This window comes from Physcomitrium patens, chromosome 22, assembly GCF_059467195.1.
Source record: "Physcomitrium patens ecotype Gransden chromosome 22, ASM5946719v1, whole genome shotgun sequence".
Taxonomy (NCBI): Eukaryota; Viridiplantae; Streptophyta; class Bryopsida; order Funariales; family Funariaceae; genus Physcomitrium; species Physcomitrium patens.
The window spans coordinates 11224910-11296998 of record NC_143431.1 but is presented as its reverse complement, the minus strand read 5'-3'; the positions used below and the strand labels follow the sequence as shown (position 1 = coordinate 11296998).

Sequence of the window (72089 nt, the reverse complement as noted above, 5' to 3'; positions counted from 1 at the left end):
ATCAACCAAAACCAATCTTAAAAGCCACTATCAAAAAGAAATTAAAGTTATACAAATTCTATAGTAATCTTTTTAAACAACCTCTTTTCAAAGTAATAATCAAATTATATTCTACAACCAACTAAAATCTACTAATATGGCTCTCACCATATTACTTAATAAATTATATATTAAATACATAATTACATTATTTTCATATAGTAGCCGAACCACAACACGACAACGGAGTTCCAATTGATGCTATTGCTGACTCATCCATTCTGGAACATCTTCAATTGGCACTTGTGACCGGCTCCTCACTGTTAACTCTTAACTGGAACTACTACTCTCAAAAACATAAGAAATATAAGAAAATGGCACTCAAGCCAACCCAAAATAATACCACAAATTGACTTTAACTGGTGACCCACTCCTATTCTTTTACTACTTGATGATAATGACAACATGTTATCCATATTATCTGTAAAAGGTAATGGGAAGTAATCTTTCTAAGTGGCCGCATTAAATTTTTAGAAATCCTGACAAATGCGGATTTTTCTATTCTTTTTCAGTACCATGACGATTGGAGAAACCCACTCGCTATTTGATACCGGATAAATAAAACCAACCGCAAGAAGCTTGTCCAATTCCTCCTTCACCATGAAGAAATATTTAAGATTAAGGCGAAGTTGTCTTTGCCATTGTCGTGTTGTAACACGAGTATACCGTGAAAATATAAAGAAAGAGGACTTTTATTAATATTCAGTTACCTCGAATATTGGAAGCAACGACCAACTCCAGTGCAAATATTGAGTGGCCAGGTTCAGTCACCCCGTTACAGTCAGCCGGGGCATATTGAAATGCTCCGTTCGATTCCAATAACGGGAGTGAGCAGGAAGGGAAAGGACCAATTCACGTGACGGGTGAGCCTGGTTCGAAGAGCCAATTGGATCCAATTTCGAGAATCCAATCCGGATCTTACTACTGGACTCTTATCCAATATGAGACCTGAATTGGCCGGGCAACCCAATGCAGTCTAATTACGGGAACATCTAGGTCTTACTACAGGCCTCAGGCAATCTGATGCGAAGGACCAGTTTGATCCAATTACGGGGACATTCGGGTCTTACTACTGGACTCTTAGCCAATATGAGACCTGAATTGGTCGGGCAACTCAATGTGGTCCCGATTACGGGGTTTTGATTCTGTTTCAGGCTGTCCTGTTCTCTGTGCCGTTTTGAGGAACGTTATTTTCGGTAAATGGATTTCTTAAAGGTAAAAACGGAAGAGAAAGCTCTGACGGCGAGAGCCAATTTCAGATCTAAGCCTTGACGACGAGAGCCAATTTCGAATCCAAGCTTGACGGTGGGAGCCAATTCCGGATCTAAGATGGAAGATTGAAGAAATTCAGAGGATAAGGTTAGGGGAGAGAATAGTTGAGGGGGAGAGTTTTTTTTGAGGGGGATTAGAGAGAGCTAGCTTCATGCTTCGGGTCGGGGAAGGAAAGACAAAGAATTGGGTTTTTCTTCTTCATAGGGTTTTGGGAAGACTAAGGCAATCGTTGCTGAAGTCAATGTTGTAATCGTGAATCGGGATTTTTAATGAAGTGGGTTTGATTACTCTTGATTGTTTTGTGAAATCGAGTTACGTCTATGATGAAGAGTTAAAAGGGTGTCTATAGAATTGAGTATGCGAAGTGAATGAAATTTATTGGGTTAATCTAACAAGACAGTCAGTGGATACAAGATCGTAAGTACAAAGCGGTATTGAAGATTAACAGTTTGGGTTGTTCGGGGTTCTCTGTAACGTCTAGAGACCTACCGGCTGGGGCAAAAAGGACTTCGACAAGCAGTCGAAGGGCATCCGTATAGATTTACGGTGTATTCTTGCAGTCATTTATATTCCAACAGTCAAAAACTCATAGACTGCTCGACTATTGACGAATCTCCATACTACCTTCTACAGCCAGACGCCCAACGCATTCTCGAGCAGAAAAGCACGTAATACGACACCGTATCGGTTTAGGGTTCTCCTCCAAAATGATACAATGCTTACAAACTTTAGCGGGAATATCCTTTAAATCAGCATAAGTCCAAACAAAAGCGGACTTATGATGCAAGAAAATTTTTGTCTAGTAGGTCAACTCTTGGTCCTTAATACCTTTGTAGACCTTAATTGTCCGAGGCTCTACTGTGGTCACCAAGTTAATAGTTTGACATAAAGGTATAATGGTGATGTTTTATTTCAACCCCCGTGCTAGTTGAAAATCAGTCAATAAATTTGACATGTATAAAGTATTGAATCCTTTGTCCAGGGCACTAACATGGTGCACATCATACTTGGTCATCCAATCAATACTAATATAATCAGAGCTTTTCGAATCCGTCAGGTATATCAAGTACTTCCCCGGACCTCCACATTGGTACACCACTCTAGGGTGTTGCGCTGCCTCCATGGGCGCCTCTGTAATTGGTGCGACTACATCATCATTGGAGCTAAGCTCATCATCTGACGTCAATTCAAATGCTGGCAATTGAGATTCCCCGTGATAATGTACTCGGTACATTTGTAATACCATTTTATCTCCACTCTTGTCAATTGTCAAAGTACTCCTACCCCAATCATTCTTGGCCTTCACTTGATAAAGCTAAGGTCGTCCCAATAAAATTAGATATGATAAAGTCAAACATTATAGCCGAAAGATAATATAGTCGATTTCATATGCTATATCAACAATTTTAGTTTGAACACTCCATAAAATATCCATTGGTTTAACTCGGCTATGATCTGCCATCTGTAATATCAATGTTGTGGGTACTAAGTATTTCAAATCTAAAGCATCCATTGTATCAACGTTCATTAAATTGACGTTGCAACCACCATCTACCTGAATGCACGAGATCATAATATCATCAATCGAAACATCAATGGTTGGTGCACCTAGGTCAGGGTTCAAACTGACTTCACAAACTTCCTTATTACATTGCCTATGTTGTGTTAACGATGAATTCAATATAGAATGGCACTCTAGTGTGACCCTAGAAGTTACTTTATAAAAATAGAAGGCCAAATAGTATCCAGATCCTTCAAAATGTCATAGGATTCTATATTTAGGGTAATATCTAATGTCCTCTTTCTTTTCATTGGTTTGAGTTTAACTCCATGAGGTAAGATATTCTTCCGCCCTGGACTTAGAATTGAAGTAAAAGACGGAGCTTTCTTGAAATTCACGCCTCTGAGAGGATCTTTCAATGGAAAGGATGTTTTCTAGAACGACATAGAGAATGGAATAGCTTGAAACAGAATCAAAGCCTCCGTAATCTAGACTGCATTGGGTTGCCCAATCGAGTCAGGTCTCATATTGGGTAAGAGACCTATTTCACGACCTCGATTAGATAGCCTCGTGATTAGGTTTAATTGACCCTTCGCTTTAAGATCACCCAAAAGTTGAATTGGTCCTTTCTTTTTTTGCTGACTCTTGGTAAGAACGGCTTGGACACTTTCCTTCTAATTTACTGGAGAATCTTTAGGACCTTGATTTATCTCTTTCATTTTTCCTTGTTTTTGAATCTGCTCATCTCAATTCTTGAAATTGAACGGAGTATTACATTACTAATAAGTATGCCTTGACTGCTTGCAATTTCCACAAACTGGCGCATAATTGTCACTGGCTCTAGGATTGGGACATTCACTCACTTAATGATCAATCTATCTGCAATGGAAACAACAAAGTAGCCTTCTTGTACCTCCATCAGGCATATTGAGTGTCTCCACCGATATATACCTACTAAGCTTGTTCCATGTAGAATTAGAAAATGATCCTAGTTGTTCCATTGGAATAAAGGGAACTTGGTTCCATGACGCCGGAGGAGCATATTACTGATATCTCTACTACTCCTTTCCGTAATACTAGGAATTTGATGCAGACCCCTGATTAAAATTAGAACTTTGAAAGTTATTGAATGTTTGATTTTTTCGATTAGATCACTTTCCATTCCATCCGAATTTATTTCTCGATTGAACTTGATTGACTTCCCAGTGAGTTGGTGGGATCATGGTTTAATTACTAAATTGTTGTTGCTTTTGCAAATTCCAACAATTAGCTGTTAAGTGCTTTCCTCTGCAAAATATACATTGATCCATCATTTGTAAGGATAAAGGGCATTCTATTATCAAATGACCGTGGCCCTTACAATTATTGTACCAAAAATTGGTCCTAGTATTGGTAGGCTTTTGCCTCTTCTTCTTATCCTTGACCATATTGACGGCCATTTCTTCCATTTTCTTTGTCAGGTTCAACAAGGCTTCATTGGAATCTTTTGGGGCTGGTATTATTGGTAACTCTGCCGCTTGTTGTTGATATGGAAAATATGGAGCATACATTGTTGTCATGTTCGCTGGCATAGCTTGTAATAGAATGACATTAACTAGCCGCTGAATATTGGCATTGGAATTGGCCCCTTTTTCTAACATCCGTGGATAACTACCTATTGATCTGTTTTAAGTCGGATTTTGATAACTGCCTTGAAGTAAATAATAATCAAGATTTGGTCATATCTAAAAATTTTATATTTATTCTTTAAATATTTAAAAAATATTTAGAAAGGCTCAAATAATAGTGGCTCTCTTATTACAAAAAAAGTTTCTTTTATTGCTTAAGCCATTTGTAATAAAATAGGTGGAGTATTGTCCAATGTCATTCCTATTATTTCAAAGATGTTCCAAATTTTGCTTTAAGTAGGTCTTTTTTTTTTATCATAGGCATTAGGCTATAAATAATACATTCTTTAAGAGCTAAAATAAGCTCTATTTTATCTCTAAATAATATTTTACTTCTTGTGATAGATTTTGTATATAATATAAAATATGCTATTTTAGTAAAACAATCTACTACCATGAATATAGAATCATAAAAACTTGAGACTAAAAGATGCATGATAAAATCCATAGAAATAGAAGATCATGACTGTTCTACAATAGGTAATGGCTGAAGAAGTTTATAAAGTTGATGGTAAGGAGTTTTGAATCTTGAACAAATATCATATGATTATATAAAATCTTTGACTGCTTTTTACATTTGATGCCAATAAAAATCTCTTGATATTAACTCCAACATCATATTGTATCCAATATATCCAATTATTATAAAGTCATGATAAGTTTAAAAAACATGTAATCTTGTCCCACCTTCTAGAATGTATAATTGTTCTTTGAAATAGAGTAGATTGTTCTTGAACTTGAACTTGGAAGTATCATTAGACTTAAAAGAATCATTTTTAATATCATGAATAATAAGATTAGAAGATATACTTGATTGAATTTGTTCAACAAAGATTGAATCAATAGACAATGTTGATTTTATTTCTTAAAGTTAAAAATGTTCTAACTTCAAGAAAATTATTCTTTATTGATCAAAAGATGAATCTCTTTCTTTTGGTGGAAGATAAGAATGCCTAAAAATGATATCTAATAAACCTTGTTATTTTTTGAGTCAATAAATAATCTTCAAATCAAATTTTGATAAAGACATGCTCCAACAAGCTTGGAGATAATTCAAAACATGTGTCGATATAAAGTACTTAAGATTCTTATAATTTGTAATATATAATGTTTAGACTCAAGATGCCTTCTAAATAATAACAATATTCTTAAAATGAATCCATAATTACAAGAAGCTCTTTGTCATAGATCTCATAATTAAACTTAATTGCTAAAAAGAATTTAAAATGAAAAGCTATTGGATGGAATTTATCATCTACTTCCATTTGTAATAATATTGCATCCAAGGCAAAGTCTAATGCATCCATTTCCATAAAAAATACCTTAAATAAGTTAACATGATATAAGATTGGTGTAGAATTTATTTATTTTTTAAAACATCAAACAATGATTTTACTTTTTTACTTTACTCAAGTTTGTCTTTAGAAGTCAAATATGTAAATAGAGTTGTAATTTAAGAAAAATTCTTCATGAAATTTTGATAAAAATTGGAAAAGTCCAAAAAGCATTATATATCTTTTATTATTTTTGGAATCTTTCAATCTATAATAGTCTTGATCTTCTTCGGATCTATCATTCATCTTTTATTAGAAATGATATATTTTAGGAAGTCAACTTGAGTAGTGTGAATTATACACTTTTCTAACTTGGCATATAATCTTGCATCTTGAAGTTTTTGTAACACATAATGAACATGAACTTCATATTCTTGTATATTTTTAGATTAAACATGTTGTCCAAATAGTCATTGATAAAATCATTAAGAATCTCACAAAAGACATCATTCATTAGATGTTGAAAAGTAATTGGTACATTTGTGAGTGCAAAAGACATGATATTAGATTCAAAATGCCAATATCTTGTTTGAAATGTAGTTTTTCATTCATCTTCATTTTTAATATATATTAGATTATATATTCTTTGTACATCTATTTTTGTATAGATCTTTACTTGATTCAATTGATCAAGAAATCTTGAATTAAAGGTAGAAGATACTTATTCTTCATAGTGATTTTATTGAATCTTTGACAGTCTACATACATTTGCAAAAATCTATCTTTTTTCTCTACAAACAAGATAGGAATCTCAACTAAAAATTTAAAATGATGTATGAAATTTTTAGCCAAGTTTTTATCAATGTATTACTTGAATGCAACCAACTTGTTTTGTGATAGACTATAGATTAGTCCAAATTGTGGTTGAGTTCTTTCATGATGATCAATGGAACAATTATAAGGACAATGCTTTGAAAGATTGTTAGAAATAATATACAAGACAAGGATTCAAGACCAAGAAATAGAATTAGCTTGACATTAAAACAACAACTGAATACAAGGCAAGAACGTCCTAGCTAAACTATTTGAAGAGAGTTGTTGAGAGTGAGGATCTCCTCAACCTCGATTCTTATATATACTAGGTCCTAAGAAACTTCTTGAAAAGTTTTTATGAAGCTTGGAAATAAAGCAAGCCTAAGTTCTTTCTTTGACAACTTCCTAAATCATCCAAAGCTTCCTAAAATCTTCTAAGATCTCCTATAACCTTCTAGAATTTTCTTAGAATCTACTAGAACCTTCTAGAACCATTTTAAAATCCACTAGAATCTTCTAGAACCTCTTAGAACCTTCTAGAGCCTTTTTAGATCCTATTAGAATCTTTTGAAACCTTCTAAAATCTTTTGGAACCTTCTTCAATTGTATATTCATGATATCACTTCCTCTTTTAGCTTCAAGATCTCCAAAAAGTAATGTTGTAGTAAGTCAATATATACACAAGAAGTTGAAGATCTATTACATGGTGTTTGTTATATATTCTAATTATTTCTTACGAGATAAATGATTCACAGGCCCTTGTAGTTATTAATTATATCCCAAACCTTCTACTTGTTATTAAGCATAAACTTCAATATCTTCATTATAGAATTTTCTTGCAAATACTCCTTCTTGACATCTTCCATAGGCAGGTTCTACCTCAAACACAATTACCAGTGACTAACCTTTGACATCTTTATACTTCAGACAACTCTTTATCTCAAGGTCATCTTCGCAAGCTACTTGGTTGAGATGATATGACTGAAAGGGCATCTATCTTTTGACTATCTATATCATATAAAGTAGAAAAAATCAAAAGAATATAAATTAGCTATGGTTGTGAACTTGAATTACTGATTTATAATATTTTAAACATTTAAAAAAATTGTCTTTTCAGAGGATTCCTCTTTCCCTTCTTTATGAGGCCAAGAACTAAAAATCTTCATGGTGAAGCCATCTTATCAAGCTACTATTCTTTATTTTGCTACTTTTGATCTAGATGGATGTCGTTGATGGAACCTTTGAACCTTCATTTGTGCATTTAAAAGGTTGCCAATTGATTCCTATATATGATCGTTGATATCACATCCATTTTAATGGACCAAATATTTAAGCCTTCCATGTCTTATCTTTAAATCTAATACCTCATTTACCTCAAATTCAACATAATCATTGATTTCAACCATAAGAGGTGGAAGTTATCTTTGACTTAATATGTTCGATTTTTTTTATCTTTTCAAAAGTGAAACATGAAAGACTCAATGAATCTTCATAGATGAAGGTAACTCTAAATGATAAGTTAGATTATTGATTTATTTTTTAATTATAAATGGTCTCAATCTACGATAGTCCAACTTATCACAAAGCTTGTTGGTTTTTATATTACGTCCATGAAGCCACACTTTGTCACCAACTTAAAATGAAGAATATTCTTTCTTCAATTCATCTACCAATACCTTATAATATTATTGAGTCTTTTCTAGATTAGTCTTCATGATTGCTTGAAGTTCGGCCATCTTCGTTCGACAAATTTCTTTGTTGTTGGATTTGTCGATTTTGAAGGCTCTATCATATCCAACTTTAGATAATGACTGTAATTTGAATAGAATGGTGTTTATTATATAGATACATGAATTGTATTTTTATATGCAAATTCCACCAATGACAAGTAGGAAGTCTAATCATCTTGGTGATAGTTGATGGTACATCTCAAATATTGCTCAAGAATTTGGTTGATCCGCTCCGTTTGGCTATTATTTTGAAGGTGAAAGGTAGAAGAAAAGTTGATGTCAATCTTAAGAATCTTAAAGAGTGCCTTCCAAAACCTTAATATAAATTGTGATCCATAATTTGACACAATGTCATCTGTCAATCCGTGATAATAATAGATATTATCAATAAAAAGTCTTGTCGTCTCTTCACCAGTAATTGACTTTTAAAAGGTATAAAATGTGTCATCTTGGTCAATCAATTAATAACTATGAGGATAATATTAAATAAGCTTGATGGTGGAAGTTTTGTAATGAAATCCATAAAGATAGATGACCATGGTTGTCTTAGAATAGGAAGAGGTTGAAGAAGTTTATATGGCCAATGTCAAGGATTCTTTGATCTTGAATAAGTATCACATGATAGTACAAATTACTTAACATCCTTCTACATTTTAAGCCACCAAAAATCTCTACACAGAAGTTCCAAGGTCTTGTTGAATCCAAATTATCTGACTGCATGGAAGTCCTGGTGTGTTTGAAGAATGCGCATGTAAGTTGCCCATTTTAGAATGAACAAACGTTCTTTAAAGAATAAAAAGTTGTCTTCATACTTGAATTTAGAAGATTCTTTAGGAAGGTTGTTGATAAGATGCTTGATATTAAAAAAAAGAGGGTCCGTATTTGAGACTTTACAAACCTAATAAAAAATGATAAATCCATAGGCATTGATATATTACTTATTTGAAGATGAAATTTCTTGGATTTTATTAAGATTATCCATTGTTAGTTATATGTTGTCTCATTTTTTTTTAGTTCAAAGTACGAACGTCTTCATAATAGATGTAATAATCTTTGTTGGCTCTTAGGTTGATGCGTGATGCAAAAGTCAAATTGTGATAAAGATATACTCCAATGCATTTGTTTCCTCCCAAACCTTGGCTCTATTAAGAGATGCAGTTACAGTATTTGGTTGAGCCTCATTTACAAACATTTTTAGTTCGGGTGGGTGCAATCCATTGATTAATATGGATAATATAAAAGCCTCTAGTATTTAGTGATTTAGCCACTTACGGAGTATATCTGCCACATGACCATAGTATGATTCCACTACCTCTCCTGGACCCATTTTGCTACTCATTAATCTTTCTCGAAGTTGATCCTCAAAACCAATTGGGCAAAAATGGATTAAAAATACATTCTTCAATGCTTCTCAATTGGAAAATTGACCCACTGGTTGATGGTTGTACCATTCAAATGTCATGTACTTGAGGTTGTTGGCAACCATCATTACCAAATATCTTCAGTTCTTCCATTATTAGCTACACATGTTGTCAGAAATTGAAACAAATAATGATCAAGATCTGTATCTAAAAAATCCCTAAAAATAAGTAATGGAGCCACATTGGTTGTTCAATCACCTACGTCATCCATTTGGACTACTATTAGAACTGCTAGACTACTTGTCGTCATTGAAGAGGACAATGTGCCGCTTAATCTCTTATTAAAATTACCACTACCTTCTTCAATTATCTTTTCTAGACTTTTGAACCTCCTCAATTTACTATTATTATCCCTAAATAAGTTTATTGATTGAATTGGAGGTGAAAATGATGGATTTTGATATATGCTGAATTGATCCATATTGGCAAGCAATTTATGCTATTCTACGGAACTAGTTTTTACAAAATTGGTAGTTTCCACTATTATGAAGGTACCCAATAGAGTATTCAATTCTTTTAAGTTTCTTCCACTTGCAGTTAACGAGCTTAAGAGATATGCTAGGCTGTTGATAAAATTTCTTACAAGTCCTCTTGGCAATTTTCTTAATGGTATATATGTCTAAAATATTAGAGATTGGTCAACTTCTGAATATGCTCGGATATGCTAACAGGCATGTAACTATGGCTTAATCCAACTTTGTCAATGCTTCTTTTTTAACTTGCATTCTTGTTTATTTCACAACGATTTTCTTGCTTGCGCTCTCTCTTATCTTTCTTTTGTTTGGCGTGTTTTCTTCACTATAATGTTCTCATTCTTAATAACCATAATCTTTTATTATATACTGCTGAATTTGCTTCCTATTTTCCATCTACTCATTCGGTAGTTAATTCGTAACACTCAACGCTATTGTCAATCCCTGGCAGCAGCGCCAAAATGTAATTGTTGTTTTACTTATTCTGCAAATTCCTTTCAAAATAAATATATATAGGAGAATTTGAACTCAGGGAAAGACTAAGTGCATGAGCTTACAAGTTAGGGTCACTCAATTAACCGTAATCCGAACCACTAAAATATCAAGAAACACTACAATGCTTCTTTCAAGGAACAATACTTCTTCATCAACTAGTAACCACAATAAGTAACCCTGCACTCTCAAAAGACTGTTCAAACACAATAATTTCCATCCAATACCAAGAAAATAGACTTCACTCCAACCAATCTGGATCCACATAATTTTTGTAATCAAAAACTTCTTCTGTTCAAAACACACACAACTCTCGATAAACAAAAATCATAATCTTCCAATCATAATCAATCTTCCAATAACTTTTCATATAATTCAATGACTCAGTACTCCAATTACATAATCAATAACTCATAAATCAATCTCTGATTTATTCCACAGACTCACTTCTCAGTATTCATAGTTGATCTTTGCAACAAAAAAATTCTAAGAGTAGAATGCAACCGGATGAAGCTTCTCGTCTATACCTATCTGCAAAAATAAAGCTCCTATAGCAAAATTTGAAGCATTGGTCTCCAAATAGAAGGCCTTTATAAAGTCCGGATGTACCAAGATTGGAGCCATAGTAAATGTCATCTTAAGATCTTGAAATGCTTTTTTCGCTAGAGGTCCCCATTTGAGCTTGTCTTTACATGTCAACCGAGTGAGCAGAGTAGCAACTTGAGAATAATTCTTGATAAAGATCCGATAGAAGTTAATAAAGCCAAGAAAGTATTGTACATTTTTAATTGTCTTTGTAACTTTCCATTATACGATTGCTTCCACCTTCTTGGGATCCATCTTCAAGCCTTCCATAATTGCAATGAATCGTAAAAATTCTATCTTAGTTTGGTTAAACAAGCACTTCTCCAACTTGGCATAAAGTCCTTGCTCATGGAGTTTTTCAAGGACCAGATGAACATGTTTCTCATACTTCTCTATATTCTTGGAAAATATCAAAATATTATCTAGATAGATGACAACAAAATCATCATGGTGTTCCTGAAAGATGTCATTGATCATGTGTTGAAAGATCCTCGGAGCATTGGTAAGACCAAAAGGCATGACATTATATTCAAAATGGCCATACCTTGTACGAAAAGTTGTCTTCCATTCATCTCCTTCTTTGATTCACACGAGGTTGTAAGCTCCTCTTAAATCAATCTTTGTAAAGATCCTTGCATGTCCAAGTTACTCTAGAAGACCTGATATCAAGGGTAATGGATAACAATTCTTCTTTGTCACCTTGTTGACACCTTGATAATCCACACACATCCGCAATAAGCCATCTTTTTTCTTCACAAATAAAATTGGTGCCCTAATTGGTGACTTCGAATGACGAATGAAGTTCTTGGCTAGATTCTCGTCAATGTACTTTTGCAACTCTACTAATTCCATCTGTGACAAATTGTAGATTGGGCCAAAAGATGGTTGTGCTCTTTCTTGCAAGTCTATGGCACAATCGTATAGTCAATGCTTTGGTAGCATGTCAGCATTCTTCTTTTGAAACATGTCTTCAAATATGATAGGGTTCTAATAATATTGAAAATAATATAACTACTATGGTCTTTTAATGTCACCTCTATAGGTTTTAATTCATGGATGATACTACCAGACAATAAAGGTCATCCACCTATTACTTCTACGTAAACGGGTTTAGGTTTTTGTATTAGACGAATCTTGTGATGCTTAGCAAATTCTTCATCTAAAAAGTAACCAGATGCTCCGAAATCTAATAATGCTAAGGTTTTTAGTTTTTGAGGGCCAAAAGATAGAAGAATGATAAAGAAATGGGCAGGCTGAGCGAAAAGAGAGGAACCTGATTGTTGTTGTGGTATTGAATTGTCCAACCACACAATTCCTATTGTGGCTAGGCATCCTCGTTTTCCTGAACAAACATGCCTTTGGTCCTAACAATACGTCAATTTTGCTTCTTCGGATAATTTATAGCTTTGTGGCCTTCTTTACTGCAATATAAGCATAGTTCTTTCTCCATATGATATTTTTTTTTTCTAGAGTTAGGAATTTGACACGTACCTCTGAATGTGAATTTAGGCTGTTTGCTGACATAGTTGGAGCATGGTGAGCCATATATTATCTTAAGTATTGGTCTTGGTGACATTGGAACACGTGGTTATCATACTTCACAGCTTGGCTAATGGCTTTGTTGAGAGTTTACAGATCGAGAAGAGATAATAACAAATCCTTCACATTATCTCTCAAACCCCAATAAAATTGACTCATCAATGCTTTTTCATTCCAATTGATGTCACATACTAATTGTCTGAAATGTGATGCATAGACTGACACATAGTGTGCCCCTTGTCATAATGACCAGATCTTTGTTGTAGCCCATTGCACCTTGTCATATTTACCAAATACTTTTACAAATGCCTCCAATAAAGTTTCAAAGTTGTTCAAAATTGAAGATCTTTTCTCAAACAAAAGAGCAAACCATGATAGACCTTGCCCTATGAGCAAAGTTCGAATCAGTTCAATACATGACTCCTCTGTCGGATAGCGTTCAAGCTGTAAAGTTGTTATCAAGCTAATTTCATTGAAAAATCTTGAAAACTTAGAATGCATATGATTGAACTTGTCTGAAAGGCTAATTCAAGGCTTCTTTCGTTGTAAGTCCAACAGTCTTTGTTGATTTAGAAGCAAAGCTGCTTCTCTTGGTGTTGAAGCTTGAGGCTAGTGAATCCTCGATTGTGCCATCCCGGATGCTCTATCATTATGAAGTCTTGCAACAATTCCTTCAATCTCTATAATTCTCTGTGATAACATAGGAAGAGCATTCATAATGGTGTCCAACTTGGACTTCAAACTTTTAGTCACACTAATATCTTGACCTCCGGCCATTCTAAGTGAAGGAAAGAAATGATTCTACAAAAAGACAGTATTGGTTTAGAGGAGGATACTCTGCAACCTCTAAAATGCCTTAAAACCTTTAAGAAGAGGGATAATCTACTCTTTCCAAGAAAGATAAGACTCCAATATTATAATAGAAGAAGTATCAGTTTAGAGGATGATAATTTGCAACTTCTAAAATACCAGCACCTTCAAGCAGAGGGATAATCTACAATCTAAGAAGATGGAACTAGCTCTGATATAAAAGATGAGTTCAGTCTCGACAAACTGTCACGAATTTAGAATACTAACTAAAAATCTAAACTAAAAGCTCAAGAAGAATTGGCAAGAGTTAGATTAATCAAATGAATACAAAAACAATACTAGAGAGGTGAGCTAGAGCTCCAAGAGGTGTATTGTCAAGACTGAAGATCCCCTCAATCTCGACTCTTATATATACTATAAGCTAAGAAGCTTTTCAAGTAACTATTACAAACTAAGAAGCTTTTCAAGCAGCTTCCACAAACTAAGAAGCTTCTCAAACAACTTCTACGAGCTTGAAAACTTCTCAAGTAGCTTCTACAAAGCTTTTCTAGAACCTTCTAGAATCTTCTACAACTTCTTAGTATATGTTCTTGATACTTTGTCAAGATTCGAATTCAAGATCACTTATTGACGAGAAAAATAATAAGGTTTGTCAAATGGACTCTCTAGACGATCTTAGCTTGTATCAAAGGAAGGAGATGTTACTTTTGATCAACAACGGATAATTCTCTTGAAGCCAAAGCATCTTCATCTTTGAGCAATGAAATCAATACTAATTGTTGATTCAACTTTCATTAACCAAGTTCAGTCAAGTATGTCTTTTGATCTTCTTATTCATGATATTAAGAAAAATCCTTCAAAGTCTTATGATACTTCTAAGTTTGAATTCAAGAACAATCTACTATATTTTGAGGAATGCCTATATATTCCAGAAGGTGAAGCTTGATTACGTGTTCTTCAAGCTCACTATGACTTTTCAATAGCAAGATATTTTAGATACATTAAAACTTTGGAACTAATATCCAGGGACTTTTGGTGGCCTCAAATGTGGAAAGCAGTTAAAGATTTTGTACAATCTTGTGATGTTTACTCAAGATCAAAAACTCCTTATCATCGACCTTATGGACTTCTTCAGCCATTACTCCTTCCAAAACAACCATGGTATTCTGTTTCTATGGATTTCATTGCGGATCTTCCAATCTCAAGTTCTTATGACTCTACATTCGAGATAGTAGATCGTTTTACCAAGATGGCACATTTTGTACCATGTATAAAATCCATCACAGGTGAAGAAACAACTAAGCTCTTTTTTGACAATATCTATCGCTATCATATATTACCCAAGGATATTATATTAGATAGAAAAACTCAATTTGTATTAAGATTTTGGCAGACTCTTTTCAAGATTCTAAAAGTGGGTGTAAAACTATCTTTGGCATTCTATCCTCAAACTAATGGACAAACAAAGCATGTTAATCAAGTTTTGGAGCAGTATTTAAGATGTACCATCAACTACCAACAAGATGATTGGACAACTCTTTTGCCATTGGCAGAGTTTGCTTATAATAACACTGTACATTCTTCTACAAAATAAATACCTTTCTTTGCCAATTATGGTTATCAACCACGACTTGATACTTTTGACTTTTCAAAAGTTAATAATCCTACGGCAAAAGATTTGATAATTCATTTGTCAGAGCTACATGCAACGATGAAAGCGTAATTAAAAAAAGCTCAAAAACAATAAAAGGTCAATGTAGATGTCTATCAAAAGGAACAACCACCATTCTATATGGGTGATAACGTATGGTTACTTTGTCGCAATATGAAGACCACTCGTCTTTGTGATAAGTTGGACTATCAAAAGCTTCAACCATTTTCTATTTCTGTACAAATCAATCTAATTGCATATTATTTACACCTATCGGAGTCAATAAAAATCCATCTAGTATTCCATATATCTCTTCTTAAACCATACAAGATAGTGGACATATCAAGAAGAAGACAAGTTCTACCTCCTCCTATACAAGTGGACAATAATAAAGAGTTCAAAGTGGAAGAAGTCATAGATTCAAGGTGGCGCTGAAATAAATTAGAATATCTTGTCCATTGGTAAAGATTTGATATTAGTGAACGTATATGGAAGCGAGTAAAGAATCTTGCAAATGTAGCAAAGGCGATGGAGGCTTTTCATTGATGACATCCATCAAAATCAAGATAAAAATCTTCTTTATAAAAGAAATAAGATCTTGGCAAGATAACATTCTACTTTCAATCTTTGTTTGTAGCTTCTTTGTAGTTGTGACACTAAGGAGATGGAGAATCAACAACCAGTAGATTTGACTCAAAAGCTTTCGTTTGCTGACCTCCTGAATGAGACATTATGATTATCACAACCTTTAAGACGATACAATTGAGATGAAGATCTTCAAGAACGACATATTTTCCTTCAAATAGATGGCAAGATACAACGCGTTTGGTATCATGACCTTAGAAGGGACTTCCAATGTTTGGTGATTTTACTAGAGGTAGGAACAACTCTTGATGGTATTTCAAATGTTTTATTTGAATGAAGTTATGAAGGCCTCAACAACGATCAAATAATTGGATGGTCTTCTCGCCCTGATATGGGACACTATTGATAGTTGAGAGGACCTATCAATCATCTTCGAAGAGAACAAAGATCAGAGTATGTAGCAAATATAATTCATCGCATTATAGATTTCTTCAACATATGATGACCGCTTCTTGTGGAACTCGTCCTTAGAAGGAGGGGTAATATCACAGACATACACATGTAAGCCAATAATTATATGTATAAATAGCTAGAAGTAAGTAAAAGTAGATAAAAGTAAGTTAATTCTATGATATTTGTTATGGAAGCTTTTTAGAAGCTATATAGATATTACTTTGACTTTATTGGTGTCTTTAATTGACTTTTTAGATTAAAAACGTAGTCAACAAGTTGGCCATGTGCCACACATGTTGTTAGCTTGAAGATCAAATTAATTATGTAGCCCACACATAGAAAAACTTACCTTGTAAGTCAAGGCATGTGTCCTACAAAGTCAATACATATTGGAGGTCCTATAGAACATCACCACGTAGTCCTTAATTAGATAGTATATATAGAGACAAGAGTAAAGCCCTCTTCACTCTTATCAACTCTTTTCTTGCATCTAGTCTAGTTTCAAGGGTCTCTAGTTTTCTTATCTTTTGGAAATAGCAATTCCAATTTCTTTCTTAATATACATATTGAGTTATTTCTAATTTGTCATCTTTCTTTGAAAGAAGTCTAACTTGTTTATTTATCTTTATCAAGTTCTTTTCTTTGATAATGGCATTAGAAGCAATGCTTTAAAAAGTACTTTTTCAATACATAGTAACAAAAGTCTACTGTCGTAGAGATTGTAGAGATGGACTCTGATATCTCAACCCTTATTAGATTATAGAGATAAAGATATTGGTTCACAACCAAGGCTCTTTCCTTTGGTTTGTAACAAGACAAGCATAGCAAGAAATCCAAAACGGCCTAGAACAACTCACTTTATGCCATAGCAATAAAATATTACGACAACCATTATTCAAAAATCCTTCCATTAAAGTACCAAATGGCATTAAATAAAGATATAATATGGCTGATCTATACAACTTATAGGCTAGACAAGGATTACAAACTTACAATGATCTTTGGAACTCAATCATATAAGATTGGCACAACACAACAATCTTCTCCTTCATTAGCAATGGAATGAGAGTCAAAAATAATATTTTCAACTACTTGACAATATACCTTAGTATTGTGGAAAAGTCCAAACTTATGCATCCACCAATTGGTAGATATTAGACACTATTGGTCTAATTCTAGAAATATTCCACATCTTTAATATAAAATAACAAAATTTTACAGGGTTATAAATATATTGTCACAATTTCTGAAGAATCAGACCTCATAGCTATGAGATCCATCCACCTTAGCAATATGATAGTTAAATGAGTTAAGGTGAAATGTGACAAGACTTGACAGGAATTTTCAAAGAATTCAACGTCTTCACTTGTCCCTTTAATAATACTACTATATAGCTTATTGATGTTGCTCCAATCCAACACCTTCTTATAGACTCTATTAACTAGTAATGGAAATAACAAGGTAATTTAGCACAGACCAACATATTCAATTATACAACAAAATAAGTATATAGAAAATAAAGCTAAGCCAAAGCCATCTCCCAAAAAAAAAAAACTATCTTTAAGGATCACTACTTTGAAATCAACGTTAGAAAATAGTTCTATACAACTCTTTGACATTCATGGCTCCTCAAGAAAGTACCAACCAAGCAATGGCAAGTACTAGTGGACAATATACCAATAGGAACATGGCAACAAGTTATGAAGAGAGACGACCAATGCCCCCTCTATAACAATGACACCTTAAAATCAATATTTCATGCCTTCTGGAAGTGCCATCATACCAATATAGCATGCCATAGATACAACAAGCTCCAACAATCTGCACAACTCTCACCACTCACAAATTAGAACAATCTCCTTTACAAAAAAACTCAACTCCAATCTTCATCCCATGATAGCTTTTATCCTTTCAATCAAAGTCTCCTCAAATACACTATGGCTTATATTGCTATCTTTAATACTTTGATATATTTAGGTCAATAAATGTGCATTTGATAGAGATTGCACCTCCTACTACATTGATTTGGTATTCTACAAAGCCTAGAAGATAACCATATACATCAAAATGGAAGCATGGTAAGATCTACAATGTCTTAATTGCACCATAGAGGCCCAAATAACAAAAAACAACATATTTACACAACTTTGGACGATATGCAACATATTTTTAATAGAGAATACCAACAAATCCACTTCGCATCTTGTCTCTCTCCTCTCTCCCTCTTCCCTTCTTCTTAAGCTTTATTCCTCAAAGATCTTGCGTATCACCTCTAAAAACTCATACCATAGCAGTCCACAATAACCCCCAAATAAATACCACTGACTTCTTCTGACAACATCTCTCAAGCAAATCCAACCGTGACAACTTCAACCAATATGACTACAACCAATGATATGGAATTAAACCAAGAGATATAGAATATATTCAATAAGATAGAATAGGAACAAAGAAACCAAACCACACATCAATTGAACAATTATCAATGCTCACATGAGACCCCCCTCTCCCTATGATACCAACTTCTCTATTATGCAAGACAACATCAGAATAAGTCGGCCATAGACCTACAACTATACATTTATGCTTTCATGGTATCTACGGACATTACAGAAGAAGATTTATTCCTTCTAATTAATAATTTATATAGTAATAGATAAGAATAGAAGGAGAAGTTAGAACTTTTCAATAGTCGTGGTACAGATACAAGCCAGAACATTCTACAATCAAACAAAGAACGTGCATATTAAGTCCTTACTAAGAATAAAGTAGTTATTAAATCCTAGCTTTACAAACCAAAACTTTGGAAAGAAAGCATAGCTCAAATAAAGTAAGTAAGAATACTTGCATTATGTTGAAAGTATTAAATATAGTTGATACTCTCCATACTATTTATTATAGTCTACACTATTTATTATAGCTACAATGTTAGGAATATAGTAGAGAAAAATTCCATATCTTCTCTTCTTCTCTTTGTATAAGAGGTTATAATCCTATCAATAAACTCACTTCTTGTATATATGAGTGTTTACATATATCTGTATATTACTTCTAGTTACTCTTATTTTTTTCTCTCTAAAAATATTTTGAACACGTTATCAACACAATTATTTTAATGTCCTAGTTTTGGTTCTTAAAAACTTATGTGCACTTTATCCTTTATTTTTTTCTCAATTTTTTTTCTTCTTGTACTACTGCTATTATTCTTGTTGCTATTCTTGTTGCTACCATTACTATTATTATCATATATTGTTGCTATTGCTACTAATATCTTGTGTTGTTGTTGTTGTTGTTGTTGTTGTTGTCTTCTCTTGTTGCTGCTACATTATGACACCCTGCCACCAAACTACCAAACCCTGCTATCTATCACTATAGCCTACCGCTAGACTGCTACACTTTATCACTATCTGCCACACCCTACTATTGACTGCCATTGATTTTCACATCTTTACATTAGACTACTGCACCTTGCCACCATCTATCATATCTTGCCATTGACTATTGCCAATTGTCGTACCTTACTGCTATCTATTGCATCTTACTATTGGTTGTTGTACCTTGCCACCATCTTTTGTACCCTACTATTGACTGCCACTAATTGTTGCATCCTATTATTGTCCACCACAAATCCTTATTTTTGTGAAAAAAAAATAAAAGAATAAAAAATAAAACCTAAATTGTTTAACATTTTTGATTTTAAGTTTCAACTATCATTTTATTTGGCTTTAAATTTTAAGGTACATTTTATTCAACCTTTTCTACTTGATCTTGTAGTTTTGTTCATAAATTTATTTATAATGAATGCTTCAACAGTTTCAATTGCCTCTATTATATTTCCAACTATCATCACTACATCCCAACATTTTCAAACTTATCTATTTTTGCCATTGGCTGTTTATAGAAATAATTATCTATTATAGATAAAAATAATAAAAGAAATTTTATTTACAAAAAAATTCTTAAATGTAATTTTATTTAAAGAATCTTCTATTGTAAGTACTTCAATTCTTATTACTATCCATTAGAAAATACTACTTCTCCTTTGTTGACATCTTGTACCTGCATTACAACATTATTATTTAGAAATGGAAGATTCAACCAAGCTTTGGAAGAATCTTAAATCCAAGTTTCATCATCAAAAGACTATTTTCCTTCCATGTGTATGTCATAATTGGATACATTTACATATCTTGGATTTTTCAAATTTAAATGATTTCAACAGTGAAATGCATTGTTGTCATGGACACAGAATATAGACTTGATATCTACCAAGAAGTTCAAGAAGAACTGGCAAGAACTAGATTAATCAGATGAATACAAGAACAATACCAGAGAGGTAAGCTAGAGCTCCAAGAGATGTGTTGTCGAGACTGAAGAACTCTTCAGCCTCGATTCCAATATATACTCCTATTTAGGAAGCTTCTCAAGCAACTTCTATCAACTAGGAAGCTTCTAGAAGGTTCCAAAGACTTGCTTCTAGAAGGTTCTAGAAACTTATCTCTAGAAGGTTTTAAGGACTATGTCCCTAACATCTTCTATCAACTAAGAAGCTTCTAGAAGATTCCAGAGACTTGCTTCTAGAAGGTTCTAGAAGCTTGTCTCTAGAAGGTTCTAAGGACTATGTCCCTAACATCACCCCCTCCTTTAGCTTCGAGGTCTCTGAGAAGCAATGTTGTTGTCAATTAGTACCAACGCAAGAAAATGAAGATCTATCGCATAACGTCTGCTATGAATTCCGACTGTTGTTCACGAGGTAAGTGGTTCATCGACCCTTGAAGCCAACGGCAGTGGCCCACTCCTTCAACTTCTGACCAAGCATGAACTTCCGTGTCTTTATTGTAAAATTGTCCTGCAAATATGCCTTCTGGCTGACCATCGTAAGTAGGCTCGGACTCAAATACAATCACCAGTGATCGATTACTTGGTATCCTCCGTCGTCGTCATGGTGCAGGTGGTTCATCATCTCGGGGTCGCCTTCATGAGTTAGTTGGTTGAGATAATCTGACTGGCATAGTATCTATCTCTTGGCTATCCATATCAGAAGACCAAACTATGGCTGCTGAAAAAATTCTATTTTATCTTGGAGAAAATAACTACATCAACTATAAATTTTGGTGGTGCTCTCCCCCTTTCTTATATTCTTGGATGAGCAAGCTTCAGAAGGAAGCTATCGTCAAACCGACTTAGGTTTATGAGGATGTTGTTGATGAAACTCCTGTACCTTTTGCGGCGCATTGGCGAGATTTTCAGCTGGTTCCCACGTTCGCTCATTAATGTCATAGCCGCACCAATGAACAAGATACTTCAACTTGTCCCACCTTCGTCGTGAATCTAGTACCTTTTCAACCTCGTATTCCTTATGGTTCTCGATCTCAATACTAGGTGGCGGACATTGCACTCTTCCAGAAAAAGACGACTCTCGATAAGGCTCCAACAGAGAAACATGAAAGTTTGGATGTACCTTCATAGAAGTCGGTAATTCCAGACGGTACGCCACTGGATTGATTTGCTTTTGGATGATAAATGGTCCCAATCTTCGATAGTCCAACTTATCACATGGTTGCTTGGTCTTGATATTCCGTCGAAGAAGCCATGCTTTATTTCCAATTTTGAAAGTAGGTGCTTGATTCTGAAATCTATCTGCAGATGCCTTGTAGGATTCTTGAGTGGATTGTAATTGAAGCTTCAACATATTTTGAAGCTCTGATAGTTGTTTCGCAAATCCTTCAGCTGTTGGATTGTTATTTGTTGATGGACTCAATAAATCAAGCTTCGGATGATACCCATAGTTGGAAAAGAATGGTGTGTATTGAGTCGATGCATAGAAGATGTTGTTATATGCAAACTCAGCTAGCGGCAGATATGTGGTCCAATCGTCTTGCTGATAGTTGATGCTGCATCGTAAGTATTGTTCCAAGACTTGGTTCACCCATTCTGTTTGGCCGTCAATTTGAGGATGAAAAGCCGAAGAAAGCTTGATATCCACCTTCAGTATCTCAAAGAGAGATCTCCAAAACTTTGATACAAACAAGGTTCCTCGATCTGATATGATATCATCTAGTAGTCCATGATAACGATACACATTATCGAGAAAGAGCCTTGCTGTGACTTCACTGGACGATGTCTTCTTGCAAGGGACAAAGTGCGCCATTTTTGTAAGCCGATCTACCACGACAAAGATGCTGTCAAATGAGTTCGATGATGGCAGGTCCGTGATGAAGTCCATGGAAATTGAAGACCATGATCGACGTGGAATCGATAATGGCTGTAGGAGTCCATAAGAGCGATGTCGAGGATTCTTGGATCTTGAACAGATGTCACAGGAGAGGACAAAATCTTTCACATCCTTCCACATTTGGGACCACCAAAAATCTCGAGAAATAAGCTCCAAGATCTTGTTGAATCCAAAATATCCCGCAGCTGGAAAATCGTGGCGAGATTGAAGAACTCGGAGTCGTGCTGGTCCTTTTGGGATATATAACTGCTCCTCAAAGTATAAAAGATCTCCCTCCACCTTGAACCTGTCGTCATTGGTACGCTGCTTAATATCAATGGCTACTAAATCTTCAATGGTCACGACACGTACCTGATTCAAGAAGTCAGCATCAATTGGCACAATAGTAGCGCAAAGCTGAAATTGCTCTGGCTTCAACAATATCGTACATTGTTGATCAAACGTTGCTTCTCCAGCCTTTGGTACAAGATACAATCTCCTCGATAAGACATCAAATAGTCCTTGTTGCTTTCTAGGTCGATAAGTGATAACAAAATTGAACCTAGATAGTAACATACTCTATCAAGCTTCACGTCGATTTAGAACTCGAGCCGACATGAAATACTCCAAATTCTTGTGCTCTGTGTATACGGTCACTGGATGTGCAGCTCCTTCAAGAAAGTGACGCCATTCTTGGAAATAATCCACTATAGCAAGAAGTTCCTTATCGTGGATCTCATAATTGATTTCAGTAGCAGAGAACTTTCGAGAATAGAATGCAATCGGATAGAGCTTCTTGTCTTCTCCCATTTGTGAAAGTACAGCTCCTAAAGCAAAATCCGAAGCATCAGTTTCTAAATAAAAGGCCTTTATAAAGTTTGGATGTACCAAGATTGGAGCCGTAGTAAATGCGGTCTTCAAGTCTTGAAACGCCTTCTCTGCTAGAGGTCCCCATTCCAGCTTATCCTTGCATGTTAACCAAGTGAGAGGAGTAGCAACTTGAGAGTAATTCTTGATAAAGATTCGATAGAAGTTAGCAAAACCAAGAAAGCATTGTACGTCTCTAACTGTCTTTGGAACCTCCCAGCACACGATTGCTTCCACCTTCTTGGGGTCCATCTTCAAGCCTTCCGTAGTCGCAACAAACCCCAAAAACTCCATTTCTAATTGGTGAAATAAACACTTCTCCAAGTTGGCATATAGTCCTCGTTCGCGTAGTTTCTCCAAGACCAAACGAACATGTTTTTCATGCTCTTCCTCATTTTTGGAGAATATCAAAATATCATCCAAATAGATGACAACAAAATCATGAAGGTGCTCTCAAAAAATATCATTCATCATATGTTGAAAGACCGCTGGAGCATTGGTAAGACCAAAGGGCATGACATTATACTCAAAATGGCCATACCTTGTACGGAACGTTGTCTTCCATTCATCTCCTTCCTTGATTTGTACGAGGTTGTAAGCTCCCCTTAGATCAATTTTTGTAAAGATCCTTGCACGTCCAAGTTGTTCTAAAAAACCAGAAATCAAGGATAACGGATAACGATTCTTCTTTGTTATCTTGTTGAGGCCTCGATAGTCCACGCACATCCGCAATGAGCCATCTTTCTTCTTCACAAATAAGATAGGTGCTCCATCTGACGATTTTGAATGACGGATGAAGTTCTTGGCTAGATTCTCGTCGATGTACTTCCGTAATTCCGCCAACTCCGTCTGCAATAGATTGTAGATTGGGCCAAAAGGTGGTTGTGCTTCTTCTTGTAAGTCTATAGCGCAATCATATGGTCTGTGTTCCGGTAGCATGTCGGCATTTTTCTTTTGAAATATGTCTTTAAAATCCTTATATTACTCCGGTATACTTGCTGTCGAGATCTTCTCCCCGGTAGTTGGAATCGCATAAATCACAAACGGTATGCCTTCCTTGGACGATCTTATAAACGCTCTTGCTCCAATAAATAAGGATTTTTCTATTCAGGGTTTTCTACTAGGCTTGCTCTTGGGTGGTTTTGTGGGAAAGGTCATGTTCCGCAACTTCCAATCTATGGATGGGTTATGCTTTTTCAACCAGGAAAGACCAAGAATAATAGGATTTGATGGGGTTCTAATAATATTGAAAATAATATGACTACTATGGCCTTTAAACGTCACTTCTATAGGTTCTGATTCATGGGTGACACTATCGGACAATAAAGGTCGTCCATCTATGACCTCAACGTGAACAGGTTTGGATTTTTGTACTAAAAGGATCTTATGATGCTTCGCAAATTCTTCGTCTAAGAAACAAGCAGATGCTCCTAAATCTAATAATGCTAAGGTTCTCAGTTTCTGAAGGCCAATAAGCAAAGGGATTGTAAAACAAAGGGCAGGTTGAGCGGAAAGAAAGGAACCTGGTTGTTGTTGCGATATTTCACTGTCCAGCCGCACGGTTCCTATTGTGGCTGGGCATCCTCGTTTTCCTGAATAAATACGCCCCTAGTCTTGATAATACGTCGATTTTGCTTCTTGGGGCAGTTTCCAACTTTGTGGCCTTCTTCACCGCAATACAAGCATAGACCTTCTTCCATACGCCGTTTTTTTTCTTCTAGAGTAAGAGATTTGACACGTACCGCATCAATTTACATGTCTTCTATCTCTGAATGTGAATTCACACTGCTTGCCGACATAGTTGGGATGTGGCGAACCGTATGTTGTCTTGAACGTTGGTCTTGGCGACGTTGGAATAGGCGGTTATCGTACTTCACAACTTGGCTAATAGCTTCGTTGAGCGTTTGCGGATCAGGAAGAGTTAACAGCAAATCCTTCACATCGTCCCTTAAATCCCAATAGAATTGACTCATCAACGCTTCTTCGTTTCAATTGATGTAGAACACATCCCTTGTCGTAGTGACCGGATCTTTGTTGTAGCCCATCGAACCTTGTCGTGTTCACCAAATGCTTCCGTAAATGCCTCCAAAAAGGTTTCAAAGTTTTTTAGTATGGACGATCGTTTCTCAAACAAAGGAGCAAACCATGATAGAGCTTGTCCTATAAGTAAGGTTCCAACAAGCCCGACACGTGACTCCTCCGTTGGATAGCGTTCGGGTTGTAAAACTATTATCAACCTGATTTGGTTGACAAATCCTCGAAACTTAGAACGCGTACCATCGAACTTGTCCGAAAGGCTAACTCGGGGCTCCTTATGTTGTAGAACCAGCGGTGCTTGTCGAACCTGAGGCAAAGTTGCTTCTCCAAGTGCAGAAGTTTTAGGCTGGTGCAACCTAGATTGTGCCATCCCAGATGTTCCATTATTATGAAGCCTTGCCACGACTCCTTCAATCTCTGTAGTTCTTTGCGATAATGTAGCGAGGGCATTCATGATAGCATCTAACTTGGACTCTGAACTTTCCGTCATACTAATGTCTTGACCCCCAGCCATTCTAAGAGAAGGACAGAAATGACTCTACAAGAAGACAATATTGGTTTAGAGGAGGGTACTCCGCAACCTCTAAAATGCCTTAAGAGCTTCAAGAAAAGGGGTAATTCACTTTCTCCAAGAAGAATAAGACTCCAATATTATAACAAAAGAAGTATCAGTTTAGAGGAGGGTAATCCGCAACCTCTAAAATGCTAGTACACTTCCAAGCAGAGGGGTAATCGACACTCTAACAAAGAAGAACTAGCTCTGATATCTGAGTTGAGTGAAGTCTCGACAAACTGTCATGGACACAGAATACAGACTTGATATCTACCAAGAAGTTCAAGAAGAACTGGCAAGAACTAGATTAATCAGATGAATACAAGAACAATACCAGAGAGGTGAGCTAGAGCTCCAAGAGATGTGTTGTCGAGACTGAAGAACTCTTCAGCCTCGATTCCAATATATACTCCTATTTAGGAAGCTTCTCAAGCAACTTCTACCAACTAGGAAGCTTCTAGAAGGTTCCAGAGACTTGCTTCTAGAAGGTTCTAGAAACTTATCTCTAGAAGGTTCTAAGGACTATGTCCCTAATATCTTCTATCAACTAAGAAGCTTCTAGAAGATTCTAGAGACTTGCTTCTAGAAGGTTCTAGAAGCTTATCTCTAGAAGGTTCTAGAAACTTGTCTCTAGAAGGTTCTAAGGACTATATCCCTAACAATTGTATTGACTTACAACTACAATAATGTAGACAAAATATCTTTGAAGAAGAAATGATTGAAAAAACTCTCTCTATATTTCTTCCTGTATTTGTTGTGCTTGTACAACAATATAAAAAAAAGAAATTTCAAAGTCATTTTAATCTCATGTCTTATCTATTTTTTGTAGAAAAACAAAATGAACTACTTTTAAGTAATACAAAAGCTCATCCTATTAAAACCACGGTTCTAAAATCTCATATACTTAGTATTTCAAAGTCTAAGAAAAAATTATACAAACATGGAAAAAATGCTCATAAATACCAAATCAGTCATCGTCATGACCATTTCCACCTATATAGAAAGAATAAACATTCTACAATTAATTGCAATGGGAAAAAAAAAAAATCAAAGTTGTGTTCTTGCCATAAATATGGAATGATTGGACATTTAGCACATGCATGCCATACTTCAAAATACTTTGTTAAAATGTTCTAAGAAAATAAGAAACTTAGAGCTGAGGCTCATGAAGTTCATATCATAGATGCATCTATGGATTCAATTGGTATTGATGTTTTAGAGGCATATATGAATGACAAAACCTCTAATGATGAGTAAAATGATGCGTGCATTGATTCTACAACAACACATACTATCTTACAAGATAGAAGATTTTTTATTGAAAAATCTTCAACCTGAAAAATTAAAAATTTGATGACTAGGGCTAGAACAAATGAGTTTTGTTTCCAAGAAGGAATAGCAATGGTAAAATTGCCTGCAAGATCTAGTATAAAATGTAAACATGCAGTGTTTGCACCCTCAGCATCTTCGAATTTGATCAGCTACCGAGATGAGTGTGCCAATGATTATCACCTTTCAACTGTAATTTTAAATAGGCAGGAGGTTTTGATTCTTGAACAAAATCATAAAGTTGTAAAAAAAGCCTTTGTTGTAACAAATGGTTTATAATACATTGAAATCCAACCTCCTATTATACTTAATTTTGTATCATCTATCACAGAGAATTGCATTTCTCTCTGGCATGGATAATTATGACATCCAAGATCTACATTATTTTGGAAGATAATTCTATATATAATTGGATATAATTTAAGATCTTCAGATATAGATTCTATGGAATTATGTTGTAAATGTGTACAAGGCAAGATGATTGCTTTGCTTTCAATTTGGAAACTTCCACAAGAGTTACCACCAATACTTGAAAAATTGCAAGGTGATATTTGTGATCCTATTAATCCAATATTTTGACCATTTTGTTATTTTTTGGTCTTTATTGATGCATTGAGCAAACAATCACATGTTTCATTATTATTAACTCAAAACATGGTGTTTACCAATCTTATATCTATGCTTATTTATTTTCAAGCATATTTTCTTGATTATCCTATCAAAACATTGCATATGAACAATACAAAAGAATTTGTATCAAAGTCCTTTGAAGACTATTGTACTACAATATGGATTGAATTGACATATTGTATTTTATATGAACATGCTCAAAATGGACTTGCAAAGTCATTTATAAAGCATATACAATTCATTACTTGGCGACTCCTTCTTCAAGCAAATTTTCCTACATTTATATGGGATCATATAATTTTGTATGGTAAAGTATTAATATGCCTCCATCTTTCTTTTCTTGAAATTATTATACAAGAGTTCATTTTAGATCGTATTCCAAATGTATGTCACATATGGGTGTTTGGTTGCCGTGCTTGGATTCCAGTACTAGAACCTCAATAATATACCATTGGAGCTCATTGATGAAAAGGCATATAACATGTGGTAATTTTAGTATTGTTTCTATGGAAGTTCCTATTAAACCTACAAGACAATCAATTAATGATAATATGTTCATGTTTATTATACTTTCACCTCATGCAATAAAAAAATCTTAAAATTAGGAGGAATAAAACCATATTGAGTACTAAATTATCTATTTTATATTATCCTACAAATGACTTTTTATCATGGACATACATATTTACCTTGATAATTATTTAAATGATAAGAATAGGTAGAAGTAAGTCAAAGTAGATAAATATGATAATATCTTTTAGAAAGCTTCTTAAAAGCTTTATAGACTTTGCTTTGCATTAATACATGTCTATAGGTGATTGATAGGTTGAAAACTTTGCCAACAAGAAGGCCACGTGTCGACATGTTGACGACTTATAATACAAGTTGGACATATGGTGTACACCTAGGAAACTTTCTTTGCAAATTAGACATGTGTCATGCAATTTGGATGCGTATTAGAAGTCTTATAGCATGTTGCGACAAAGTTCTTAGTTAAATAATATGTATAGAGGCAAGAGTGAAGTCTTTCTTATTCTTCTCAATTCCTTTTTTACTTCTATTTTAGTTTCAAGAGTCTCAAGTTTTCTTGTCTTTTGGCAATAAGCCATTCAAATTTATTTTTAATATACGTATTTCTTTATTTTTATTTTTTCACTTTTTCTTTGACATAGATTTCATTAGTTTATGCATTATCTTCCAATTTATGTCTTTGACACCTTTAGGATGGACCATCTATTATAATAGATGAATCATTTGCATTCATGATTGCAAAAGCTTTTTCTTACGAGAAAGAGGATCGTGAATCTCAAACCATTTAGGAAGTAATGTATCACTTTTATTAGTTAAAATAGAAAACTTCCATTGAAGAGGACTATGCTTCTTTGCATAAGAAGAAAGTCTTTGGTCTAATTATGGACACTCTTACTTCTTGCCTTGTCAGATATAAGATGGTATTAATATGCAAACAAGATATTAAGGATCAAATAATCTGCTATAAAGCTCATCTTGTTGCTCAAGGATTTATTCAACAGTTTGGCATTGATTATAAATCCACATATTTTCCAATCATGGATTCAATTACATTCTAATATATTATTGGAATGGGAGTTCATACCACCCTTGAGATGTGCTTCATAGATGTAGTAACTGCCTAGTTGTATGATTCTCTTGATGCAGATATTTACATGAAAGTTCCATCTGATTTAGAAATAGAAACTCTAAATGCACGTGCTCTAGGATGATATTGTTGTATTAAATTATACAAGGCCCTATATGGTCTAAAACAATTTGGACACATGTGGTATCAATGTCTTCGAGATTATTTAATCATAAATAAATTTAAAAAATAACTTTCTGCATTGGTCTTCAGATTATACATTTCACAGATGGTAGTATTTTTTTCTACCAATTAACATATATTAGACAAATCTTACGGAGATTCAATATGATTGATGCTTATCTATTGTCTACACCAATGGTTGGATGTGGTCATGATGGTTATGATCTATACCATCTGTGCGAGGAGGAGGAAGATATATTGGGAGAGCAATATCTATACCTTATAGCAATTGGAGCACTTTTATATTTAGCCACAACTACAAGACTAGATATTATATTTGTAATTAGTATTCTTGTAAGACAAAGTGCACGTCTAACACTACAACATTAAAATGGTGTCAAATATTTACCACATTATTTAAAAGGCATTGAAGATTTGGAATTATACTACACATGATCTGTAGATTCAAAATTGATTGGATATTCTCATGCATGATATAAATCTGATATTGCAACAGCTAAATTTCAAACATGCTATGTATTCTTAAGACATGGAGCTGCAATATCATAGAAATCAATGAAACAAACTATAAGTGCAACTTCATCCAACCATGCAAAAATTTTACATATATGTGCAAACTACTTTTACAAGCTCATGTTGTTTTTTTTACTACATTACTTAAACCTCGGTGGGGTATTCTGCTCAGTTGGTAAATCAGGTTGGTCGGAGGTTCCACACTGGCGCTCCATTTTGCCCTCCCTTCTGGATTGGGCATCGTGACGGTTGTATTTTGCTAAAAGCTGAGCACCATCCTGCCCAAAATCACGTCCCCGGTTTTTGGGGTGAATCGGCACAGCTTGTCACAATTCCAAGTTCTCAGTAACTCAGGCTTTGGAATGAACCAACATTCCTTTGGCAGTGTACGTTGCGGCCTTAGTGGAATAGGTATCTGGCTGATATAGGATGGTGGATGAATAGAATACCGAAATGGCTCCTTTTACCAAGGATAAAAATAAAAGAGAGCTTTTGATTAATATAAATCCATACACACAAGTCAATAATCACAAATGAAAGCTCAATAGTACAAGAAATGATTTAAAATATTACGATAATGCAATGTCCTAAAAATAGCTAAAGCAAAATGCTAAAATAACTTAATAATTACAGAAATTGAAATAGTTTACAACAAGATTTGATCAACTTTGATCTCAACTCTGTTTATACTAGCTATTCTGAAAATTGGAGTGACTAAAACCTTCCAAACACTACTACTATTGCAGAAACTATTCCACCTGAGTGACCCTTCAGTTTGCTTTTTGATTCAACAGCAAAACAAAAATTTCTCCCAACCTAACTTCAAAAAAGTAATTAAAAAGCATGTGTTCCTGAACCCATCTGTCAATCTAATCAATCTGCTGTGTTTATACTCATTTCTCAATAATAAATTCATTTTTCTAATTTCGATCAATGAATATAAGTCGCTAAAAAGTTGTGTTTGGAGTGGAATTGGCACCATTTCACAACAAACTTGGGCTTCCATATCTTTACTGAAATCCCTATTGTACAACAGTGCATTCATCAAACAAAGCTACTGGGGGTGAATCCATAAACATACTTATGGTGGTGAATCTACCTGTTCCTGTGTGCTCAGTGAGCTACCCAGCTGCCGAGCAACGCCCTTCCCCGCACCACACGCAACACGACGCAAGCACTGCCAATTTTTCTGTCTTCATAGGCATCACATTCAGCTATGTTGCTCCCCCGATGCAATTCCGGAACCTCGGACTGCAAACATGCCTCACAAATAACTCCTGATCACATGCATGCATGGTGATACTTTTCAGAGCCTTGACAAAGCTAGAATAGTGAACAACAATCACAGAGAAACGCATGTTCCAACAGGAGATAGAGCGGAATAACCGGTATCATTTTATGAGATTGTCAAAGTTTTTTTGGAGATAGACAGTCTCACCCAACCGAAACCAAACAAAGATGCTGTCGCTACCCCAGATGTAGACGTGCATTCGAGGTGGAAACTGGGTAAGAGCTAAAATAAATACATCAAGAGACAGTTTCTACAAATTTAAGTCATTCTGGTGGAGAGAAAAAGCTACAGATGTCGCCATGGATCTTCAACCATGGACTTGTGGTAGAAAAGGTCGGGGCTATCTCTTGCAGAGACTGGACCGGTGTCTCCTTGACCTCGCCCACCTCGTCCACCTTGACCTCCACCTCGTCCTCTTGCTTGATTGCCCTCATTTCGTCCAAATCCTCCTCTTCCAGGACCTGACCCTCGGCCACCGCGGCCTGTGCCATAATGAAATCTTTTGGAAGGCCATGTCCCATCACCATATTGCTGTTGAGGCTCCAAAGCAGGAGGTAGAGGACCCTGTTGATGGGGATTGAACATGGGAATAGGACTGCCGAATGCTCCGACTTGAAAGCTCCTAGGTGGCGGAATTGGTGCTGGAGGATGATAATCTGGTTTCCAGTGCCCTTGAGGATACGGGTTGCGAGAGGGGCTCATAGCCACAGGTGTTGGAGTCTCTTTCCGTTTGTGTAAGAAGCCGGCTGTAGGGTCCGAGTAGTAATTGAACCGTGGAGTATGAGCGTTGGATGTCGGAGCTGGATCTTCAAATGGATTGACAAGCTTTGGGGCGGAATTGTTTGCAATTGGGGCACTTTGAGAAACTCCTTCGGCTTGCTCCCGCATGGCCTTCAGCCTCGCTCGCCGTGCCTCAGGGTCTTCCATTACAAACCTGTACAAAAGAAAGGGACGGCAATTTAATGAAAATCCGCAATGACAAAATTTGAGAAAAAATGTTCAGTTGACTCACTCAATAGGAATGTTAGGTTTTTCCTTGAAATAGATTCTGAACAATTATTGATAACGTTTCCAGCAATTCAAACAACACAAGCTAAGATTTCCCGAAGCTGCGAGATTCTACCCTTGCGCCCAATAAGATGGTGAAAAATTGGTAGCCTCAAGATAAGATGATAACTTCCAAAACAAAGTACGTCAAAACAAAGCGAAATTCAATTTCAAAGTGCACCAACCTATCCGCAACGGAAATTACATATCAAACAAAAGGAAAGAGAAAAAACAATAATCAAACTCGCAGCTAATCTTCAGGTACAACACAATCCAATCATCTCAAAGAGTGTCGACCCAAAGGAAAGCTAAAAAACAAAACCCTAAAACCTTCGATTGCGTTGTGCGACTACCTCCCCCGCACAAACCCGCAAACCCTAATCAGATCCGCGTTTCGACAAAGCTGATTCAATCACCAGCAATTGCTGAAGTATCTACAAGCGGCACATCGTAATGGTGCTCAGAACAGCCTGGTTTGGCGAAATCCTGGCATGCACAACCTCGACACACAAATCCCATTCCACGGCGATTTTGAATGCTGACCTCGTTTGCTCCGTCTGACTGGTGTGGTCGGTTTCCATTTTCGACGGCATTGCGTCATTGCAACAATCAATTTATTTATTTGTATATATATATATATATATATATAGAAATATTTATCGATATACATACACATTAGCGGAAACCCATGCTGTTGGGCACAAATAAACAATGAGTAGGTTTTATTATTAATTTATTATCATTTAGTCATTTAACCAAGCTTTCTTATTACATAGAATATAAATATATGAGTTTATACAAGCTGAAATTGTAAAAAATTTGTCTCAATTTTATATCATAAGAAATGAAATTGTGAGATAATTGTATTATTTTGGTTATACTCTATCACTAATTTTAAAATTATGGTAGTGATATAATATCATATTTAATAAGCTAGAGTAATTTCATATTATATGATTTTTTAAATATAAAAAATAAGGACAAACAATGAACATGAAACTAAATATTAAAGACAGAATTTAGTAGTTGATTGCAAAATTTATTAAGAACTATAGTGAAATTATAAATAAACTATTGCAAGATAAGATACTAAGATTGCCATGCCAAAATGCAAGAAGACTTGTATGTCAAAAAAAAGAGATAAAATTATGATTTGATACAATAAATAGATTTTATATATTCATAGTTTTTGTTTGTGTTTTGTTTTATTTTTACTTAAAACATTATTTAAACATTTTTATGTGATGAATTCAAAGATTTATTATTATTATTTTTATTTTTATTTCTACAAACAAGCATACCATTAATATTTCAAACAAGATAATATTCCTTATTAAAAATATATATATAAAACGTATAGTTATATCATATTATCTAAATAAATATAAAATATAAATTATGTACATTGACATGATGCCTATGTATTTCTTTTATAATTATCATTTCTAATATCAAACAATTTTAAATATTTTGGTTCAATTTCTAAACTAAACAATAGTAAAATAAAAATAGTCCAATAATTTTTTAATTGCTACTTTTAAAAAAATTAAGGTTTTAATTCTATAAAAACTAGTTACTACAACATAAAAATGAAAGTGTAAGACTCATTCTAAATTTTGAAAAATAAAAATAAAATGTTCAAGAAAGAATTGTCTTTATAAAACTAATGATTCTTATATAAATAAAATTATATTTATAAAAAGTTAAGAAAAAATATAATTCTACACAAAGATAATCAATATAAATTTATACATTAATTGTAAAAAAAAATTACATTAGAACTTGAAGCCAACAAAAAGAGAAAATAAAATAGAGAATATACCATTCAAGATTGTCATAAGATGTAAAGGTGGGTTGAAAAAATTGATGTTAATATTATATCATACTTAACCACTAGTGCATATTAAATAAATTCTTGATACAGTAAAACCTGATGTTTAAGCTTATGTTCTTTTTATGAAACCAATCTCCACAAAAAAAAAGAAAAACAAAAGAATGATTTTTGAAATAAGAATTAAAAAAATCTTTTTCAAGGTAAAGGTGGGATTTTTGGTCCAATCTTAACCTATTGGCTGTTGCACCAAATAGGTCAGCAATTCAAATTTATAGTTCTTGAACGCCAACTTTGCACAGTGAAAAGAAATAACAGAAAAATAGCAGAAACACTTCTTGCTGTTTCAAAAAATGTGTTAATAAATTGGTGCTTTAGAAGTCAATGATCCAGAGTTCCTATGTTTCTTTTATGGGGTGCTCTCCCATTCTCTCGCAGCAGCAGTCTGAAACTTGTGGCGGCGTGGCTGCAGCGCGTAACAGATACAACACCTGTTGTAAACAAGAGTGTAAAAAAAATACCGCATGACCGGCTGCACACGGAGCTGTGAATCTGCCGTGCGCTTCGTCTAGTGAGGATTTCAAATTTTCATTTTAGTGTAGATAATTTCGAAAGAGCCCTCCATCGTTACATAGTAATGCAGTTCAAAGTTGTGGCGATGAGTTCTGCTCGGTTCCGTCCAACAAACCAAACGGATGCCTCTTTGAACAATAAGCTCAATCACCATGATCCGCATGACATCCTGTAAATCTGCACTACCTTAAAGCTCCCTGCTTGTACAACTGGTCCATTGAGCAGTTGTAAGCAGTGTACAGAGCACTTAGCACATGGCTAGACCTTGAGGTACACCGCTATCACTTAAAAAACATCTGCATTGTAACCAAGTGCTTCCCGAGAATCAGGCCTAACAAGGAACACTCTGTTGCCCTTCCATCTGAACACAACGATTCCCTTGTAGGACGTCCTAGGGATCCCATCTTTCCATTCCTCGAATACACCAAATGCCCGAGCGAGACTTTCGAAGTGCATCTGGCTGTTGTACACAATTCTGATATCACGGTTCACGTTCTCAACCATCTTAAGTATATTCTCGTCCACGTTGTTTAGGGGTGTGGCTAAGGCTATCCTACGCGCCAGCTCCTTATTGAACTTCTCCTCCTTCAGCATGGACTCCAAATCATACGACTTCCAGTCTACGTGGACGTCGTTCAGTTTAATGGGCACCAAGTACTTGTAGTAAAATTGTCCCATGCTTGAGCCATGCTCACCGAAATTGTATGTTCGGCAAATCTCTGGGCGAATAAACTGACGACCCTTGCGAGTGGAGTTCAACCTCAGCCAGTCGTCCCAATAAGCTTCTGGCCAAATCGGAGAAAGCTCGTCCCAAAACTCTCGGGTTAACATCCAGCCGAGACCAGGGAAGAAATCAGACCTATACAGAGCCGTAGGGTCACTGACAAACTGCTTCTGGCCATTGTCATTCCACGAAGAAATTGCCACAACGGACTTATCACAGTCCAAGATAGAAGAGGTTGCTTCAAAATAGTCAAAGAAATCGGGCGCTATCTCCATATCGTCCTCTAAAATTATCACTTTCTCGAATCCTCGGATGTCAAAAAGCTGCGATAGTGCAAACTTGTAGTGGCGTGCGATTTTGTAGTAAGCGACTATCTCCCCCGGATTCCTTGTAGGGGGGTCACCTTCAAGATGTTGCATATATCCAACACCAACGAAACTCTTCGCTTTGGCTTTCACTGACTCCATTGGACCATCCTGAGCCGCAGCAAGAATCACATGGACAAGTATACCAGAAAAAAAACAAACAAACAATAAATACCAAACTGAGAATTTGAGATCGGTTTGAATGAACACGATGATTGAATGATCGACTCAGTGCAACCACCAAATATATCGTCAAAAACCAAAGAACTTATTTGTCCATGGATATCTACCAGTTTTTGAATAGTTTCACAATTTTGAGAGTTGATAATGGAGTAAGAACACATGCCTGAGATACAAACAGGGGAAATTTTTCCGCCACCAACCTCTGATACTTCAGCACAGAATTCAACGTTCGATCAAGGTAGTCAGGCCGATTGCAAGCCATAATCACCACAGCAGCAACAGGCTTGGTACCTACTAATTTCGGTACCTCCTTCCCCATGCGCCGGTAATCTCTAACCAGCAAGCTAAGCTGCGCATTCTTGTTCTCAAGCCTCTCTTTCTCATCCTCTAAAGCAACAATCCTGCCCTGCTGGACACTGAATTGGTCAATCAGGGCTTTCTTACTGTGTGAGCACTTATTCTCCCCTTCCACAGCCAAAGCGATCCGGTCTGCATACTTGGTCTGCACTGAAAACAATCTCGCTTGCAAGAGAAGGAACATTACAGCAGCTACGAGAAGCCAAACCCGCGCTCCGCATTCCAACAACGCCATTCTGATGAACGACGTCCAAAGCGAACAAAAACCGCAGCTCCAGCGATCCCACACGCGACGGAAACTCGCCCACAAACTTCTGACGAGCACCAGAAACCCTAAAATTCACTCTGCACCATTCCCCTCGATCGTTGACGGCAACGCATACGCTCAGGCAGCTCTGACATGCGAAAACGCGCTCAGCTGCCCTCGCTGCCGATCAACCTCACCACTCATCGCTGGGCTGCATCAACATAGCGCACAATGATCAAATTCAGCTGCAATAAACCCTACGGCAACAAAGTCCGGGCACGGTTATCTTCAGCAGTGAGAGTCTCCGATCACAGATCCGGCTTCAAAGATGCTACTGTGTGCGATAATGCGAATCAAACCAGTGTTTCGGCGAGAAGATGATTAATTGCTGGTGCACACAATCACAACAACGCAGCGCATCACTCTCTCGCCATCGACGCATCATCTCATGTTGCAGATGAGATGAACATTGCTGTGGGTACCACGGTTGTTGACTATAGTCCTGCCATGATCAAGGACGTCAATACTAAGACTGAAGGTGTTGTGTTTGCACGTTACACAGCCGTGATTGTAGCCAAATAAGAAATTCTGACAATACACGATATTGTAGTTGTTGTCAAATAAGCAAAAATTCAAAAGCAAAAAAGAAAAGAAAAGATAGGCTTATGATGTCAAACTTGTGCATTGGCAAAAGCCAAATTGTAATTTCTAGCATTAGAAGATTAAATAATTTGAAAAGTTAATTAGATGTTATTAAATAAACAAAGTGAAATTAGCAACCTTATGATTTATTTATTTATTTATTTTTAAACATTCAAAGATTATATTGAAAATATAATTTAATTTAATCAAATTTAAAATCATAACAAGGCTTTAGAAACTCAATTCAATTGCTATTACAAACATAATCAACACTTGGAATTACTTAGATAAAAGGAGTTAGATAGAAATAAATAGAAGTAAATATTGATAATATCTTATATACTAGCTTTTTAGAAGCTTCATAGACGTGGATTTGACTTTATATGTGTCTATAGGTGATTAAAAAGTAGAAAACTTTGTCAACAAATTGGCCATATATTGGCCACTTTGGCACAAGTATCAAGGATATGAATCACAAACAATCAAAACTTCAATATATTCTTATATTACTCAAAGAGAGTAGATGTTTATATAAGAGTATAATATGAAAACTAAAATAGCTATTGACAATAACAAGAAGAGATTCTTGAAACTAGACTAAGAATAAGAAAGGTATTGATAAGAATGAAGAAGGCCTTACTCTTGTCTTTGTATATACTATCTAACTAGGAATGTGGCAACATTCTATAAGACATATGTCACATGTTTAATTTACAAGATATATATTTAACTTGCAACACAAGTTTCCTACATGTATGCCATATGACTAACTTGTTCCACAAGTCATTAATATATACAACATGTGGCTAACTTGTTGGCTAAGTTTTTTGGCTACCAATCACTTACAAACATATATAAAGTAAAATCTGCATCCATTTAGCTTTTAAGAAGCTTTTCCATAATATATTATTAATTTTGTTTACTTCTATTTAGTTTTATTTAATTATTTTAATCTAGATAAATATGTATGTTTTTGACATTATCCCCTCTTCTAAAGACAAGTTTTACAAGAAGTTATAATTACATACTAACAAAGTTTAAGATATTACAACTTGAATTTGTCACATACTACGATCTTTGTTTCTTTTGAAGGTAGTTGATAGGTCCTCTAAACCATTGATATTACCTTGTACTAAGGCAAAAAGACTACCTTGATATTTGATCATTGTTGAGGCTTTTGTAACTTCCTTTAAATAAAACATTTGTAATACTATCAAAGATGGCTTTTACCTCCAATAATATTATCAAATATTGGAAGTTTCTTCCAAAGTCATATTATCAAATACATTGTATCTCACCATCTATTTGAAAAAGAACATATTCTTAAAGGTCTTCATCTCTATTAAATTTTCTTAAAAGCTATGATAATATTAATGCTTTTTTTGGTAACTAAACAAATAATAGCTTTCAAGTAAAATGTGCTAGTTTTTGATACTTTATTTTTTTAATACCACAAGTATATGGAAACTACAAACAATGATAAAAGATAGATAGCAATCTTCCTTAATTCTTATTTTTTATTACAACATAGAATTGTTTGACTCTTTATCTTAATTTTGATGGATATTGTTAATATAAAGTATTAATTTTTTTTGTTGCATTTGTAAGATTCTTAGTTGGCTATCATGTGCATTCACAAATATCATATTTATACAAATGTATTTGATATTCCAACATATTTTGGCATCATATTGAATCTAAGACTTCTTTGACGTCAAACTCTTGATTATTATTTACTTCAATATGAGGATGTGGTATTTGTCTTCATCCTAATATATCTATTGTCTTGTATGGCTTAAAAAGAGATATGTGGAATATAAGATGGATCTTTATAGACTTTAGTAGATATAATCGATAAACAATAAGATTGATCTATTCACAATTAAAAATAATCCAACTTTATAATGTTATCATGTAGATTGCTTTATAGTTAATATTTAGATTATTATTTTTATTTATTATTAATTTAAGTTTATAGTTGAATTGATATTAGTATAATTTTTATGTGATTGTTGTGATTGTTGTTGTTATTGGTTGAAAATTACTTCAAACTATCATTAGATTGGCAATTGAGATGACTTAGTTGATTGAGTTAGGATAATGATAAGATCAATATTAGATTGAACAATGGAAATGTGAAGATGGAAGTTTACTATTGAATCAACTAAAAGAGAGTCTTTGTTTAACCAAGTATGGATTAGCTATTGGACCAAATATGTAGAAATCCTTATTGAATCAAATGTAGAATAACTATTGAACCAAATAATATAGAGTCTTTATTTGACTAAGTGGTGGCTTTTGATTAGATCAAATAAAGATGGATTTTGTTTAACTATATGGTGGCTTCTCATTAGATTGATCTTCTAGAGACTTCTTGTAGTGGCTAAATATATAGTAGCTTTTCATTAGATTGCTCTTGTATTTGAGAGTAGTTAAATAGGCTTGGAATTTGGAGGTTGAAGTAATTAGTTAATAGACATTAGAAGTTGGTTTTAGAAGTTTGAAATATGTTATTTAAATGCTTTCAAGTGCTTCGAGGAATTGAAGGTGTTGAAATTTGTAAGCTAAAATAAATTCCTACTAATTGTAGTCTTTTTTATTTATAATAATTAAGTTAATTTATATATTTTTATTAATTATAATTATTTTTTAAGTCTTATTAATTAACTCTACAACTCCTCTAATTTAATTCCACTTAATACAAGAAGGGTTTATAAACATTCATACATGCTCTTAAATCAATTTAAAAGTTTGTATATATTGGAAATTTTTTTTATTATTTAATCATATTTCATTCAAAAATAATTTTTTATTTATTTTAAGTTTATCTTCATTAACACAAAACTTCATCCAAAACCTAACCTAACTTCATCCAATATAAGTTCATTTAAGCCTATTTCATCTAGTATAAGTTTATTTAATCCTACTTCATTCAAGCTTTAATTTCATTCAACTAAAATGCATTCAATTCCAAATGTTTGTCTTGTATAGTATTTTTACCTTGAACTTTCTTATAGAAAGGTATAATACTTTGGAGATGAATATAAATGTGATGTTAATTATTGACCTTTGAATGGATAGGTATAATAAGCCAATAACAATAAAAATGATGTAAATGTTATTTAGATATTGCTCTAAAGAGTTAACACTACAAAAAATTATAAGCAACAAAAATTGGATCAATCCATATATCTATTAAAATTGATTGCATTACTTAGTAGTAAGTTTTCCAATTGAAAGATGTAGCTAGTAGATCAATATGAATTTAACAATCCTAGATTACAGAGCTCATTGAACTATCACAATTGAAGTTGAATTGCCCAATTTTACTTTTAAGTTTTCTTCAATTCAATATTAAAGGCAATCCTTTGATGTTTCTTCTTTTTGAAGGAGCCTTTTTATACACCAAAGTATGATTGTGTATAATCCTCAATTAGACTTAATCTTTGTATGGCTATCAAACAATTCAATTAATTTGGATGTATTTTTAATCCTCAAAACTCTAATTATAGCTTTAAGCATAAATAATATTTTACTAAAAATCTTAAACTTATTTGATTAACTTTAATGAAAGATGCTTAGAACTTATTTATTAAGAGGTTAAGATTACACATATAAGTATTAGATCAATTTAAGTGATTCTTTTGTATCTATTCAAAAAGATGTAGACTAGATTGAGTTCTTAAAAAGTTCTTCTTTAACATGATAAATTAAATGTCTATCATGGTTAATTGAACTATTGCCAAAGATAAGAATTCAAAGAAAATACATAAATAAGTGAAATATATATCAAATATAGATGATTAAATGGAAATGAGAATATATATATATATATATATATATATATATATATTCAAGAAGAAACTATAATAGCTATTTTCAAAAATTAGAAATCTAAAGATTCTTGAAAGTAGACTAAAAGTAAGCATAAGAATTCTTCAAAAAATTTATCATGTTCCATCAAAATTCTCAAGCATATTCATCTATGCTATTCTTATATTTGGAGTGGCAAGACTTCTTTGATTTAGTTGTAAACTTGATCTATTTGCTTCTCTTAATTGTACAATTTCTTAATATAGACTATGAACTTTGTTGTTCAAATTGTTCATAAGCGTCAAAATACTTCCTCCATGTTTGATGTTAAAATTATGTGAGATTTCTACTCTCAAAGTATTGACAAGCTCATGAAGATCTGCAATAAATGCAAATCTATTCTCACTTCCTCTAAGAATAGCATCCATAATTTATTTGTCTAAAGACAACTCAACTAAATCTAAAAATTAAATTAGAAGAAGATAATCAACAACTTCTAATATCAAATGAAAGTTTCTAAAAAGAAAGATAGTCCACTCTCTTTAAGAAAAACAATCAATATTAGAAAACTTAAAATGAATTTAAAGATTAGTGGTTTGCAACCTTCAAAATATAACAATAGAAGTGGAGTAATGCACTCACTTTTAATTCAAAATAAGGACAATAATTTAGTATTCTTGTCAAACTATTAAGGATATAAATCTCAAAAACAAATCTCAATACACTCTTATGTCACTTAAAAAGATTAAAAAATCACTCAAAGATGATAATATATTGAACTAGAATGGCTATTACCAAAGCCAAAAAGATTAGAAAGTCTTGAAATAAGACTAAAGACTAAAAAGACATTGATAAGAGTGAAGAAGATTTCACTCTTACTTCTATATATATTATCCAACTAAGAGCTATGTGGTGACATCCTACAGGACCTCTAACATGAGCCAAATTTACGAGATACATGTTTTAACTTGCAAGTCAAGTTTCCTATATGTATGCCACATCATTATCTTCTACCACAAGCTATCTGCATATATGACATGTGGCTAATATATTGGCAAAGTTTCTAACCTACCAATCAATTATAAACATGTATGTAGTCAAATACATGATTAAAAAGCTTTTAAGAAGCTTCGTCACAAGATAATATCAAATCTACCTATTTTTATGTTCTATCTAATATTTTTTATTTAAATAAATATGTATGTATGTAACAACCATTTATATTCATATTACATTATTTCTCAACTATCCCTATATTTATATTGAATGTACTATCATCCATTATATTATAACTAATTTGTATAATTAATTCATTCTAAATAATTCTTTTTATACACTTTTTTGTCCATATGACCAAACACTAGACTTTCTTGTTTTTTGGCAATATGTTATTAAGTTCTTTAGAATGTACTATTATCTTTTTGGTTGATCATTCCATCTCTCTATTTCTTATTTTATATAAATTTTTATTTCAAAGGATATATTTGATGCAAAGAAACTATTTAATTCCATCATTTCTTACTTTTTTGAAGGTTGTGAATTATTAAATATATTCTATAATTTTTCCTTTATGTCTATTGATGTTTTCTTTATTTTTTTATGTGATTTTTTTTTCATATATTTGAATTGCCTAAAAGATAGCTATTTTTGCCTTAAGACTATCAAAGTTATGAAGAAAAATATGTATCTATTTATTTGTGAATACCTCAAACATACAAACTATGATGTCCTTGGAAACTCTCTAAATTTTTATATTTCATTCAAACTACAAAATCACATTGGATTTGATTGATGTAAAAAATTTGTTGATAATAGATTGTCATATAGAAATTCTAATTTCTATAATTGATAAGAAGTTAATTTTTATATGAAATACAATAAAAAAAGTATTAAATAAAAGATGCAAATTTTTTTGGGAATACAATTTCATAAGAATTCCTAACAAAGCTTCTAGTTTAAAATTGTGATATTATTGAGTAGCTCTTAATGTTGGATATATTATTTTTTTTAGCATCATTGAGAAAAATTGATAGATATTGAGCTAGATTTTGAACTCTTTAATCTTGTCACAACTTTCTAACTAAATAACGTTTTAGATACAATAAGACATTGGAATTAATTTAAAGAGATTTTTAGCGGCTTCAAATGTAAAAGATAGTTAAAAACTTCATACAATCATATAATATTTATTTAAGATAAAAAAAACTCCTTGATATCACCATCATAGACTTCTTAATCCATTGCTTATATTAGCACAACTATAATCTTCTATTTCTATGGCTTTTATCAAAAATCTTCCAAACTAAAGATTTTAGGATATTATCTTTGTTTCTATTTATTTATTTATTAAATATAAATATTTTTTTTCTTCTTTTTTTCTTTTTTTCTTTTTTTTTCATCTTTCTTTAAACAAAGTCTAACTTATTTATTTATATTCTTCTAATTTTTGTCCTTGATAGTATTATAGTCAACATTTAAAACTCTCTAAGTTCTATATAAATGGCAATAGCCATTCTAATTTCTTTCTATTATATATCTATCTCTTAATTATCTTCTTTTGGTCATTCAATGATAGAAGAGTATTTATATATATATATATATATATATATATATATATATATTTTTTTTTAATTAATATTTTTTATAGTTCCAATACATAAAAATTTACAAATTTTGATACAATGCTATTCTATGAAGATATTAATAATAATTTAGATTTCTTCTTTTATACATAATAAAAAATAAAAAAATAGTTTTATAAATTTCATATTACAAACTTGCAATATTATATATTAATTATTTATTTTAGTGATATTTGATAGGAAAAAAAATAAAAAATAAAAAATAAAAAATAAAAATTTATTCTATTTTAAAATAAATTAAAAAATTAAAAGAAACTAAAAAATACAAAGTTTTTTAATTGTTTATTATTCAAGATTAATATCTTTTTTTAATATATATATTTTTTAATTCAAAAATTATGTAAGTTGAGAGTATATGTAATCCATTCAATGATTATATATATATATATATATATATATATATATATATATATTAAACTATGACAAATTCAAAAGAACATAATTACTTTAAAATTGAATAATGTTAAATATTAGATTTTTTATAAAATCAAGTATAATGACTTTTAATAGGAATTTTTATTAATGGCATCTTTAAATAATTCATATTGCTTAAAATAATTAAATATTATTTTGTTGATTTGATGTACTTTATAGAAAGAAAAGTAGGCTTTTAAGTCTATTAATATTATTGCAATTAAAATAAATTTTTATTTATTAAATTTATATTAAATACATAAAAAAACTAAATAAAAAATTAATAATAAAAAAAATCAAAAAGTATTGTGATTTGAATCTTTTGATTTTAGTAAAACAAATATAAAAAATTATAAAAAATTACTTTTGATAATATAGTTATTATAGAAGATCTTGCTAATGTATTGTATGTATAACCATATAATTTTGGTATTGGATATAATGATAGATGAAGTTGAAGCATTAATAGAGTGATTTATTTTATTTTATCTTTATTTTTCATTATCTTTTGTAGCACAATTCCATTTATTTTTTTTAGTTTTTCTACTATAATTTTAAATACAAGTATAGAAGTTTAAAAGAATAAAAGGTGAGAAGATAATGAAGTTGTAAGAAAAAATAATGATACTAAAGAAGGTAATCTATAAATTTTAAATTTATTTTATATTCTATTTAAAAAAATATAGTCTATAGTGTATTAAAAAATTTAACATTTATTAATATACATCAATATTTTGTTAAATTTCTTAAGCTAAATATGTAGACAAAAAGCATTTAGTTCTCAATTAGTTTTAAATATTTGATTATGAAAATCTTCTAATATTATGTACACAAATAAATTTTTTCATTCAAAGAAAAATGAAAATACCAATTTTACTATTTTAAATACAAGTACTTGAGGCATTCCATGTCCAAACACCATCTTAGATACTCAAACATTATTTTGGATAAAAATGCCTACCTGAACTAACTAAAGTACACTGAGCACAAATCATTTAGATGAGAAAAAGTATTATGGTCTCACCCTGTGAAACAATCCTTTCTTTCATTACTCATAGTCCAAACTTCGTTTTCTTATTAAATCCTAAACCAGTCAAAATTCACGATTTGCATTGGTAATATTATCCATTCCCCTCACTGTCCAACACTTTTGATATGCTGGTAAAATTGCTAGGGGACGTGGGGAGCGAGGGGAGCGTGGTGATGCCCTAACTAATGGAATGGGGAAAACCCTAATGGAAGGAATTGAAATGGAAAGGAAGGCTTCGGAGCCCATGCGAGGCGAGGCTTGTGCGAGTTTATCCGGGTGGGCGCGTATATGTAGAGACAGAGAGTGCAGGACTCAGGTATCTGTTTGTAGCACGGGGGAGGGACGTTGGGGGTATAGTAGTGGAGTGGAGTGGAGGTGTTCCCTCATACAGCGTTGTGTGAGGGGATTGATGCAGTGATTAGTAGTTAGGCCCCGATACGGTGCCCGAAGTTGGTTGTGATATATCGCGGAGGGGCGATTTTTGGGTGCCTAATAAGTCTGCCTTCATTTACCACATCCTCAGCGCCCTTATGTTGACGAGTGCCTGGATAGCTTATTCCCTGATGCATAAGAGACAGCTGCCTTATTTCAATTAGGTCCGACATAAGACTCTAACAAAGGTTATTTAATCCAGAGATGCCGTTCTAAACCGACGCTACATTCTGTGCTACAATATGCATAATAACCACACAAGCAACTGAACATGGATTTATCGTTCTCACTGTTACGGTCGTTGACTTGTTCCCAAAAGAATTGCTACAGTGTCCGATATAATTGAAGTATGAATGAACAGGAATTGTACAAAACTAATAACCAAATTGACGGACAGGAAAAGGATGATGTACTAAGAATCCGAATTTATGATAATTTTGAAAATTACAAAGGTTAAAACCAAAATGGTGTAACATAGCACTACAAACAGGAGGGCAATGATCATTCAGGTTGTTAATATACACTTCTCAATTAATCAAGAAGTGCAAGTAATGCATGATGCACTTCGACCTCATAAACAAAGAGCTCCATCAACATGATTTGGGAAAGGGTTTGGGTGGTCTGGTCCAGCCTTGGACACATTCCAGCAAAGGAGCCACCAATTTCCCTTTTGAGATGGCATCAAACATCTTCTCGATCTCTTGCCTTGGAGACACAGTGCTCACCTTTGATAAGAGTTGTGTCCCCAGCTACTCGTGCACCAACCTGTACAGCAGACATGATCGGCAATCTTGAATTCTGATGGGTACAAAAGACGTCCCTTTTGTATCATATGCTTCTCGCACCCATGGCACTACTTGACTCAATTGCTGCTTTAGTTTTGCTTTGAAGATGGGAATGCGGTTGAATACAGAGCTGACAGTGTCTTTGTCTACTCTCATCAGAGCACAGCCAACCAACACCTGTCGCAGCTGCTCTATGAATGGGTACGAGCTACTAGCAATGTTATCAATGTATGAAAACACTAGTTCTTGCTCAACCACCATCAACAGATCCTTCTAACAGAATTGCAATGGCAGACAACCACCATCAACAGATCCTTCTAACAGAATTGCAATGGCAGAAGGGACTCATCACTTCCCATGAAGAGTGTCTTCTTGGCCATATGTGCCACCACTTGCTTCACAGCTGTCTATATTGTTTCCTCCAAATGGTGCAGGTCTAAGCCCTGGCATAGAGCCACCAAGAAGGTAGAGCTCATGAATTTGAGGATCTCTTTGGCATTTTCTATCTTGGACACCAATCTGAACAAAGTTCACGTCTTGGTTGCGCTACTCAATGCTTTGCACATGAGTGGTGATAAGATTCACAAAGTAATTCATCACCAATCCTAACAAGTTCACATCTTGGTTGTGCTACTCCATGCTTTGCACATGGGTGGTGATAAGATTCACAAAGTAGTTCATCTCCAATAAGTAAGATGCCATGGCAATCTTTGCATCCTTCATGTTATAGTCTAAGTTGGGAGATGGCCCTCCACTCAAATTCAATGACAAGCCATTGTTGTAGTAATCATGGACTAGCTCTAAGAATTGGGTAAACATGAGATTGGTGATGGTGGCCGATGTAAGGTGCATGTTGTCCATAGACACGCCTATAGGAGTTCCTTGGAAGTTGTTCTCCATAGAAAATGATGCCCTTAGTAACAACAATGATGGAATTGTCGTTCACAAAGTTGATCTCTTGCTCGATGGGATAAGTGGCATTGTAGATGGCCTCTACTTGGAGGCCTAGCCATTGCAAAGATGTCCATATAACATATTTATCTTGCTTAGGCTTGCAGAGGGAATCAATCTCATTGAATTTGGTAGCAACTTTAATAAATGAGCTTCCATCTAATATCTATTCTATGATGGCTGCGACTTCCATCTCTCTAGTATTGTGTAGTAACACAATTATATGGTGAAAGAAGAAAAGAAAGATTATATTATAGAAGAGCTTAAATGAAAATATTTTAGCATATAATCTTAAAATATAGATAATAGATAAGGAAGTAACAAAAAGTAATAAATGCTAATATTGCCTTCTTAAAGAAGAGACTTTTATTTACTTTATAGGAATTTAAGTGAGCCAAATCAAAGTAAATAAGATAAATAATTGATATATATGTTTTTAAGAAGGAATTAAGAATATGTTTTAGCAAAAATTACCTAAAATATGAAGAATTGATGCCCAAAGAGGACCGATTGTGAATTAAGGTTGAAATCAGACCGTGAGGTACAAAATCCCACACCTATGGCAACTCCAGAATTCTTTGGTTGATTAAAGAGTGGGATTTGAGAATAAACTTGTAAGAGGATTTTTGAGAGTTGAATTTATGTGATTTATAGGCATATTGAGGTTTTGAGGGCTTTTTAAAAGAAGAGATATATTCAAGGGGTTCGGATTTTGAAAAAAAAAAAATCACAATTTTTGAAGATTTTTTTCGTATCACAGTACATCTATGAGTGAATTTTAGCCAATCTATCATTATATTTATTTTAAATATATTTTTTAAAAATTTTATATTAATCAAATGGTTAAATTGATGGTTATGAAAGTTTTTGTGGATTACAGTCTTGCATAATTGAAATTTAAGATTAGTGAGGGTTTTTATAATCTTATAATATCTGCTTATTTGATTGAAGTAAAAATTAGTGATAGCTATTTTGACTTAGAATTCTATATATTAGCCAATTTTTGAATAATGTGAATAGATCAACAAGGAGAAATTGCTATTGGAATATCAACATTTGGATTGGAGAAGGAAGAAGGTCAACATGTGAGAGATTTAGTTTTTTTTTTTTTTTTTTTTTTTTTTTTCAAATTAGTGAATTGATTTTTTTTCAAAATTGGTATTTCTAATTAAGATCAATAATTTAATTAATATTTATCAAGGTTTTAAAATAGTTATAATAATTCATTAAGATTTATTTGGAATTATTTTAGATTTTATTACAAATTAATCTAAGATTTAATTAAGATTTCATTAAGATTTAGTCCAATGTTTAGGGTTTGATTAGAATTAAATTTAGATTTAGTTAGGATTTATCTAATATTTATTTAGAATTTATCTAAGATTTTTATTTTTAGAAATTTTAAATGATTTATTATAATATTTTTAAGGTTTTTATTTTTAATAATTTTATAAGGTTATTATTATTTCTTTAAGGTTTTTATTTTATATATATATTTTTTTTTTTTGTGATTTTAAAATTTTTCTTTTGAATTTTTAAAATTTTGATTAGGATTATTAAGAACTACTTAGAGTTTATTTAATATTCTATTAAACTTAATAGAATCTTCTTGTTTTATTTTTTATTTATCTTTTACAATTTGGTGCTTGGTGCATTTTTAAATAAGAATTCACGTTAAACGATACTAAGGTGGTCCTTGAGCTTGTAGGTGAGGAGATCAATAAATTATAGCTTATCATACATCACTTTATAGTAGAGTGCAAACAAAATGTTATTGTATTGTGGTTTGGCTATTATGTAAAAATAATATATATATATATATATATATATATATGTGTAATTTACTATATAATATAGTCAGAGCTATATTATTAAATTTTAGTTGGTTACAAAATGTAATTAGATTATTACTTTGAAGTAGTTACTTTAAAAAGACTATTATTGAAGTTGATTTAATGTTGATAGTAGTTTTTATATATTTAGAGCCATCTTTATTAGACATTGGTGACTCTTGAAATCTTATTTTATTTATTTTATTTGGTATTTAGGACATATATTATGTAAAAACTATTAGAAAAAAAAAATTAAAGAATAACTTTTGTGTAAAATGAGATAATTAGGCCAACCATATAGATGAACAGAGATAAATGATGAAAATCTTTATTTCCATTGGCCAAAATTCATGTCCAATCGACTTCAAGGTGGCTACTTGAGGCCTTATTAGAGATTAGGATTATTATTTTGAGGCCATTTGAACATCAAAGATCATGATTGTCAATTTTAGGATTTTAGATATGATTTTGATAAACTTTTTGAGAGATTTGGAGGTTTTTTGAAGGAGATATAGGCACTCAAAGTTAAAGTGTTGATTTTATCTCTACTGTCACTCTTTGGAGTATAGCATATGGGTATGAAGAGTTTTTCAAGATCAAATTATGTAGTTGGAAAGTTGGTTTAAAGAACTATATTTTTCATATAAAATGAAAAAGTTTTGGAGTTGATTTAGAAGAGCAATTACTAGTTGAAGACAATACTGCCAAATTGAGGTTTGTCAATGAATCAATTTTATGAGGGATTCGGCTTTAGCCATAACTTGGATATTTAGATGAATCTCTAGCTAAAAAGTTTTATAAATGTGTATTACTATGTTATAAAGCTATGTATTAAATTTTGTAGCATTTAAATTTTTTATTTTTGAAATATGAAGAAAATGATATTTGAATGCTTCTAAATTAGGATTTAGAGCACTTATTAGGGTTTCTAAGATGCCAGATAATCTATAGTATATTTGTATTTTTTTATTTTATTTTTAATAAAACTTAAGGATAAATGTAATATTATTTAGAAATTTGAAGAAAATTGAATTATTAAATCAAGAGATATAAAATTCTAAAATTTGGAGAGAATAATTTTTTTTGAGAAGAAAATATTTTGAAAGGATTTTGCTACAATTCGGGAATTTTATACAAAGTAAAGGGGTTTTTAGGAGCCAAGAGTTTATATATATGTTAAAGATGGAGATATGGAGCTATGAAAAAATTATGATATAACGATGGATTTTTGCAAGGAAATTATGGATTTTCTTTCAGCTTATTGGAAGTCTAACTTAAAGGCAAATGATTAGATATAATTTAGTATAGCAAAGGATAAAAAGAAATTTCTAGATACTTTAGAAAGCCTTGTGTATAAACCTTCTTAAATATAAAAGATTTTTACTAGTAGAATATCTTTCTATATTATTATATTTTTTTATCTTTTATAATAAGAAGAATTCTTTTAATAAAGCTTGGCCAATAAGTTAAAGCCAAATTCTCTACAACTAAATACCTTGTGTATTTCTAGATAGAAAAATATGCCATACAACAACATCAGCAAGGAGTACCATAATGTTAGCATCGTAGCATACAATAAAAGCAAAGGTGGAGCCGACCATAGTTTCGTTCACTAAAGTAAGTCTTTCTTTAGGTATTAGTTTAAACCGCTTTTTTATACCTACAATGCACAAAGCTTTTAATGCAAAGACCTCTTCATTGTCCTCAATGATTGATCTAGAATTGGAATGACCAATAAGCAAATCAACAATATATAATGAAGAAATCAGATTGCCAGAGGTGATGATGGTGCTTCATAGTGACAACTTTAAAATAACGTGTGCATTTAGTAAGCTATTCATTTTCTAGAACTCTCATCTGATATTGAATTAGTCTTACATGAGCATATTGGTTTGCACAAGCATGGCGACATCAGTGGTTTTTGCAAATAGAGAGTTGCCTTTATCGACAATGTCCACATTAATTTTAAACTAATACCTAAAGAAAGACTTACTTTATAAAAAATTAGATGAATTTATGATGGAGCTCCATTCCCTATTACATGCGGCAATGCAAGGTTGCACCAAATCTAGTAGATATCACCTCCATTCATGACCTTGTTAAGCATCCAATTGGAGCCTTCATTACTTTCTTCATGGTATTCATAACAATAAGTTCTACCTATATTTTAGATTTGCAAGTAATAGCTGCAATCTAAAGAGTAGTAAGGTTGGCAATTCAATTATCATCTAAGTAGAATTCTTGAAAATATCCACATTTGTACAATTTCTTCAAGGTGGCTACATTCCATAGTCTTGGTAGTCTTGATCCTATTAAGAGGATCCATACCATAAACTCCTCCCTTACCAACTTCACTATTGCAGCAAAAAACAATACCATTGTCATGTGTCACTTGTGGAGATGACAAGAAATCACCTTGCTTGTCTAATTTCATATCACCAACCTCATCAGCCCATAGAACCATTGCTCCAAAAAATCAAGTCTCGTAACAAAAAAATATCTAATGATTCAAGATATAAATCTTCACAAAACTAGAACCCGCCCAAAATTTACACCACTGATTAGTGACCTACACAATCAAGTCTAAAATAATAATTTCTTCAAGAGAATTGTTGTATATGAAGATTTGTGGGAGCTTGTACTCAACACAAATGCTAGAATTGATTGAAAGTATTAGTGACAATGGATGTTTTGAAAGCCATGATCTTTATGCAGGTTAAGTAAGAATAAGCAAGGAAATGCATGAAAAATTGCTGCACCATGGAGCTGAGCAACAAGTCCTGGTAAAGATCTGCTAAGTCCATGTAGGCTTTCATATGTTGAAAGTTGGCATTATAAGGTTAGACTCTTGACTCCAATGTGGGTTTTCATTTTATTTTTTATTTTTTATTTATTTTTTAAATCCATTTTCCAGGTCCCAAGTCCTTTTTGGTTGACTAAAAATCCCTTGACTCACTCTTCAATTCTAGGCTGCCATGTTCCTGGTTGCTGTGGAATTTTTTTTGTAATCTTGTACTTCAAATTGAACCTATTTAGGATTTTCTACAAAAGTTGAACCCAGAACATGCTTTACTGTTTGTGGATTTTTCTTGATTTTTATGATGTCACTTTGATTGATTTTATGTGGTTTTTGAGGTTGGTGTAATTGAAATTAAGGTTGCTTGTTACCCTTGTTATAGAGATTGAGTCTTCTTGTTATATTTACACTATTTTTTGAATTGCAATTATTTGATGAATAGATGTTGAAAAGTTTGTATGTTAGATGTTTTGTAAAAACATTTGGGTGATGATGATGATGTATGTCAAAATTGTGTTACTTGTATTGTCACATTGTGAGAAATATATCCTGAAACACATTTATTGTAATTTTGTTAATGAATATCAAAATGTATTTGATGTTTTGAAAAATAATGACTTCTATGCCTGAAATTTTAAACAATGTATTTGATGGTAGGATTAGTTTTTTTGAAGACCAATTACAACAAAATCTCAAAGTTCATAAATGCAAAAAACCTTACACAATATTATTGAAAACAACATAGATGATTAAAAAAAGAAAAAAAGAAAAAAAGAAAAAAAAAAACATGTATTAAATGTTTTGTGTTAATTTTTAAAAATGTTTTAAGAAAATTCCTTTTATTTCCAAATGTAGAAATTCTTTATTGAATCCTTAAATCTCTGTATTAACATCCATGAACAATGGAAATTTCGGACTTTTGAATACCAAATTGAAGGTTGAAACCTAAACAATTTGAGGAAATATACCTACTTTGGCACAAACATGTGCCATGATAGACTGCTGATCTCATTATTTCATGTGTTAGGTCCAACTTCTACTCCACCATTAGGCATCTAAGCATCATTTCAAATTCTGAGATTATTTGCTTTCTATGCTTGAGAAACCTTATTTGGCCTTCTTACGGTTGTGTATTAAATGTTTTGTGTAAATTTTTAATTTGTAAAATATAAAGACTTTGGTGTTAGAATTAGCATTAATATTGTAATTGATTAAAATTATTATTAGATTTCTATTATATTTTAAAAATATGTTAATTTAAAAAATTAAGAAAGAAGTAGTGGAGGTGCAAACTACTGAATGAAAAATTTGACAAAAATCCAAGGGATGGAATATTTAATTTAAAAAAATAAATTATGCTTAAATTTATATATAAAATATACATAAAATATAAAATGAAGTTATAACTATGATTCACAACATCTTCCATAATTGGTTTTAAAGTTTGCTATTTTATTAAATTTATCCTCCTAATGCTATAACCTTTCAATCTACAAAGTGCTTGCAATTGCTTCCCTTTTGTTCCCATCTTCTAATTGATTGCAATTCATGTTTCTTGCTAGCCAATTGATTGGTTAACTATTCACCTAGGGCTTCAAAATTTAATCTATTTTTCATTACTCTCATGAAAAAATACTATAAAAATATTATACTAGTAAAAGAACACTTGTCTATAGTGTTAAAACATCCGGAATTGAGTCTAAGTTTTAGAATTGGTATATAAAGAATACAATTGGTATTGATTTTAGTAAGAATTAAATGTAGTTTTTTTCTTCAATGCAATCAATTAACAATATAAAAGCTAACATCATGTGGCAATTCTATGGATATAGCAAGTATTCAAATTCTAACATAATCATGTCCACATTTCCACAAGCATGCATTTGTATGGAAATGCAAAAGATACCTTTGTTGTAGTTTTAGTCATTTTACAAATGATGACTACTAATTAATTGCATTTTCATCTTGAGCATGATTGGATCCAAGAAAGCAAAGCCTTGTCTAGCTATCTTTACCCATAGTTGCTTATCTTGCCTTGCAATTGTTGAAAGTTTAGTACCTTTCTTCTTTTATGTATACTTATATGCTATAACATTACTTTCTTTGGAGCAAGTAGCATTATAAATAGAGTATTTTATAAAGATTTCTTTGTTTTATGTAATTCTTTCAAAAAATGGTTACTTGTGCAAATTTGCTCAAATCAAAGAAAAGTCTAGTAATGGTGGTATTGAATTGAATGGATTGCAGCATAAGCACAAGTATTTTAGAATAGCATTGTTAAGTTTGAGTTGCTACTTTTTAATTTTTTTTTTAAGAATAATATTTTTTATTAGAAGTTCGAAAATATATTTAAATTATATTATCTATTGAAATATTTAAAATAAATAGATATAGTTTATAAATAGAATTAAAAAGTAAATAAGATGAAGCTAAGTTTTATATAATATTTTAAAAATAACTTAAAAAGATAGAAATTAGGTGTATTCTAATATAAATTATTTTTAGAAGATCAAAATATTAGTTTTTTATATTTATTATTTTTCCATACATAAATATATATATATATTTACTTATTTATAATATATTTAATAAGATCTATTCTTATATATATACATATTAATAAAATATTAAGTATAATATTGATTTTATAATAAAATTATAGATTTTGGATAATTTCTCAAGAATATATTTTAAGTCAGTTTAAAAAATCTATTTGTAATATACACATCAATGGTTTTTAAATATTTAATTGATTTATGAAGGATTTTTTTTAATTGATAGCATTTCGTTTTTAGAAATGAAATGATGTATTTTACACTTAATAGTGGTATTAAGTAGAAGAATTAATAGAATCATAGATGTAGAAAGAATTTTGAATAAATATAAAGATTATTATTATTATATTTTATATATTTTTTTTTTAACTTCTTTTTTAGTTTTAATATTTGAAAAATTTATGATATTTAGGAGTTACAAGAGTGCGGTGAAAAATCAATTTAATAAGTATTAGGTTTATCAATTATTGATATTTTTTCCTAAATTAGTAAAAATAATACATGTAATTTATAAGTTTAAATATAAGATAAAATAAATTCATAGGAGTATAGATAAAATTGAGTTAAATAATAAAATGAATCTCAAACATGAAATTATAATTAATAGAAATAAAAAGATAGAAAGAAATAAGTAAAGTTAAAAATTAATCTTATTAAAATTTGCAACATGACCTTGTAGTTGGTTAATTGTATATAAGATATATTTTGATTAGATGTTTTTTAGAATTTAAGTTGATTATTTTATTCAATCAAAAGAAGATGGATAAATTTAAAGAATTTTATATTTTAATATTACATTCTTATTGAAAGTTTTTGAATCATGTTTGTATCTTATTAAAAAATCATTTTAATTGTATATTTAAGTATATAAGGTAGTTTGTTTTTGGCAAAAGTTAGTTAGGCTTTAGTATTACAATATAAAAATTAATGAGATTTATATTAATCTTATAAGTTAAAATTATGTAATTTAAATATAAAAATAATTTTAATATTGATTTTAGGATTATTCAAGATTAAATTTTTTCTTAAAATTATAGATTTAATTTATAAGGTAGATTTTTTTTTTTGTGGAATATTGTAAATAAAATCATTATTTGATGACTAATCTTGAAATAAAAAAAAATTAATGTTAGTTTTTTTTAGGTAGTAATGAGTTAAAATTGGAATATTTTTTCTTGTCAAGATCTTTCAGCAATATAGAAAAATATGAAAATTATGTTAAAGTTATTGACAAAATATCAAACATGCAAGGTATTTTTAAAGATATTATTTAAAATAATCTAATATTTACATTAAAGCATTCAAGGTTTTATTTTTAAAAACTATTTTAAAATAAAAACCAATTTATAAATTTAAAAAAAAAAGAATTGAATATATCATCAATATTTTTTACCATCTATAGACTTGCATTTGTAATAGATTTTAACTTGAGATTTTATTAAGTGAATTATTTTTAATATTAAATAAATCTTATTAGTAATAAAAATAATTATAAAAAACCAAATTGGTGTAAGGAAGCTATCTTCTAATTGAATAATATAGAATTTTTTTGAAAACTTCTTTAGGATTTGAAATGTTGTTATAATATGAAAAATGATATGCTTTCAAAGAAATTCTATATGATATATTTATCTGTAAAAATAGAAAAGAGGATTTTAAATATTACAGATTAATAAAACATCTATTAAAAATGTTAGAAGACTATTATCTTATAGAAGTTAAAAAATTAAATTCTCTAGAATCATCAATAGACATGGCAAGGCTTGAAATTATAAAATGTATAAAAGGATAACTTTGATTCTACAAACAAGTTTATAAATCAAAGTAATTCGACTTTTGTATACAACTAAACAGATAGATGTTGGATATAGTGTGTTCTTTAAGAGAGAAGTGAACATTCTTGCCATCAAAAGTAGTGAAGTTTTTGTAATAATAATAAAATATATGTATATATATATATATATATATATATATATATAAGAATAGAATTGATGCAAAAAATTGAATTTTATATTATAAAAAGAAGAATAGATATCTTATATTTTTTATTTTTTATAATATTATGTATCAAACTACAAAAATAATATGTTATTTGCATGACTTGCACATTGTGCATTCTGATTCTAAAATTTAGATATTTGATTATGTTAAAATAAAGAGCGTAAGTGTAAAAAAAGACAATGAATTAGAAAATAATTTTATTCAGCTAAAATAGGAATTGTGTGGCGAAAATCTTGTAAAAATTCAAGTAAAGATTATATTCTTGCTTCAAAACCATCTCATTGTTTTACAATAGATGTTTGTTTAGAATTTAATAATTACAAATCCTCTATGTTATTGGATTCAAGAGTCTTAGCTTGTTTTTTAAATTAAGACTTTATTAAAAGATATTGAATATTTTTGATAAAAAACTAAGCCCGTGCATATAGAAGTTATAGATGATTGTTTTTATTATTTTTTTGAAATACTATCTATAAGACCATTATTATAGATATAAAAAAAATTGTTATAATAGCTAAATAGAATTCAATAATATCAAGATTCATTTTAATCCAATCATTTTAGTTTTATTGTGACTAGAATAATATAACTCTCAATTAAACTAGATTTCTTGTAATCTTGATTTTTTTAATAGTATAAAAATAAAATCTAATGAAGAAGTGGATAAAAGCTTAATATAATCAAATATTTATTTATAGGCGCAAAATCTTTTATGCATGTTGCAAAAGAAAGAACTTTATTTGTCATATATATCAAACAAATCAAGGATAGTAAAAAGATTGCATTCATCATTCTAATTCAATTTAAACATCATCCAAATGTTTTTGTATTATAAAATAGCTATTAGGTAAAAGAAAAAAAAGATTATATAATAGAAGAACTTAATTAAAAATATATAAAAAATAAAATTTAAAAATTTAGGTAATAGTCAAAGAGATAGAAAATTTAATAATTGCTAGTCTTGTTTTTCTATAAAATAGGTTTCTATTTAATTTATAAGTCTATAAATAAGGATTAAAAAAATAATTAATATAAATATCTTAAGAAGAACATTAAGACTAGTTTTTAATAAAAATTACTTTAAAAACCTAAAAATTGATACTCAGAGAGAACAAGTTGTGAACTAGGATTAAAATCAAATATTGAGGCACAATACTATGCATCTACAACAATTTTAGAGTTTTTTTGCTAATTGAAGAGAAAAATTAGAGAAAAGACTTTAAGAAAATTTTATAAGAATTGGCTTTAAGAATTTTGTATAGATAATGAGTTTCTAAAAGCTTTTTAAAAAGAAATATTTTTTCAATGATTTTGGGTTTTAAGAAATAAAAAGTAACTTATATATATATATATATATATATATATATGAAGAATTTTTGACCATTATAGCAAATGTACAAATGAAATTTTGTAAGTGCATAAATAAGCTTTTTTAAAATATTTTTTGAAAATATCAAGTCAATCAAATGGATAGATTGAAAGATATAGAAGTTTGATTTGGTTAAAATCTCAGATATTTAAATTTTATAATTACTGAGATTTTTTGTGATCTTGAAAATTGCATTAATTTGATTGAAGCAAAATTTTATGAAGGAATATCAAGTTTAGACTTCTACAATTTTTCAAATTTGGAGAGCAATTGAATAGTTTAAAAAGGACTAATCATTGCTAGAAGATCAATATCTAGGTTGAAGAAGGATGACTACCAACATCCAAGAGAATTGGAAGTTTTTTTTCTCTAATTCATGTATTCAATTTTTTTAAATTTTTTTGTGTTTTTTTTTCTTGAAGATTTAAATGTAAATAAAATTTAGTCAAAATCAATAGTTTAATTAATATTTATGAAAATTTTGAAATCGCAATAGGAATTTGGTTAGGATTTGTTTAAAATATATTTAAGGTTTTTATTTTAGTATTTTATTAGGATTTTTATTTTTAATATTTCTTTATGATATTTTTTTTCTTTAGAATTTCTATTTTTAATATTTATTTAAGGTTTTTTATTATTTCTTTATAGCTTCTTTTTTAATATTTTTAAAATTTTTATTTATAATTTCTTTATAATTTCTTTAAAAATTCTTTATAATTTACTTATAATTATTTTTATAATTTCTTTAGTATTTCTTAAGAATTGATTGAGGTTTAATTAATATTATTAAATTTTAATTGGAATTTATTTAAGATTCTATTAGAATTTTTAAAACATTTGTTGTTGTAATTTCTAATTTACCTTCTATAGGTAAGTATTTGATACATTTTCAAGAAAAATAACACATTATATAATAACATATTTGAAAAGAGAATGTGAATATTCTTTCAAAGTATTATCTTTATAATTTCTTAATTAACTTTTAAAAAAGAATTCAACTATCATTAAGATCAATCTATAATTTATGAATAATTTAGAATTAATTTTATTTAAAGAATATATTAATAAAAAAAATAGATAAGAATTTCATTTTCTACTCACAATTTTTAATTAAAATATTATCTTATTTCTAAAGAAAAACAATGAATTATTACACGTAAGTATAGATTATCAAGAACTAATAACATTACTATTAAGAATTGATATCTTCTATCTTTGATGTCAAAATTATATTGTTGAAAGATAAAAAATATTATAAGATAACAAGTACTATTGATGAAACGATGACAAATATTCAAAGATGACAAGAAAATTTAACTAAAAGTTAAAAAATATCGGAAGAGGACTGGTGCCATTGGTTGATAGATGAAAAAAATAAAAAAAGCAATGTGTATTTATATTCATCTACAAATTTAGGCAATTGTCTTTGAGGCTTAGGACATTATATTACTATGTTATTTTTATATAATTTTTATCTGCTCTATCACTCTTGATCACTTGTATTGTATTTAGAAGTAGAAACAAGACTTCTTAATGAAGATATGAACAAGAGATTTAATGGATCTGAAAAGAAGCCAAAAATACTTGCTCTTATATATCAATAAGGTATGCATTGCCCATACACTTAAAGCCCCATGATCCAAGGAGGAAGGACTGGCAGTTATCATTAGAAAGGAATCAATTCAATAAGCTAGAAAAAAAAATTGAAGTCCTCAAAAATTTACCAGAATTTAAATCAAGATAACTATGACTACAATGATGCCACATCAAAGACTTGTACTTGAAAGCTTTGAAAAAACTAAATTACTCAAAAACAAGATTATGGTACTTATTACCTATAATAAAGGACCTCAAAAATAAATTGCAAATATATATATATATATATATATATATATATCTAATAGAGGCCTAGAAGCACAAATATACAATGTTAAATCAAAACAATCAAAGAATGGTTCTTCAAGTCAAGATCAGTTTGTGGGAGAAGAAACCCATGAAGATGAAGGATATACTTTATAAATTATAGATGCATATTTAGCAAAGGTAAACAACTTAGATATACAAACTTAGTTGTTATCTTTGTACTTATATTATACAGCAACAAATCATGTTACAAGAAAATTTTCTATATTACCTTCAAATGTATTTAATTAAAAAATTAAGATTATTTCAGTAGGAGATTGAAGGCATGATATAACTAAGAGTGGCAATATCACAATCTACTAGCTAAGTAAAGAAATACAAAAAACCTCACATTTTATACTCTCCAAGGACCTTGAAGAATATCATCTGAGTTGAATTTTTAGCAAACAAAGAAATTTCATTAGGTTTTGACAATGACAAATACATTTTCAAAAACAAAGAAAGAATTATATTGATTATTTTGTAAAGAGACACTTTCAATGGCCTTTTTAAATTGGTAGAAAATACAATAAATGAGTACTTAGATGTCAAGTATAATCTAGCAATCTACACAATCAATTGTAGAATTCAAAGAAAAATTCTATTGTTGTTCTTTGGCTTTAATGGCTTGGCTATTTTTATTTTCAAGAACTACAGAAAATGATAAGCTTAAGAATTATAAAAAGATTGCCAAAAATTCTCATCAGAAACCTTAATTGTTCTATATGCCTTATAAAAAATAAGAAAAAATCAAAAAAATCAAAAATCAAAAAAGAACATGTAAGGTAAGAACATTGGAAACATCTAAAATCCTTTAGCTAATTTATTCCAATGTGGTGAAAACCATTCTACCTTAGATCTTTGGAAGGAGCATTATATTTTGTTATATTTCTTGTTAATTTAAAAAAAAAAAAAAAAAAAAAAAAAAAAACACACACACACACACATGGTTGTATTTACATTTAAAAACATTCAAGTCTTCTCTAAGTTTTGAGCTTTATACAAAGAAAAAGACAAGATCATAGGTAAGAAGATATATACCTTAAGAATAAACATTGGTGGAAAGTATGCTTTGAGAGAATTCAACTCATATCATGTAGAGAAAAGACAATTGTCTTAGCCATGTATTCTACATTACAACAAAATTGTAGAGCAAATACATTTTACTTTGTTAGATATTTTTTGTTATTTTCTCATAGAAAATAATCTTTTGAACCAAAAGTAGTTTTTGTTGTGTGTTACATAGTCAATTTATATACTTTTAAATTATTTTTTAATAAAACTCTGAAATAACTTTTTACAAAGAAAAAATAGGATATATCAAAATTTTGTATTTTTTAACAATAATATATATTTATTATTCTATTCCATAAAAGTGTAAATTAGAGTCCAGAGGCTTACCATATATTCACCTTGGTCTTGAAAAACATCTTAAAAGATACATGTGCTATAATTCAACTCAAAAATAAATTATCCTTTCTAAAAATGTATATTTTTTAGAAAACACTTTATTTATCATTTTCTAAATCTCATCAAATAAATCCATTAGAATAGCTAAATTGGCTATGCTCATCCAAGTATTTAACATAACCACTAGTTTGAACCTTTAGACAAACTATCATTACTATCAATGTTGCTTTCATAGGATTTCTCTTAAGTCTTATAACTACTACCTTCTCTTTTTAGTAGCTTTAAATATAGAAGTTAGTTAAAGTTTTATAAAATCATGTAATATTTTTTTTAAGACAAAAAACTTCTTGTTATTGATCTTATAAAATTCTCCAACCATCACATATATAATTATAATCTTTTGTTTCTATAGATTTTATTATAGATCTTTCAATCTCAAGCTCTTATAATTCTTATAAGTAGCCTTTTTTGACAATATCTATTATTATCATGGACTACTAATAGGTATTATATTAAATAGAGGAACTCAATTTGTATCTATATTTTAAAGGATTCTTTTTAAAATATTAAAAATAGACATAAAATTACCTTTAAACTTCCATCCTCAAACTAATGAACAAACAAAGCACATGAATCAAGTCTTGGAGTAGTATTTATAATATATTATCAATTACCATAAAAAAATTAGATAAACCTTTTGCTATTATTAAAGTTATCCTATTATAACACATTTGTCTCTTTTACTATTAATTTGGGCTTATTTTATCCTTTTTATAATTGATTCTTTAAAAATTGACTTCTAATATTAATTAAAATAAATTCTAATTCATTTTTAGATCCATTATATTTATTCAAAATCAAGATAATTAAATTTTAATCAATAGAAATCATGTCATTTACTAATTTTTATGTTGAATTATAAATCTCCTAGTAGATGATATTCAAATTCAAACAAAAGTAAGAAAAGAATGGAATGCGGATGAGTAGCAAATCCCTGCTTGATACTTTTCATAGATATATGTTTGATTAAACAATTCATCTATGAATCATCCAAAAAGTAATGATTCAATGAATAGTTTATCTACATGACATTCAATGAATAAAGAAGCCCCTCTTCAACTCTTTCACTACATATTACAAAAATCTCTATATTCAATTAATTAGTTCAAGAATTGCAATTGTCAAATCTTCAAATTGAATCTTGGACATTATAAGATCTATCAAGAACATGGAAGAGTGTTTGGGAGAAGCGAGGAGGATGAGAGGAGATATGGAGGCAAGCTCAAAAGCTTGAGAGAATTTGGCAATGCAAGCAAGGGAGTGCAATGCAAACTAAGATTTATTTTAGTTGTAGTTTTTACAACCATGCTTTTATGGTTATTGTATTTTTTTTAATTATAAAACCACTTAGATACAAGATACTTGCAAAAAATATTTTATGATTTGTATTTAATTTAAAATAAAATTAACCTATACAATCTCTTACACCAAATTAATATTCTAATGAGAAACTTAATTTCATTGATTTTTCTAGTTTTTATATTAAAATATGATTTTAAAATCTTACAATCTTTTTATTAGAGTATGTGTAAATTAAAAATTTGTTATAAGAATGAAACAAACTAAAATGTAGCCAATCTATATTTTATTTCTTTTACAAAGAAAATAATCAACCATGAATCCTTGTTTATAAAACATCTGTGTTTGAAAAAAAAAATTAATGAGTAGATTTTTTTGAGTTGATTTTTTTTTTTTTTTTTTTGTAGAAATGTAGAATAAAGCTTGAAGATTTAGTGAGCGATCCCCCGTTGAGGTTCTCCGGAAATGACCCAGTAACCCACTTTCGGAGTGTAGAAGCAGATGGAGTAAACATCGACCAAGTACGTCGCGGTTGCGCTAGTTAATTGAGGCTCCTTCTTTCAAATGTAGACCCACTGTGCAGTGCTTTGAAGCTCAATGGCGAGACCAAAGCGTCGTAGAGCTGCATCTCCTTCTCCGGAAGAAGCTGCAGCAGTAACAGCACCGTCGAAGAGCCGAAGCAACAGAAAGGAGGCGCTCATGAAGAGTGTGGTTCAACAGCCAAGTAAAAGGAACCAGAAGGATGGACAAGAGCAGGGTGAGGGAGTGCCATCTGGCAGCGCAGCGGAGCTGAAGAGTAACCCACATAAATTAGCTGCCCCTCTTCACCATGTTCGCGCACGGTGCAGGAGCCAATTCCTCTCACGAATGGATGGTCAGGTGCACGTGGTCTGTGATCGCCATGCTCGTCTTGATGCGTTTCCATGCCTATGATCAGACAACGCGCTTGCCGATCACGAATAGTGGCCTTCGTAAATGTCTCTTGGAATTAGAGGAGCAGTAGCACCCTTTTCTTGGACGCAAGCTTTCACCCGGAGTATCTGAGTTATGACATTTCAAGCAGTCATTCCTGTTGCTCCATTTTTGGTGTTCTACCTCTGCCAACAAATTTGCAACAGAGAAAACGATGTAGTTAACACATTATCTAGTTTAAGCACTGAGCACATAAGCGACGTTTGATAAGAGGCAGAATAGAACGCGACTTGTTCTATTTCGGGTTTAGGGTTTAAGCTAAACTTTGATGAAATCAGTGGTGCATCTATGGAAGATGGAAGAGGCAGCTAACGCGGTTGAGGTCGACACCTTCGACTACCCGTGTAAGATGCTTATTTGACAACCATTTCGTTTTAAGTAAACTCTCCTCTGCGTGTTTGGAGACTATACGATTTGTTAGTCGTATATGTATTCATTAATCTTCATGCAACACGACCAGACTTCTTTATCTGCCTCCACCTATTGTTTGGTCCGATTACCGTTCTTTCAATTGCTCGAAAAGACTTTCTTACTGCCATTGACAAATGTGTGAGAGAAAACAAACCTTTCATCTCAAGCTTTACTCAGAATCTGAAATGCAAGTTGATTTGGGAATATTGTATCCACAATAGGATGATTTTAATTATTTTGACATAACCCAGCGTTGTCTGGATTCATTTTACAGATTGTGCAAATGGTAAGAAAGGGGCTCCTCCCAAGGCCGAGAAGCTAGTGGAGAGTCACAGGGAAGAAATCAGCAGGGCAGTCTCACAGCATCCTTGCCACCCGTTGGTTCTCGTTGGGAAATCAATGGGTTCAAGGTACTTTCACGCGGTGCCATTATACTGTGCGTTTAACTTGGGAATGTCATGCACATGACTGTAATTGCTGTCTCAGAGGGTGGTTTGTGCTTCGATCGAGTATGCTTTGGTCTTCGAATGAGGCAACTTCGGATCCCCTAGTTTAGCAACGGAATTAGTCGGACATTCCTGGTCCCGCGATGTCTGCTAACCTTCAACGTCATGATGGACAGAGTGAGTTGCATGGTAGCAGGAACGGAGGGCACCGACGTGGCTGCGGTGGTGTGTCCAGGCTATCCCCTCAGGGCAATTATCTGCAACACTTCACTTAAAAGCATGGCTATTACATTGTGCTGTATCAGAAGACAACTGAGGCTATGTATGATTATCATTATCAACTTCCATCTTCTTGGTTGCTGTTGAGTGAACCCAGCGCTTTCTTTTCCAAGGTTGGATCTGACATTGCATTGATAGTGGTGTGACTGGGGAATTTCTCTAATTTCTTTGCTTTGCAAAGCATGGCTGATCGTATCATTGAAATGTGTGAAGCACTACATACCAATCTTGAGAAGGTTGGATTTCACCACAGCTAGAAGTATATCAATAAGCAAGTGAGATTATTTAGTGTGGAATTATGTCGAACTTCCTTACTTGTGCTTGAATTCTATATGTGCAACAATTGTGGTATATTGTAGAGGTCTTATGGCCTATTAAACTCCTTGTGACTTACTTTTTTTTTACGTCATTAATGCCAATAAGATGATCTTTATATGTAATGAAGATTTTGCACCGCAGGTTAGTGAGAATAGCTTCAGCAGTTTTAAGCTTGAGGAAGTAGATTGTTTCATAAAAGTTTTTAATATCTACCTCACATACAATGGCCGCATCAGGTACTTAAGCAATTTCAACACTAAAGAACTGTATATGAATTTGACATATTAATGTATTAAAATAATCTAATAATTGAGTGCAAAGTGAGTTGGTTACTTTAGAAGAAGAATTATGCTCTATCAATTTATCACCTTCACATACAAAAACTTGTTATTTACTTATATATATATATATATATATATAAATAAGCAATTATTCTTAACTATAGCTTTAGCTATTATTTTGATTTGGTGTGAATGGCATTTTGGTATAGTATAGCCAATATCACAACTTTAAATGTAGAATATCTTGCCAATGCTATCTACAAGGTTTTCAAAAGTAAGAGGTGAAGAAAGCTTGAGATTTTTCCAAACACATTGATTAGTTACAAAATGAGGTTTGAGTATCATTCCTTCTTGCAAATGTGTACACAAGTATTTTGTTCTCAATCTAGTAAAATAAAAATTGACAAGTAGCATTGATAACCATTTTTGGAATTGATTAGATAAAAGTGACAAGTGTAAGCCTGCTTGGAGTCTAGTCCTATATAGGCTTCACCTTCTATTTAATTCTTTGACTACAAAAGAAGAGTGGATCTAATATACATTATTTTTTTTTTGAATTGAATGACTAGAGATACTAGTCTTCTATTTTTAGTATTGAGTTTTATCAATAAGATACTATTTTTTGGTAAATCACCAATTACTTTGATTTTATATGTTTTTAAGAATAATTATATATTTTTGTAAGTAAATTACCTTATATAATATAATACTTAATAAATATTATGGATATACATAATTACTTAGATAAATATTAGGTTAAAATAATTAAAGGTAGATTTGATAATGTAATGTAGCAAAGCTTCTTAAAAAACTTCATATACACACATTTGAATTTAGACATATTTATAGTTGATTAGTAGATTAGAAACTTTTCCAACAAATTAGCCACATGTCGTATATGTTATCTTAACAAAAGTAAGAATAGATTTGCAACTATTTCAAATTTTTACAAGCTTCTCAATATTCTTAGAGTAGAAATCTTATGTATTTTTAACATCAACTATAGGTCTATTATTCATATGTCTATGGAAGAAGTCAACAATAAAGTTTTAAATCTATATCAAAAAGTTGTGCAATTTAGAAAAGTAAGTAGATCAAGTTCATGACTAAATCTCAGAAGTCTTATTACTACAAGTATAAAAAAGATAAAAATAAGTATATTAGGGAATTTTGGTAGAATAAAATCAAAGTTTTGTGACACTAAACCTAATAAAAATCTTATTCTCTCTTCAAATTCCTTATCTTACTTTATAATAGAAATTTGTCTTAGACCAAAAAATCACAAAGCCTTTGTCTTATTAGATTCAAGAACCTCAGCTTGTTTTATAGACAAAGAATTCATTAAAAAATAAGAAATATCTTTATTCAAAAAACCTAAAATTGTACATGTAAAAGTTATAGATGGCTATTTGATGTATTTTAGAGATGTTATCTATAAAATAAATCCCTTAAATATAAAAACTATAGATTATAATAATTTAGTAATATTTAATGTAATTACATCTTCTTCCAACCTAATTATTTTAAAATTATTGTAGTTAAAAAGTATAATTCTTCAATAAACTAGATTTTTTATAACCTTGATTTTTTTTATAATTTAATTTAGAATTTAATTAACCAAGTAAAAATTCAAAAATCAATACAATCATATCAATAACGATTGTTGCAAAAGAATAATCATCTTTTGTTATATATGTCGCACCTATTTTTAATGGTGGAAAGACTTCAAGTGGCATTCTAAGGTAAAATCAAGATTATCAAGGCATTTTTAAGAAGAAGAATGCAAATATTTTTCAAAAGCATTGCTCTTATGATTATTCAATTAACCTTCAAAAAAGAATTCAATCGCTATTTGGACCAATTTATAATTTATTGCAAAACAATTTGGATGCATTCAAGAAATACATTGACAAAAAATTAGCTCAGAATATCATATGTCATTCAAAATCTCCAAAAAAAGCTCATATCTTATTTTTAAAGAAAAAAGATGGAACTCTATGGATGTATATAGACTATTAAGGACTTAATAAGATCACCATTAAAAATAGATATCTTTTGCCTTTGATTTTAGAACTTTGTAATGAATTCAATAAAACAAAGATGTATGTAAAAATAAATCTATAAAAAATATATAATATAGTCTATATCAAATAAAAATGAATAGAAGTTTATATTTTGAACCAAGTATAGATATTTCAAATATAATATCATATCTTTTGAATTTACAAATATATTAGTTATTTTTTAATATCTAATAAATAATATTTTATGAATTTTTTAATTATTTTTTATTTTTTATTTATACAATATTTTGATTTACTCTAAAAATAAAAAAGAATATAAATTTTATGTTTATCATGTATTATAAAAACTTAAAAATATAAGATTATATATTAAGATAAAAAAGTATATATCTTATATAATTCATTTGATTTCTTAAAATACATCATTTTAAATGATGGCCTTATGATAGATCTTAAGTAGGTTAAGACTATCATGAATTAGAAGATTTCAAGAATAATAAGAGATGTGCAATATTTTTTAGAATTTGCTAATTACTATCAAATCTTTATTAAAAAAATATTTCAAGTTGCAATTTCACTTACATATTTGATTTGTAAAGACAAATTTGAGTGGATTGAAGAAGCTAAAGCATAAATTAAAGTTTTAAAGATAATATTTAATTATGTACCAATCTTGTATTATATCAACTTCTTCAAGGTATTTTTTATGGAAATAAAAGCGTTGGACTTTGCTTAAGGTGTGATATTGTCATAAATTAGAGCAAATGAAAAACTCCACCTATTAGCTTTCTATTCCATTTTTTTTTTAATAATTAAGGTCAATTACAAGTTCTACAATAAAGAATTTTTTGCGATCATAGTTTTTATTTTTAAGAATAGCATCATTATTTAGAAGGCACTTTCAATCTACTCACTGTATATACAAATTACAAGAACTTCAAGTATTTTATTTCAATATATTTTTTGAATTATTACTAAACTCATTAGAACATATTTTTATTAAGATTTAATTTTAAGATTATTTATCAATCAAAAAAATAATAAGGTTTGTCTCATGCCTTTTTTAGATATTCTTATCTTATACTAAAAAAAAGAGATGAAACTTTTGATCAACTCAAACAATCATCTTGAAATCAAAGCAATTTCATCTTTAAGTAATGAAATCAATATTAACTATTAATTCAATCTTTTTCAAGCAAGTTCAATCAAGTATGTCCTTTCATCCTTTTATTTATGATATTAAGAATAATTCTTCTAAGTCTTATGATACTTTGAAGTTTGAATTCAAGAATAATCTACTCTATTTTAAGAATTGCTTATATATTCTAAAAGATAAAGTAGAATTATATGTTTTTCAAGTTTGTTATGATTTTCTAGGAATATGACATTTTAAATACAACAAGACTTTTGAGCTAATATCTAGAGATTTTTAGTAGTCTCAGATGTACAAAGTAGTTAGAGACTATATACAATCATGTGATATTTATTCAAGATTAAAAACTTCTTATTACTGATCTTATAGACTTTTTCATTCATTATCAATATTCAAACAACCATCATCATCTATTTCTATGGATTTTATTACAAATCTTTTAATTTCAAATTTATATCATTCTATATTTGTGATTGTAAATTATTTTACTAAAATAGCATGTTTTGTACCATGTACTAAATCTATCACAAGTAAAGTAACAACTAAACTTTTCTTTGATAATATTTGTTGTTATCATGAATTATTAAGGAATATTATATCAAATAAAAGGACATAATTTATATCAAGATTTTGGACAACATTTTTTAAGATATTGAAGATGCACATGAAACTGTCTTTGGATTTTCATCCTCAAATTGATAGACAAACATAATAAATAAATCAAATTTTGGAACAATATTTAAAGTGTACTATTAACTACCATCAAGATGATTGAACAATTATTTTACCATTAGCAGATTTTACTTATAATATGTGAGCAAAAATAAACCTCTACTAATTGGAAGTTTATTCTAATTCACAATAAGTGAATCAATTATGTGAATTTTAAAAGTTATAACAATTATTTAAATCCTAATCAAATCACTCTTTATTCTTCTTAAAGAATCTAAGCAATCAAACCAAAACTCTACAACTAATTCACATTCACAATAATAAACAGTTAACAATTTAATGGCATAAAAATTTCCTTCTTTTAGTTATTTTTCCTTATTTTTATCCTTTATTTTTTCTTTATTGTTATTTTTATTTTATCTCAACCTCGCCACCACCACAGGTTAAGTTTCTTTTTGCAAATTCTTTCAAAGAGAGAGAGGGCTGTTTAGGCTACAACAAGAAGTCAAAGTAACCACCTATCACAACACCACATGTTTCAGCACGTTCTTTAAATGCACAACTACTGCGCAATCCTATGCTACTAAACAAAATCACTGAATCCATATTCGAAGTCACACCACAATAAGCTTTGCGACGCACAAAAATTTCTCGGACGCCTAGATCAAGAAGATCTTCATCAGAGCACTGCTCTTGTAGGTCTTCGCCAGCAACACGAGCTTGCCACTAGCCTCGCTGCTCCCACTTCAGCAACACCGAGACAGTAGGGTACCCTGAGCTGAAAGAATAGCCTCAATATGACAACTCTGTACCGACCAGTCTCCAGAATTGATAAGTTGCTTCAACTCGGTTACTCTGAAAACTTGTTCAACACAGTGGCTGCATCTGCTCTCCGATTACACACAAGCTGAATCATAGTCGAGAACTTCAACTTCCAATGCCATCTTCTACAGCCTAGATTAGTATTCTCGTCCAAATTTTGACATTGACAACACAGCTTGCTGAAGCCTGGATCAATCGCAGTGCAGCACAGAGTCACAAGAAAAGAGTGTCAACTTGCACTCACCAGATTCGTTCCAACCTGAGCAAGGAGGAGCTCTACAACACAAGTAGAACAAACCTTCCCAAGGATAGACCGCCGGTTGGAATCGAAAAAATCAAGGAGTGTCGCTATAGTAAGAAGTCAGCTCACGCAAAAACCATTGTGACAAGATCACAACCCATTGTAGCAAAGCAAAACAACCTCTTTTATCCGCTTTAGTGTTAAAAAAGAAATGAGGATTGTAAAGTCTGACAATGTATGTAGCTTATCCAACTCTTACGCAGCTTACACGACTATAAGATCTTATTTTATGTTCCCTAACACACCACAAAAACGTATCAGATCTATGAGGATTAGCTTAGTGATGCACATGAGGACCAACGGTAGGAATAGTAATTCTTACAAGACCAGAAATGAGAGTACAACAGCTGCTCATATCTGAAGCCTAGAAACAAGTACAGGTACTATCTACTTCCAAGGCAGCTCGGACCCTTATCAACCAGGAGGCTGCAGCCATTTCTAGGTAGCCTCTCCCTCTCTTTATTACCTTCTCTTTTTTCTTTTCTTTTCTGACTCCTTTTTTTTCTTTTTTTTTTTTTTTTTTTTTTTTACTTTAATCTTTTGGATTGACTTGGATCAAAAATCCTTCTTAGCTTCTAGTCTAATAAAAAATTCACTGTATTAAAACTACTATTAAATATCATAATTTATATTAGCTAGTTTAAGTAGAAAATGTTTGTTTTCAAATTTCTTGTCAAAAATTCTACCAAAGACTCTTCTTACAACAATCATTCTATTAATTTGTGATATATCTCAAAACTCATACATTAACTCACTAAAATACTAAAATAGTGATTTTAAGCACCATAAGTGCATTTTTTGTACTAAAACATATCAGTGAATCAATTCTATGACTCACATAATAATATGGTACATTTTTCTATTCAAACATCTTTTTTTTCCAATTATGATTATTATCTACGACTTGATACTTTACAATTCTTAAAAATTAACAATCATGCAACAGAAGATTTGAAATGTAGCAAATTATTTATTAAAAGATTACTGTAGACTTTGACCATTTCATATTTATAAACAAATCAATTTAGTTGCTTATCAATTACATCTACTAGAATTTATAAAGATCCATTTTGTATTCAATGTGTCTCTTTTTGAGCCATATAAGACAATAGATATATCAAGATAAAGCCAAATGCCACCTCTTCTTATAGAAGTGAATAATAACCATGAATTTGAGGTTGAAGGTCTTAGATTTAAGGCAGCAGTCAAATAGGTTAGAATATCTTATTCATTGGTGCAGATATGATATTAGTAAACATACATAAGAACTAGCCAAGTATCTTACAAATGCAGCAAAAAAGATTGTTGCTTTTATTGTCGACATCCATCAAAACCAAGTTAAAGAATAACAATTTTTTGCTATTAAAGAAACAAAGTTGAGAAAAGATAACATTCTACCTTCTATCTTTATTTGTAGTTTTTGAGTATTATAGTGCTAAAGAGATGGAGAACCAACAATGAGCAAAATCAATTCAAGAGCTATTATTTGCTGAATTATTAAACAATACATTGCAACTGTCACAACCTTTAAATCAACATACTAGAAATAAAGATCTTCAAGAATGACATCTTCTTCTTCAAATAGATGGTAAAATACGTATCTAATTTG

At 31.3% G+C, this 72089-nt stretch overlaps 3 protein-coding genes across 12 annotated transcripts; 1 reads left to right on the top strand and 2 right to left on the bottom strand.

The window, feature by feature from the left end:
• Positions 1-30857: 30857 nt before the first annotated feature.
• On the bottom strand, positions 30858-33256 carry LOC112275371 (uncharacterized). Of its 9 annotated transcripts, none has more exons than XR_016500142.1 (3): positions 33131-33256; positions 31688-32474; positions 30858-31526 (listed from the first exon to the last, which is right to left on the bottom strand). XR_016500142.1 is itself a non-coding variant. In XM_024505696.3 (2 exons), exons 1-2 carry the CDS (start codon positions 33178-33180, stop codon positions 31826-31828), a joined length of 699 nt encoding a protein of 232 aa, XP_024361464.2. In that variant the 5' UTR covers positions 33181-33256; the 3' UTR covers positions 31622-31825. The 9 variants fall into 9 exon arrangements, 4 of the variants coding, with proteins under 4 accessions (XP_024361464.2, XP_024361469.1, XP_024361468.1 ...); XR_016500143.1 differs by lacking the exon at positions 33131-33256 and adding an exon at positions 32941-33124; XR_016500145.1 differs by lacking the exon at positions 33131-33256 and adding an exon at positions 32918-33099.
• Positions 33257-34927: 1671 nt separating this feature from the next.
• Positions 34928-37329, bottom strand: LOC112275318 (alpha-1,3-mannosyl-glycoprotein 2-beta-N-acetylglucosaminyltransferase). Its single transcript, XM_024505579.3, has 2 exons — positions 36427-37329; positions 34928-36191 (listed from the first exon to the last, which is right to left on the bottom strand). The coding sequence occupies exons 1-2, from the start codon at positions 36853-36855 to the stop codon at positions 35277-35279; spliced, it is 1344 nt and encodes a 447-aa protein (XP_024361347.1). The 5' UTR covers positions 36856-37329; the 3' UTR covers positions 34928-35276.
• A 26033-nt stretch (positions 37330-63362) lies between these two features.
• On the top strand, positions 63363-65344 carry LOC112275281 (uncharacterized). 2 transcript variants are annotated; one of them, XM_024505520.3, is made up of 3 exons: positions 63363-64117; positions 64459-64594; positions 64807-65344. In XM_024505520.3, exons 1-3 carry the CDS (start codon positions 64042-64044, stop codon positions 64994-64996), a joined length of 402 nt encoding a protein of 133 aa, XP_024361288.1. In that variant the 5' UTR covers positions 63363-64041; the 3' UTR covers positions 64997-65344. The 2 variants fall into 2 exon arrangements, with proteins under 2 accessions (XP_024361288.1, XP_073386426.1); XM_073530325.2 differs by having other exon boundaries at positions 63381-64117; positions 64827-65344.
• Positions 65345-72089: the final 6745 nt, after the last annotated feature.

Excerpts from the sequence above, each read along its gene's own strand:
- LOC112275371 (XM_024505696.3), bottom strand. The coding sequence starts at position 33,180 with ATGCCGTCGAAAATGGAAACCGACCACACCAGTCAGACGGAGCAAACG. Across the intron at positions 32,475-33,130 it reads AGTCAGACGGAGCAAACGAG|GTTTGTAATGGAAGACCCTG; the intron begins GTCAGCATTCAA and ends TCTTTTGTACAG.
- LOC112275318 (XM_024505579.3), bottom strand. The coding sequence starts at position 36,855 with ATGGCGTTGTTGGAATGCGGAGCGCGGGTTTGGCTTCTCGTAGCTGCT. Across the intron at positions 36,192-36,426 it reads TTCCCCTGTTTGTATCTCAG|GATGGTCCAATGGAGTCAGT; the intron begins GCATGTGTTCTT and ends GCTGCGGCTCAG.
- LOC112275281 (XM_024505520.3), top strand. The coding sequence starts at position 64,042 with ATGAAATCAGTGGTGCATCTATGGAAGATGGAAGAGGCAGCTAACGCG. Across the intron at positions 64,118-64,458 it reads CGACACCTTCGACTACCCGT|ATTGTGCAAATGGTAAGAAA; the intron begins GTAAGATGCTTA and ends TTCATTTTACAG. Across the intron at positions 64,595-64,806 it reads GGGAAATCAATGGGTTCAAG|AGTGAGTTGCATGGTAGCAG; the intron begins GTACTTTCACGC and ends CATGATGGACAG.